This window comes from Bufo gargarizans, chromosome 9 (assembly GCF_014858855.1).
Source record: "Bufo gargarizans isolate SCDJY-AF-19 chromosome 9, ASM1485885v1, whole genome shotgun sequence".
Classification (NCBI taxonomy): domain Eukaryota; kingdom Metazoa; phylum Chordata; class Amphibia; order Anura; family Bufonidae; genus Bufo; species Bufo gargarizans.
In genome coordinates this window covers 3,830,875-3,898,024 of record NC_058088.1, presented here as the reverse complement: position 1 = coordinate 3,898,024, position 67,150 = coordinate 3,830,875, and the positions used below count along the sequence as shown (strand labels likewise).

The 67,150-nt window shown below is 46.6% G+C and overlaps 1 protein-coding gene across 1 annotated transcript; it reads right to left on the bottom strand.

Annotated features, from left to right (window-relative positions):
* Window positions 1–21,214: 21,214 nt before the first annotated feature.
* On the bottom strand, window positions 21,215–35,662 carry PSMD8 (proteasome 26S subunit, non-ATPase 8). The gene is made up of 7 exons (XM_044305524.1): window positions 35,494–35,662; window positions 32,472–32,544; window positions 30,589–30,691; window positions 28,202–28,367; window positions 28,020–28,120; window positions 25,293–25,404; window positions 21,215–21,798 (listed from the first exon to the last, which is right to left on the bottom strand). The coding sequence occupies exons 1-7, from the start codon at window positions 35,620–35,622 to the stop codon at window positions 21,661–21,663; spliced, it is 822 nt and encodes a 273-aa protein (XP_044161459.1). The 5' UTR covers window positions 35,623–35,662; the 3' UTR covers window positions 21,215–21,660.
* Window positions 35,663–67,150: the final 31,488 nt, after the last annotated feature.

Sequence of the window (67,150 nt, the reverse complement as noted above, 5' to 3'; positions counted from 1 at the left end):
GGGGGGATCTGTCAGATTTAGGAGCAGCCATGCAGAATGGCAGTGGGGGGCAACCTGGGGTCTCTCAGGCAATGGTTAAAAAAAAAAAAAAAAAGCAGCACTCACTCTCTGTCCATAGCTGATGGGGGATCCAGGGGTGGATGTCTCCTGTAGGATCCTGGGCTCCTGTCTTGCCAGTGTAATGTGTATGGTGGAGAAATGCAAAATCCTGGCACCAGGGGCTTTTATGGTTCATCTCCCCTGCTTTTCTCTCTCCATTTTTCCCTGGGCATCATGATGTGGCTGTTGGAGGAGCAGCCATCTTCCAGGTAACAACATCTCCTATCACCCCCATCCCTCCCTCCTCCTCCCCCCTCCTCTCTGCCTCCTGGGCTGTGTCTGTGGTTGTGCTGCACCTGGAGGCTGAGCCGTGATGATGAGCAGCGGGGCCCCGGAGACACAGAAAACCAGGGGCCCCGGGGGTCTTACACGGAATAAGGGGGGGATGCAGAAGGGAGAAAAAAGAAGAAGGAAAAAAAAAAAAAAAAGGGGGGCCCCGGCGACGGAAGGAGGCTCCGTGGTCCTAGCGCTGGGCGCATGCACCTGCTTCTAGAGGAGGATGAGACACCTTACATAACGGACGGTGCCCTCTTCACAGGGTGCAGGAGGGTATCACCATCACACACACCCCAGCGGCCAGTCACTGGTACTGCAGGGTCCTAGTGGTGCAAATGGCTTCCGTTTGTATAAACTTTATCTGTTCCTGTCTATAGAGAGCAGGGGTGTCTGGCAGTTCCAGCTGTTATGAAACTACAACTCCCAGCGAGCACATTTGCTCAGCTGCACTCCAATAGAAGTTGGGAGTTGTAGTGGTTTCACCATAGCTGGAGGTTTGTTGCTGACAGAGAGTTGTCAAAAGTAAGAGCCGTTGCCCATAGCGACCAATCAGGATGCAGCTTTCATTTGTAAACTGGCCTCTGGGAAATGAGAGCTGGAAGCTGATTGGTCGCTCCAATTTTGTTTTAACATGTTGTTTGATAAATCTTTAACCCCCATCACAGGGGTAAAAATAGAGACATATAGGGGCAGGGGTACTCGGACATCCCAACCTGCAAAAACTCATTTCAGGGAGGCGCACTTCTCATTTCCGGGAGGTTTTCTTGTGGATGCATGGTGCCCGGCCGCACAGCATCGCCGTTCGTGCCCAGCGCCGCCTTCTACTCCTCAGTGCCAGCCTCTCCTCCCTCTCCCTCCTCCCGCTATGAGATCCCGCGCGTGCGTACAGGCTCAGCCTAATGCGCCGTGGCGGACTGCTGGCATCGGCTTCTTCTTGCACTGTGCGCACGCGCCGAGAAGGGGACACTGCTACAGGTGCCGGAAAGGTTTACTGCGAGTAAACCTTTCCGGGATATATTGTTTCACATGTGGGCGTCAGGGAGCCGCTATCTAATAGCGGGAGACTCCCTGAACGTCCAGGAGACTTGAGATCCCTGGGTACTGTACAGGGGGATCACATTAAAGGGGTTATCTAGGAGTTCGATATTGATGAACTAGCCACAGGATAGGTAGTTAATTTCAGATGGGGGGGGTTGACTCCCCAAACCCCCCACTGATCTTAAAGTGGTCACGGTGCTCCGGGGAGCGCAGAAGGCTCTTCCTAAGTGCACGTTCACACAACCGTATTTTTCTTTCTGCATCCGTTCCGCAATTTTGCAGATCGGATGTGGACCCATTCATTTTAAAGGGGCCGCAAAAGATGTGGACAGCACATGCCGCACTTCGGTTCCGCAGCCCCGCAAAAAAGTTGGAACATGTCCTATTCTTGTCCGCTTTTCGGACAAGAATAGGGATTTCCATCGCAGGGCAGTGGCCTAGGAGCAGCTCAGTCCCGTTCATGAGAATGAGGCTGGGCTGCAATACCATGCATGGCCACTATACAATGGACAGCACTGTGCTTGGTAAAGTGTGCGAAGGGCGTGGCCTCCTCAAACAACTCATCGGCAGGGGTGCCACGGAGGTGAACCCCCACCGATCTGATATTGGTGACCTAAGATGTTCATTAAGGGTTGGGAACCCATTAAACCTCCTTTAAAACCTATTAGCTGGACCTATTAGCATGCACACGACCGTATGTATTTTGCGGTCCACAAAAATGGTCCGCAAAAAATACGGATGACATCCGTGTGCATTCCGTATTTTGCGGAACCTAACAGCTGGCCCCTAATAGAACAGTCCTATCCTTGTCCGTAATGCGGACAATAATAGGACATGTTCTATTTTTTTGCGGAACGGACATGCCAACTTACGGAAACGGAATGCACATGGAGTAACTTCCGTTTTTTTTGCCGACGCATTGAAGTGAATGGTTCCACATACGGTTTGCAAAAAAAACGGAACAGACATGGAAAGAAAATATGTTCCTGTGCATGAGCCCTAGGACTGGAGTCAGACCCCTGTGATTGATTTGCGCCACATTTTCAAGTAAGAAAGGAATGGATCCAACATGGAGAAAGTAGTCTCCTCCTTCCCACATAAATCTGGTTTTGCATTTTTTGAGTAAAAAAAGAGAAAATGACAGGAAACGAGCAAAAAAAAAAAAAAAAACAATGGCATAATCAGAGTTTGCTGCGATTTTCAAAAACGCCACGGATCCAAAAATCACACCACATGTGAAAAAAAAACACCCCTACAACAAAACACGTTTGTACTGCATTTCAGTGGAAAATGAAATTTAAAAAAAAGCTACAAAAAGCGAGAAAAAAATGTTTCAAAAACAGTTAGGTAGGGATTTATCAATACTAGTGTAAGGAAAACTTGCTTAGTTGCCCATAGCAACCAATCAGATTCCACCTTTCATTCTCCAAAGGAGCTCTGAAAAATGAAAGGTGGAATTTGATTGGTTGCTATGGGCAACTAAGCCAGTTCTACTTTACACCAGTTTTGATCAATCTCTACCTATGTGTGAAACCAGTCTAAAACTGTCCGTTGTATCCCATGTTCAGAGGCTATTCAGAGGAAATTTCCCAGGGGGCCACCCAAATCCTCTTCTGTACTGCTGGCCGGGTACATGATGAGCTCTCAGGGGTAATTAACGTTGTACCCGCCCAGCGACTGCACATGCCCTCCTGAATTCAACTGTTGTGGCCCGCTCCTCCTAAGCCCCCGGAGAAGGAGACAGGAGCTGTTGATGGCCACCACAGAGGGGCAGCTTCTGGGGCAGTATATTCTGTTATTTGGTCCTGCTGGAATGGTATTTTGCACTATGGTATTGTTGACCCCGCCTACTTGTGTTGCCCCGCCTTCTGGACCTGCCTACACAATGAGGCCACTTTTAGTTTTTTTTTCCAGGGCCACTTTAAGTTTCCAGTCCACCCCTGCCCATCCCCCCCAAAAAAAAAAATAATTAGCAGGCAAATGTGCTAAATTACAAATGGCAAGAAGGCCCACCTTAAAGGGGTTATCTAGTTGCCTGAAATCCAGGCTCACCTCCATGGCTCTCAGGCTGCCTTTACTGGACCTCAGGTCCCCGTCTCTCAAGTTCCGCACAGGCGGGGTCGTGTGCGTTGCTGGAGCCAATGACTGGCCTCAGCAGCGAGTGACACCCCCCTGCAGTGACACACCACTTAGGGACACATCACCAAGACTAAACGGGTGGACAACCCCTTTAAGGGCTTTTTACATGGGGTGATTGCCCATGTTCAGAGATCAGGCGCTAGCACCTTTTAGGTGGACATTAGAATTATCATGTAAGGGTCCATTCACACGTCCGTAGTGCATTGCGGATCCGCAACACACCCGGCCGGCACCCCCATAGACATGCCTATTCTTGTCCGCAATTGCGGACAAGAATAGGACATGTTCTATTTTTTTTCCGGAGACGCGGACCGGAAGATCGGCGGCGCACTCTGGAAAGGCGGATGCGAACAGCACACTCTGTGCTGTCCGCATCCATTCCCTGCCCCATAGAGAATGAATGGGTCTGCAATTTGCGGAACGGATGCGGACCCATTATTACGGACGTGTGTAATGGAGCCTAAATAGGGTGTGCGGCCAACATTAATGTTAAAGGGGTTATCCCACAAAAAGTGAGATTCCTCCCTCGATCCTGAGAATGAGGGACCCCCAAATCCTTTCTCTGAATTGATGAATGAAGTGGTAGTGTGCATGTTCCTGTATCCAACCAAACCCATCATGCACTTCTCCTTCCTCTGCCATAGCTCCGGCACCGCCCCTAACAACGCCCAGTTAGTTTATAGCTCCTCCCACCAAGCTAGTTACATAGACACTACCCTGTCACTGCCCCGCCCATGGACATTACATCACAGGAAATAAGGAGCTGCATGGACATGGTCATGTGACCACAGCCCCGAAACAGAAGATAGGAGCAATCACGTTATCAGAAATACATTACAAAATGACCGACCTTCACGAAGGATTATCCATGGAAACTAGAAAACCACTTTAAAGGCAAAGTTACTTGTAGGTGCTCCCAGCATTTGTGGCATATGACCCGCCAGTGCCCTCTAGCCTCGCCCCCGCTGAAGCCTATGTACGAAGGGGAAGGGCGTTAGATATATTCCGATTCCCTTCATCACCTGCAGATCATGGAGGGGCCGTCAATGCTTGTGCCGTCAATATAGCCCAGAGACCCGGAAACCCCAGAGTCATGCCAAAGGGGCTTAGCGCTAGAAAAATGTCCTCGCCGCTCCTTGTGCATAGCGGCTGGTGGCACGGGTGAGGCAAGGATACTGGGAATTTAACCATTTAAATCCCACACTTTCATAAATTAAAAATTATTGTTATATTTACATTACTACTACATTAGAGTCCATCTGAAGACATATATACATACATACACATATATACGGCTTCCTAGTGCAATAAAGGGGGTGCTCAGGAGGATGAATGTATATATATAAGCACCTCCCTTCATGTCTGTAGGGCTTGCACTGATTACTAAGGATATTTGATGGTGAATATATATATATATATATCCATCTTGAGCCCCTAGGGGGCAGTAACATCCGTGAGTCAGGCCTGTTATCGTTATGAAGGATGAGACCAGACGTCTATAATACATTAAGAAGGCAGTCAGCACAAGGGTGGGCGGGGACAAGCGAATGGGGCGGGGTCACAGCGTTGACACGAGGGTGGGCGGGTACAAGCGAATGGGGCGGAGTCACAGCGTTGGCACAAAGGGTGGGCGGGTACAAGCGAATGGGGCGGAGTCACAGCGTCACGCTCTTGTACAGTTTAACCAAAAAGGAGTGGAAGGCGTGGTGACTACTCAGCCACGCCCACGCGCCAATAACGCTTGCACCGCCTAGAAGGAGTGCGGGTGGATGTGTAGACTGTGCCCAGGCTGATGGTACAAACCTGATGATGCTGTGCCCTGCCTGAGACTACTGCCAACCTCCAGACCAAGGCAGGGGGTTGCGTTTCCTCGGATTCCTGATATAACAAGTAAAAGGACAGATAAATGAAGTCTGGAGAAGTGCTCTGCTGCCCCCTGCTGACCGTTTGTTACTATTGTGAGTAACTCCAACAGTGTATTAAAGGGGTTGTATAATAGTGTCTTATAATGTGCTGTCTGTTACAGCTGGGTCCCTGAGTAGTCAATTTAGGAACCGTGGCTGAGAGCATCTGATCCTCCTGGTTATAACGTCCAGCCGTCCCAAATCACTGCACATATGATGAGAGTGATGTAGTGATGATTGAGCATGCTCGGCACATGGCGGTATTCGGCCGAGTACCGCATGTGCTCGGCACAATGCTCGAGTCTCCGCCCCGCTACGCAGCCAATAAACGTGCGGGTAAGTACTAGCCTCACTGTAATGCCAGCAGCCAACGTGGCTGTTTATTGGCTGGCCGGAACGCATCATCAGGTGCTATATAGCACCCAATGAAGCAAATTCGGCTCATTCTTAGGCCTATTGCACACGACCGTATGGCTTTTTCAGTGTTTTGTGGTCCGCAAAAAATGCGGATGACATCAGTGCATTCCGTTTTTTTGCAGAACGGAACATCTGGCCCCTAAATAGAACAGTACTAACCTTGTCCGTTATGCGGACAATCATAGGACATGTTCTATCCTTGAACGGAACGGAAACGGTTAATGTTTTTTTGCGGACCCATTGAAATGAATCGCTAGGATATGCTCCCATTGTCTTATAGGTGCGGGTCCCACTGTTGGGACCAGCACCTATATAGAGAACGGAGCCCCGCAAGGTGGTGGCTGGAGGACTCCGGTCCGGCGACCACCAAGCTGGCTCCCTATATAAGTGAATGGTTGCGTACCGCGCATGCGTGGACCCTGCTCCTATTCATTTCTATGGGACCGATGGAAATAGCCAAGCCAGTGCTTGGCTATTTTCGCTGGCCTCACAGAAAATGAATGGAGGGCGGCTGCGCATGTGCAGTGCGCCCTCCTTTACTTGCGGGGCTCCGTTCTCGTTATAGGTGCTGGTCCCAGCGTTGTGACCCACACCTATAAGACAATGGGGGCATATCCTAGCGATATGCCCCTATTGTCCATGATGAGACAACCCCTTTTAGGACTATTGTGTGTGGCAGCACCAATCTATATTTTTAGCGCAACCTGCGCTAAATTGATAAAACTTTACAGACCTAAAAGTCCTTCTAAGGACTATTGTGTGTGGCAGCAATATCTATCTTTAGCACATCTTGCGCTAAATAGCGTACAATAGTTAGGCCGGTGCAGACAGTGCACTTTTTCTATATACGCTGTCCGCTTCTGACAGTGACATAACCAGTACCACATCTCCAGTGTAACGTGTGCGCTGATAAAATGTATCTGTCACATCCAGTGTACTTTTTTGCGTAGACGCTGCAGACAGTGACATTACCGCTGGCACCTCTCCTGTATAACGTTTCCTCATCCCAAATAACTGTGACATTTCCTGTATTTTTTGATCAGCCGCTGGTGACAGCCTTGACTTTATCTGCGGGATATCTCCTGTGTGACGTTTCCACATCCCAAATACCTTTTTAAATTTGTTTGCGCATACTCTTCCAAATCCGACGCTTCTGTACGTGTGACAGACTTTCAATCATATATAACATTTAATATGAAGAAGGCGAGCAGTAAGGGACGGGGCAGTGGCCGTGATGCTAATGGTGCACGCAGAGGCCGTGGCCCTGGGCGCTCTGAAACTGTGCCTGCTGCCAGAGCACAAGAAAAACAGTCATCCACGATACCTGGCTTTAAGCACCACCCTGTCTTCCACCAAGTCCAGTCTCAGTAGCCAAGAGTCTGCTCAACCCAATCCTCACCCTGATCCTCCTTCCTCCCACCATGGAGATTCTGGGCAAACAAGTGATTCCGAGGAGCTCTTTTCAGCGCCATTCCTTGATTTGGCCCTCTCGCCAAGCACGCTTGAAGAGGGATAGATCTTGTGCCCTGGTCGGTGGGGGTCCGACACCCAGGACCCACGCCGATCAGCTGTTTGAGAAGACACCGGTGCTCTCAGTTAGCCTAGACCAGTGACATGTCCATCAGTCACGTGACCTAAGAGCAACTCAGCCCCATGGGCCAGAGCGGTGATACTAAGTACAGCCGCTATACAATGTATGGCACTGTGCTTGGTGAGCAGGGAGAAGGCTGCGGCGCTACTGCCAGTGGTGGTGCCTGCTCAAACGGCTGATTATAGCGGGAGTCCTAGGTGCCGGACCCCCACTGATCAGATACTGCTGGCTGTATAATACAACAGGCTCCCGGACGCACGGATGGTGTTTAACCCCTCAGATGCCATGAACAAAAACAATCACAGCATCTGTGTAAAGGAGAGGTATGAGGCTGCCTCCAGATCAGAGCCCCTGCAGTGAAATAGCGGGGGTACGATCGGTTGCCATGGCAGTTTGGACACTTCTGAAGCTTCCCAGGGCTGTCATATTAAGCTGCCTACTAAGCTGTGCATGAGGCTGAGCTCAGCAGCTAGAGTTGCATAATGCTGTTCACCCTATCTGCTGAGCTCTGCCTCATGCACAGTTTAGTAGGCAGCTTAATATGACAGCCCTGGGAAGCTTCAGAAGTGTCCAGACTGCCATGGCAACCGATCGTACTCCCTAGATGTCTATTAGGGTGAATGGGACACAGGATCAAAAGATTCCATGTTCCAGCCCCCTAAGTGGGTTAAGTGTTTTTATGTAAAAAGATACAAAAAAAACCCTCACATCATAATATTTAAAAATGTACTACAGTTGGTTCTGCAAGAAAACAAGCCCTCATACAGCTCAGTGGATGGAAATGTAAGAGTGATGGCTGTCAGAAAATGTCGATGCAATGAGGCTACTTTCACACTGGCGCTTTGGCTTTTTTGTTTGCGAGATCCGTTCAGGGCTCTCACACGCGGTCCAAAACGGATCAGTTTTGCCCTGGTGCATTCTGAATGAATAAGGATCCGCTCAGAATGCATCAGTTTGCCTCCGTTCTGCTCTGGAGGCGGACACCAAAACGATGAAGAGGAAACGGATCCGTCCCCATTGACTAACATTTTGTGTCAGGACGGATCCGTTTTCACTGACACAATCTGGCACAATAGAAAACGGACCCGTCCTCCATTGACTTTCAATGGTGTTCAAGACGGATCTGTTTTAGCAATGTTACAGATAACACAAATGGATCCGTTCTGAACGGAAGCATGCGGTTGTATTATCTGAACGGAAGCCATGACGGATCCGCACCAAATGCGAGTGTGAAACTAGCCTAAAAACGATACAAGTGACCCACAGAATAATCTTGCTATCATGCCATTGTTAGTGCACAGTGATGCCGTAATGTCAAGACCCCAAAAACCTGGGCAGAATTTAGTTTTTTATTTCACCCCACAAAGATTTTTTCCCCCGTTTTCCAATACGAGACATGATAAATTAAATAGTGACATTAAAAAAATACAACTTGCCCTGCCAAAAATAAGCCCTCATAAGCCCCCACAAAGCTCTGCCAGGAGGATGGGAGCAGGAGTGCTGGGCTGGAGGGGGTTTGAACTGATGATTGTAACTCCTTTTACTGTTTTAACACCTTCGCTGCCTTTTGACATTTATTCTTTTTTTTTACTTGAACTGTATTGTATGAGATAGGAAACACGGGTATGCTTTCTTCTGGGAACAGCGCCCCTCCTTGCTCCTGGTATTGTTACTGGCCATGTGCCCTTCACATACCTTGCAGTCTTCTGGTAGTAAAGAGGGAGAAGAAATGAGAGGGTCTGGAGGGCCGATCTCCAACCTCTACTAGGCTTTCCGTTTATGGCTGGAGAGCAAATAAGCTTTGAATTCAATTCCAATTTTGACAAATAGCATGATGTTCAGTGCATCTGGAAAGTCTTCAGACCCTTTCACTTCTTTCACATTTTATTATGTTGCTCCTTGTGCTACAAAACAAACAAACAAAAATAAAAAAAAATCACTGTTCCTCCCCATCATTCTGCACTCAATTCCCCATAATGAGAAAGTGAGAACGGAAGGTTAGACATCTTTACTAATTTATTGAAAAGGAAAAAACTGAAATCTTGCATTGACATAAGTATTCACACCCTTTACGCAGGACTTTCTCCTGTCAAAAAATAACGGATCTCTGGCGGAACTGACACAGACGGATGCAAAATGAGCACAACGGATGCTCAAAATAAAGGATCCATTTTTTTCCTTTTCTTCTGACGGACCAGAAGACCGTTGAAGCCCGTTTGGCAGTGACTCCAGCCTCCAGTCTTCTTGGGGATGATGCCACAAAGTTTGCCCACCTGGATTTGGGGATTTTCTGCCATATTTCTCTGCAGATCCTCTGTAGAAGCTCTGTCAGGTTGGACAGGAATCGTCGGTGGAAAGGCATTTTCAGGTCTCTCCAGAGATGTTCGATTGGGTTCAAGTCAAGGTCTGGCTGTGCCACTCAAGGACATTCACAGAGTTGTCCCTAAGCCGCTCCTGTGTTGTGTTGATTGGGAGCTTAGGGTCATTGTCTTGTTGGAAGGTGAACCTTCAGCCGAGTCAGAGATCAAAAGCATTTCAGATCAGGTTTTCATTAAGAACATCTCTGCACTTTATTCCATTCAGCTTTCCCGCAACCCTGATCAATGTCCCTGTCCCCACAACAGGATGATGTCACCACCATGCTTTCCTGTAGGTAAGGTATTGGGCAGGTGATGAGCAGTGCCTGTTTTTTCTAGACATTACTCTTAGCAGTGGCGTCGCCGGGGGGGGGGGGGCAGAGGGGGCCACGGCCCCCCTACATCACGCTGTGCCCCCCCAACTGAGCGGCTGCAGCCGGGCACAACAGGGACATGAGCGCTTCCATTGCGCTCATCTCCATAGTCATCTGCCTGTGCTGCGGCGGAGGAGAGAGAGGCGTGTCCCTTCCCCTGATAGGCTGCAGGCACTAGGCCAGCAGCCTATCAGAGGCCGGCGCAATGACGTCATATAATAATGATCGGGTCTCCATCCCGATCGTCTTCTAGCAACCGTGCGTGAAAATTGCACCGCATCCGCTTGCGGATGCTTGCGATTTTCACGCAAGCTCATTCACTTCTATGGGGAATGTCGTGGATTATCGCACCGCAACGCACAAAGAGGAGCAAAATCACAATGTACAGTATACCTCTACATGGTGCCACACAATATACAGTATACCTCTACATGGTGCCACACAATATACAGTATACCTCTACACTGTGCCACACAATATACAGTATACCTCTACACTGTACCACACAATATACAGTATACCGCTACACTGTGCCCCACAATATACAGTATACCTCTACACTGTGCCACACAATATACAGTATACCACTACACTGTGCCACACAATATACAGTATACCTCTACACTGTGCCACACAATATACAGTATACCACTACACTGTGCCACACAATATACAGTATACCTCTACACTGTGCCACACAGTATACCTCTACACTATGCCACACAATATACAGTATACCTCTACACTGTGCCACACAGTATACAGTATACCTCTACACTGTGCCCCACAATGTACAGTATACCGCTACACTGTGCCCAACAATGTACAGTATACTGCTACACTGTGCCTCACAATATACAGTATACCTCTACACTGTGCCACACAATGTACAGTATACCTCTACACTGTGCCCCACAATGTACAGTATACCTCTACACTGTGCCCCACAATGTACAGTATACCGCTACACTGTGCCCCACAATGTACAGTATACCGCTATACTGTGCCCCACAATGTACAGTACACCTCTACACTGTGCCACACAATGTACAGTATACCTCTACACTGTGCCACACAATATACAGTATACCTCTACACTGTGCCACACAATATACAGTATACCACTACACTGTGCCACACAATATACAGTATACCACTACACTGTGCCACACAATGTACAGTATACCTCTACACTGTGCCCCACAATATACAGTATACCTCTACACTGTGCCCCACAATATACAGTATACCTCTACACTGTGCCACACAATATACAGTATACCGCTACACTGTGCCCCACAATATACAGTATACCTCTACACTGTGCCACACAATATACAGTATACCTCTGCACTGTGCCACACAATGTACAGTACACCTCTACACTGTGCCCCACAATGTACAGTATACCTCTACACTGTGCCACACAATATACAGTATACCTCTACACTGTGCCACACAATATACAGTATACCTCTACACTGTGCCACACAATATACAGTATACCTCTACACTGTGCCACACAATATACAGTATACCTCTACACTGTGCCACACAATATACAGTATACCGCTACACTGTGCCACACAATATACAGTATACCTCTACACTGTGCCACACAATATACAGTATACCTCTACACTGTGCCACACAATATACAGTATACCGCTACACTGTGCCACACAATATACAGTATACCGCTACACTGTGCCACACAATATACAGTATACCGCTACACTGTGCCACACAATATACAGTATACCGCTACACTGTGCCCCACAATATACAGTATACCTCTACACTGTGCCACACAATATACAATATACCGCTACACTGTGCCACACAATATACAGTATACCTTTACACTGTGTAGTCTGTTCTATAAGCACCCTTGTTCTGTGGCGGCGGACAGAAAATAATCTGGAAGTGCCCCTCCCGAGACCAGGCTTTGGATCCGCCACTGGACCGCTCACAGGAGTGTACATTTCTTCTAAACTGTAATCCGTATCCTCTGACCTGCAGAAATCGGCACTCGCTCGGTAACAACTAACAGGCAGTACCTGTAGGCTGTAGCCTGGCCCTGTTACCGAAGCTAGCCGAGTGGTGTAAGGTTAAGGTACTAGTAGAGATGAGCGGCCGCTGAATCCTGATTTAAAGTTAGTTACTGCAGTATATGGATTACAGTTTAGAAATGTCAAATGTACACTCCTGTGAGCGGCGGGGAGGGAGATCTGTGGATGACACTGTTATAGGGAGGGAGATCTGTGGATGACACTGTTATAGGGAGGGGGATCTGTGGATGACACTGTTATAGGGAGGGAGATCTGTGGATGACACTGTTATGGGGGGGGGGTCTGTGGATGACACTGTTATAGGGAGGGGGGGTCTGTGGATGACACTGTTATAGGGAGGGGGATCTGTGGATGACACTGTTATAGGGAGGGTGATCTGTGGATGACACTGTTATAGGGAGGGGGATCTGTGGATGACACTGTTATGTATAAGATGCTATATACGGTATGTGTCATCCACAGATCCCCCTCATAGAAGTGTCATTCACAGATCCCCCTCCCTATAAAAGTGTCATCCACAGATCCCCCCCCCCCATAACAGTGTCATCCACAGATCCCCCTCCCTATAAAAGTGTCATTCACAGACAGCTAGGACATGTTGAAATCTGAGTGATTTTTGTATTAATTTTTTTAAACCACAGACGGCAGGACTTTTCTTCCCTGTTGCGGTTTTAGGTATTGGGTAAAGTATCGCAGCATTTCTAAGCGTGCTTGTGTAAATGTATTGTTGCTATAGCTGCCCCCCCTACTTTTGTCCTGGCCCCCAGTGTGCCCCCCAAAAAAAAATTTGAAAGCTAGAGACATCACTGGAATTTAGGCCAAAAAGTTCAATCTTTTTTTCTCAAAGTCCTTTAGATGCCATTTTGAAAACTCCAGGCAGGCTTTCGTGTGTCTTTTACTGAGGAGAGACTTCTTTCTGGCCACTCTACCATAAAACACAGATTGGTGGAGTGCTGCAGTGATGGTTAACCTTCTGGAAGTCTTTCTCACAGGCTCTTTGTGGCTTAGCCAGAGTGACTATTTGTCACCTCTCTTACCAAGTCCCTTCTCCCCTGATTACTTAGTTTAGTGGGGCGGCCAGCTCTAGAAAGATTCCTGGTTGTTCCAGACTTCTTTCATGTAAGAGTTATGGAGGCCACTGTGCTCTTCAGAACTTTCAGTGCAGCAGAATTTTTTTTGTCCTCCTTCTCCAGATCTGTGTATCCATACAATCCTGTCTCTGAGCTTCACAGGCTGTTCTTTCCTCCTCATGACTTGGTTTTTGCTCTGATGTACATTGTCAGCTGTGAGACCTTATATAGACAGGGCTGTCTTTCCAAATAATGTCCAATCAACTAAATTTACCACAGGTAAATCAAGATAAATGGGAGGCCACAGAGCTAAAATACTTATGTCCTTTGTTTTTACTTTTTAATAAATTTGCAAAAAGTTCTAAAATTCTCTTTTCATTTTGTCATTATGGCGTATTGAGGGCAGACTGATGGGGAAATGTTTAAAAAAAAAAAACATTTTTCGCACCTGGCCACAACATAACAAAATGTGAAAAAAAGTGAAAGGGTCTAGGACTTTCCGAATGAATTGTATTTACAAACAATTATTCTCATGTGTTTCTGTACATACTTTACAGATACTTAATTGCTCTCTTTTATTTTGCCTTATATACAGTGAATTAAAAACATGGGTAACGTACAGGAGGTGGAACGTTCAAAATCGTATGAGACCACAATTGGAAGTTTGGATAATGGAAGCCATGACACCAGTGATGAAGGAAACCAGCCTGACATATCTTCTCTTGCCCATGATTCCTACTCTATGAACTTGGTTTCTCAAACTGCAGTAGAAGAACAGGTGTTCAGGGGACCTGTGGCAGAAGATGAAGACGTAAAACCTATTGTGACGTGTCCTTGGAAGGTCCCAATAAACATAAATCTAGATATTAGTGCAGAGCCGGTATCAGAGCAGAAACCACCAGATGTACAATGGGCAGTACCTAAAATCATCAGTCCGTCTATATCCATGTGTCTTCCATCCTTGGAAGAAAAACTAATAGAAAAGCCTTTGAAGTTTGAAATTCCAGTAGCAGAATTGGCAGACAAAAGCATGGAAGATAACACTGAGGGAGATAAGGTGGCAGGTAAAATAATGAAAGAGGCTATGGCCATATTGCCACCAGAATTGGGATTTTCTTCTGGAAAATTCCAAAATAATAGTCCCCTGTACTCTATTCGAATGTTATCTGAAGTCACCCAGTTGACAGAACTCCCAATAATACAGGCTGATGAAAATAATTTAACCTATCTAGAACAACCAGATGACCAGGGACCAACAGGGGTGAATGCATCAGACAGCCAAACACTAAAGCCTACAGATGCAAGTGCCACCAGCCAAGGAGAGTCTTTGGCTAACAGCAGTTCTAACGTCTTGGAAACATTGCCTCATGTAACTCAACCACCAAACAAAGTTCTCATACCAATAAGCACCAACCAGAATACCAAACAAACAGCTAAAGCTCATTCATTATTTGCTCCCACATTTTCTGCATTAGAATGCACAGGAGGACAATCGGACACAGAAGTCCTTATCAACACTGGTGGCAGTCAAGATGGAAAAGCTGAAGAAATTACACAAGAAACAGCAGATACTGAATGCATGACTAAGACAATCCCAATTAAAGATGGGCAACTGAGCATACCCCAAACGTTGCCTTGCAAAGTCGAAGTAAAAACACAAGAAGAAATGCAAGTTATGTGTTTCTCATATGCAGATGCCCTCAAAAGAAGTTTTACAGTCACACAACAAAGAGGGGCACCTAAACCTCAAGCTAAAAACAAGCAAGGCTTAATACCGCTACAGAAACTTGACGGGCATGAAAATACAACAAACGTGGAGAATAAGGCCACCACAAAAGCAACATCCTTGAGAAATTTAAAGCAAAACAGTGCTCAAGTAAACTCCAAAAACCCCAAAACATCTTGGTACCCAACTGGGCCATCAACACCAACTTTCAAAATCACCAAGGAACAGTCCAGATTTCAGTGGCCCTCTCCTCGTAACAATTCAAAGGATCATTTCCAGTTTAAAGGCTCTTGGAATATGGCACAACCTCGAGTCTCTACACCAAATAACTCAATCCAGTTCGGCAATAGAAATGCTGGAAAGGATAAAGTACAAGACCCCGGCAATTCTGCGTCATCATGGACGTTAGTCAAGAACACTTCAAATAGGAAGCTACAGGAACAAGACAAGTTCGGAGATGGTAAAAAAGAAAAGGTGTATCAGTCGTATCCTATTGAAAGACGGAACAGGCCTAAACTAGCCTCTAACATGGCTCCTACATTTAAACTCAAAGAACCTGTCAATAGAAAGAACAATGTATCTGTCCAACCACATGATGTGGGTCTACAAACGCCACAATCTACACTCCCAAAGAAGACTTCAAGTACAAATGTATTAGCTGCAACTCTTGAACCTCTGTTACATGCTGAAAAAAGGGACCAAATAAGAAAATGTGAACCGCCTGAGGTTCAGCCTTATATACCACAGTCTGGAATTAAGGAAGACGCAGAAGTTTCTGCCGAGGAACATGGCGATACCTCGGACTTGAGTAATCCATCTCAGTCTGTCCCACATATCAAGGAAACAGAATACCCGGATTTCAAAGACCAGGCTCCAGATCAGTCTCTTGTGGTTCTAGAGAAGGAAACATCAAGTGAGCCAACCACCAGTCTAGAGGTTGTAGATAAAATAGTGGGTGTGGAGAAGGAAGATCCTGTTCAAAACGTGGCTCCAAAACATCAACCTGGAAGGTGGAAAGATTTTTATGTGGACAACATTTGCACCATGAAATGTAGGTGCAGACATCGTCCAGGAAAGCTTCCACCTAATGTAATCAGATGGTGAGTATTTGGTGTGTGCATGTTTAAGACATGAGTGCACAGGAGAGGAGCTCATATTTAGGGTATGTCCACATGGAATGTAAAATGCAGTACAATGTGCCAGCAGCATGTTATAGAGCAGATTGATATATAGTTTTATGGGAATAGATTCAGTACAACCCATATTTTATTTATTTAAAGTCCAGAATGAGCAGGAATCTAAAGTCCAGGCGGCCCTATCAGTGATTGACAGCCTTACAGAGATAGCGGTCAATCACTGATTGGACCGCCTCCTGGACTTCAAAGCCCAGAATGAGCAGAAAGTTAAATGAGTTAAAGGGATTCTGTCACCTCCCCTAACCCAAAAAACGATTTTAAAGCAGCCATGCAGCACAGCTTACCTTGATTAGGCTGTGCTCTTTTATCTTGTAATCTGTCCAGCAGTTTCTGCAAAAAACGACTTTTATTGATATGCAAATGAGTCCTGAATGTGCCCAGAGGGGCGTTTTGTTCCTCTTAGAGAGCCCAGTACCGCCCCTCTTACAGTGCCCAGCCCGCCTTGCTTGCACTGTATAACCGCCCCCAGCCTCCCACAGCCTCTCCTCCCTCACGCCGAACGAACTCTCGCACAGGCGCAGTACCCACTGAGGGCTGCGCCTGTGCGATCAGCAGGAGACTGAGGGCAGGAGCTTCATCCTCGTCACTGGGTATGCGCCGAGCCCAGTGACGTCCGATGCTCTCTCTTCCCTGCTGACTGAGGGAAGAGCGAGCATCGGACGTCACTGGGCTCAGCGCCCCTCTGGGCACATTCAGGACTCATTTGCATATCAATAAAAGTCTTTTTTTGCAGAAACTGCTGGACGGATTACAAGATAAAAGAGCACAGCCTAATCAAGGTAAGCTGTGCTTCATGGCTGCTTTAAAATCGTTTTTTGGGTTAGGGGAGGTGACAGAATCCCTTTAAATACAAGTTGTACTAAAAAAAACTATGTATCAGCCTGCTCAGCTCCATAACATGCTGCCTTGAGCTCAGACATCATGTTCAACATCAGAGGTTCCCTTTAAAGGGGTTCTGCACTTTCATTTAACTGATGATCTATCCTCTGAATAGATCATCAGCTTCTGATCGGCCGGGGTCTGACACCCGGGACCCCCGCCGATCAGGCCTTCTCACTGTTTACCGCCAGCCCACTGACGTCACAACTAATATCAACTAGCGTGGGTGGGGCTAAGCTCTGTTCACTTGGCCACGCCCACGCTAGTTGATACTAGTCGTGACGTCAGTGGGCCGGCGGTAAACGGTGAGAAGGCCGCAGCGCTGCTGCCTTCTCAAACAGCTGATCGGCGGGGGTCCTGGGTGTCGGCCCCCGCCGTTCAGAAGCTGATGATCTATCCAGAGGATAGATCATGAGTCAAATGAAAGTGCAGAACCCCTTTAAGTGTTACAATTCTGGCTGTCTGCAGCCACCACTAGGGGGAGTTTAATGTATTTTGCTTATCCACTGAAGATCAGAGTACCAATACAAACTAGGGCCATGTTGTACAAGGTGTAGAGTTTACAAGATGGCATCTTAATGACCCAGCACCCATACAACATGTTTTGGTCTGAATGGAGTAAAGGCAGGGTTGATTGTGTTATTGGCAAGGGATTCTCACCCTGAGTAACTGCACTTATCCCTCATACAGGTTTTCCGTGTCACAGAACATGCTGGCAGAGCCTGTATGGGTCACTACTCTAAAAGTTGCGTCTTCCTTAGTCACCGGGACCAAACTCCTACTGGATCACCATTCTCCCCAGGAGTCGGAAATCAGCAGCTCTGCACCCAACAAGCGACCTGAATAGAAGGATTTTTATAGCAGCCTGGTTGTAGACGATGGGAGTAATATTTCTTATTGCCATGATGTTTGAGGAGCAGAGGCTCTACATCTTTAGTAACAGTAAAAATTTATATAAAAGTATATATGTTGACAGTTATCTATTATAACATACAGTAAAGTACATATAAAAGGAAGTTCTGCAGAAAATATTGTATGAATAGCAGTTCATGCGACCGTCCCACTCATCTGAAGGGGCTTGCAGAAATCCATGAGCAGAGAGGAAACACTAGACATACCCGGTTTAAGCCCATCTGTCAGCAGATTTGTCCCTATGACACCGGCTGACCTGTGACATGTGCGCTTGGCAGCTGAAGGCATCTGTGTTGGTCCCATGTTCATATATGCCCGCATTGCTGAGAAATATGATGTTTTGATATGTGCAAATGAGCCTCTAGGAGCAACAGGGGCGTTACCATTACACCTAAAGGCTCTGCTGTCTATGCAACTGCCGCACCCTCTGCACTTTGATTGGCAGGACCAGGCAGTGGAGAGGGCGCAGCAGTTGGCTCCGTCAGTATCATGGGAACCTATAAGTACATTTAACATGCCAACTCATATGGCAAATGTGCAGAGTAAAGCAATGAGAGTCTGAGAAGGAAGCCACCCCAATGATTAACTGACCGCCCCAGGTCCACCTTCTCTAACTGGTCAGCTCAGGGGCTTCACGTGGTCACTCATTTCCTCTACTGTAGCCACTACAGGTAAAATGTAGTATTACATGATCACATGAACGGCTGAGTGACAGCCATTCTGGATTATAGAGAGAGGGGTCCTGTAGAAAGGGATCTCAAAAAGATCACTGAATTGGGGGGGGGGGGGGGGACACAACTGTAATCTAGTAGACTATTGGCTTTGCCCCTGTACATAGGTCATCAGTATCCGATTGGTGGGAGTCTGACACCAAGGACCCCCGCCGATCATCTTTTCAAAAAGGGATCAGCGCTCCTGTGAGTGCCGCAGACTTCTCTCTGCTATTCCTAGGCCAGTGATGTCACTTTCATCATTCACGTGGCCTAGGAGCAGCTCAGTCCAGTTCAAGTGAATAGGGCTGAGCTGCGATACCAAGCACAGCCACTATACGACATACGGCGCTGTGCTTGGTGAGCAGCTGCCTTCTCAAAACAGCTGATCAGCAGGGGTCCTGGGTGTCAGATATTGGTCAGCAGTAAAAAAAAAAAAGATCTCAGAAAACCCCTTTAATCCACACACAGAATTTACTACAAAATCTACCCCTTTGTGCACATTTAGTTATGGCTAAAATAAAGCAGGAAAGCCTCGACATCCACCTACACTGCATACCTACATATGGGTAAGGGCCTTGTGATTTGGACAAACCCTTCTTACATTGCAGATTCCTTGGCCAGTAGTTGCAGCCCTTTCATATCCACCGTCAGGAAGACCCGGGGTAAATGGTGCACCTCTACAACAGTGCTCAGCAACCTCCGGCACTGCAGGTGTTGTGAAACTACATCTCTCATCATGCACACTTGCTTGGTTGTTCTCTAAACTCACACAGAATTGAAAGGAGCATGCTGGGAGTTGTAGTCTCATATCAGCCGGAGTGCCAAAGGTTGCTGATCCCCTGGTCTACAAGATAAAAAGGCATGAATGAGCGCCCCCAACAGTGGATGCTTGCAGTTCTCCAGCGTCAAAAGCTGCATTGCAGGGCGGGGGCGGTCAACCCCTTTAGTGATTAGTTAGCTAAACATGCTGTAATACAATGTCTGAAGTGAACCGATCAGATCTGCATTACTGGAAGCTATTGCATTTATGGGACACTTTTTAATAACAAGTCAAAATGTCTGAAAAGATCAGATTTTACTTTTAATCACAGTTTAAATACAAAGGTCGGTTAGACAAATATTACTTTTCCAGGTCCAATTAAGTACAGACCTACGGTGTCAAGGCTATAGTGTAAAGATGGGCAACATGAGGCTCTCCAGTTGTTGCATGCCCAGACTACCTACAGCTATCAACCTACAGCAGGGCATGGTGGGAGTTGTAGTTTTACAATAGCTGGAGAGCCGCAGGTTGGCCATCCCTTATATAGTCTATCCCTCCTTATTAGCCATAACCCAAAAAAATCCCCATTTTGAACTGCTGGCACAGCTTCTGTATTGATCAGACAGAGGCAGAAACCAATGCAAGTCATAGAAGCACTTCTTAAGGGTTGCTCTGGGCCCTATACGTATATCAGGCAAGAAGAACTAAGAGCCAATGGTGGATTTCATGCCCAGTGAGTAGTGCAGGTCTTATGTGCTGTAGATTCGATCATCTACACGGCCCCTGTTCATATACCCTCGTAGGCCACAGATATCATAGAGCTTGGGGGTGTCCTTTTGTGACCACCACTATTAGATCAGTATGTGCTGTGTAAAGCTGTGAGCCTAGCGGAGCTTCCCTTATTGATATCAGCTGATCCCATGGACAGCTATTGGGAAGGGGGGAGTCCAGATGTGAAAAACCCTTTTAACTTCCGTTATCTTAGGCTACTTTCACACTCGCGTTTTGTGCGGATCCGTCATGGACAGATCCGTTCAGAACGGATCAGTTTGTATTATCTTTAACATAGCCAACGTCTTAAACACCATTGAAAGTCAATGGAGGACGGATCCGTTTTCTATTGTGCCAGATTGTTTCAGTGAAAACGGATCCGTCCCCATTGACTTACATCGTGTGTCAGGACGGATCCGTTTGGCTCAGTTTCTTTAGACGGACACCAAACCGCCTCCAAAGCCAAATGGTGACTGAACGGAGGCAAACTGATGCATTCTGAGCGGATCCTTTTCCATTCAGAATGCATTAGAATGCAAACTGATCAGTTTTGGACGGCTTGTGAGAGCCCTGAACAGGTCTCAAACGGAAAGCCAAAACGCCAGTGTGAAAGTAGACTTAAAGGTGTTGTCCTCTATTTTATGAAAATTGTTTACGAGCAGGAAATAGTTTAAAATTAAAAAGTTAAAAAAAAACACAACCATTCTACAAATATCCCTGCTTGAGTGCCACAGCAATGATGTCACGCACGTCATTCACATGACTGTTGCAAATAAGCCTCCACGGTACATTTAAGCATCACAGTTCGGGCCAGTGACTGGCTGCAGCAGTCACATGAATGATATAAGTGACGGCAGCACTGCATGACTGCAGGAGCAGCTGGGGATTTAACAGGTACTTTTTAGATTATTTCCTGCTCGTAGCCTAGTTTCTTACAATCATGGACAAGCCCTTTAAAGAGGACCAGTCACCTGCTCAAATTTTTAAATCTCTGCGCCTCCCTTAATCAGTGTGGACAGTGTCAGAGGGGTGAAGGTCGCTCCCCCTTGCACAGCTGCAGGTGTATACTGGGCCCTGGTTTTTCGGGAGGGAGGAGGGGGCTCTGGAGCGGCACCGATCGAGGGCCCTTTAAACGTTTAAGAAGGTGGAAGGTCCTTTTTAATATAGTCATAAAAAAATAAAAAAGCTTGTTATAGAGGTGTAAACCTGCCCAGTAAATGGTATAATTTAATAATATACCTTCCTACAAAATATCCTGTACCCCCAATCTATAAAATAATGTGATACAAATGAGGATGGCGAGTGAACAGGCAGACCAGAAAAAGAGAACACAAGTGGGAAGTTGGCTGGAACGACTTCCCGTCCTTTATACGATCATTTCCAGTTGGCGGGCGTACTCAATCACTTGCTTGGCTAATTCTGTGGAAGGAATTGTGGCCTCCTCCGGATTCTGCTGCTGGCTGCTGAAACTGTAGTAGTTATTTGGGCCCAATACCCAACCGCGCTGCGGAAACAACAAAAAGAAGAGAGTGATTTACAGTTTCTCACCTTTTACGAGTTTGATTAACCCTCAGGTTAGTGAAAAATGATGCAATATATTAGAGCAACTTTCAGAATAATGTAAAGTTACAACCTCTCCAGAACATCTTCTCATGATCTGAGCTGGACATGCCGACACAGCACCAGGTAAACCCTGGATAATTGAAGGTTCGGTGCTTGTTGCATGCAGAATATTTCATATTTAATACATTCTTAGGCCTCTTGCACACAGCCGTTGTTCGGCCGTTTAGTGCACAGGGGGCAGCAAAAAAAGCTGATGTTTGGGGGCTGCAATATGGGCATGGCCAGCACAGCACACAATTTTATGAGGAATGAATGTTCTTTGACGGGTTCTTCAGCAAACTAAGCTGTAGAAACCAGTGTCAGGCAGCTGCTGCCAAGGCCAATAAGATAATGGGTTGCATCAAAAGGGGCATAGATGCCCGTGATGAGAACTAGTCAGACCACACATGGAGTACTGTGTACAGTTCTGGGCTCCTGTGAACAAAGCAGACATAGAGCAGGAGAGGGTCCAGAGGAGGGCAACTAAAGTAATAACTGGAAGGGGGGGGGACTACAGTACCCTGAAAGTTTATCAGCATTAGGGTTATTCACTTTAGAAAAAAGATGACTGAGGGGAGATCTAATAACTATGTATAAATATATCAGGGGTCAGTACAGAGATCTCTCCCATCATCTATTTATCCCCAGGACTGTGACTATGATGAGGGGACATCCTCTGCGTCTGGAGGAAAGAAGGTTTGTACACAAACATAGAAGAGGATTCTTTACAGTAAGAGCAGTGAGACTATGGAGCTCTCTGCCTGAGGAGGTGGTGATGGTGAGTACAATAAAGGAATTCAAGAGGGGCCTGGATGTATTTCTGGAGTGTAATAATATTACAGGCTATAGCTACTAGAGAGGGGTCGCTGATCCAGGGAGTTATTCTGATTGCCTGATTGGAGTCGGGAAGGAATTTTTTTCCCCTTAAGTGGGGAAAATTGGCTTCTACCTCACAGGTTTTTTTTTTTGTCTTCCTCTGGATCAACTAGTAGGATAACAGGCCGAACAGGATGGACAAATGTCTTTTTTCGGCCTTATGCAGGTCCTTCTAAAAAAATTAGCATATTGTGATAAAGTTCATTATTTTCTGTAATGTACTGATAAACATTAGACTTTCATATATTTTAGATTCATTACACACCAACTGAAGTAGTTCAAGCCTTTTATTGTTTTAATATTGATGATTTCGGCATACAGCTCATGAAAACCCCAAATTCCTATCTCAAAAAATTAGCATATCATGAACAGGTTCTCTAAACGAGCTATTAACCTAATCATCTGAATCAACCAATTAACTCTAAACACCTGCAAAAGATTCCTGAGGCTTTTAAAAACTCCCAGCCTGGTTCATGACTCAAACCCGCAATCATGGGTAAGACTGCCGACCTGACTGCTGTCCAGAAGGCCATCATTGACACCCTCAAGCAAGAGGGTAAGACACAAAGACATTTCTGAACGAATAGGCTGTTCCCAGAGTGCTGTATCAAGGCCCCTCAGTGGGAAGTCTGTGGGAAGGAAAAAGTGTGGCAGAAAACGCTGCACAACGAGAAGAGGTGACCGGACCCTGAGGAAGATTGTGGAGAAGGACCGATTCCAGACCTTGGGGGACCTGCGGAAGCAGTGGACTGAGTCTGGAGTAGAAACATCCAGAGCCACCGTGTACAGGCGTGTGCAGGAAATGGGCTACAGGTGCCGCATTCCCCAGAAACAGCGGCAGAAGCGCCTGACCTGGGCTACAGAGAAGCAGCACTGGACTGTTGCATGTCATTCGGAAATCAAGGCGCCAGGGTCTGGAGGAAGACTGGGGAGAGGGAAATGCCAAAATGCCTGAAGTCCAGTGTCAAGTACCCACAGTCAGTGATGGTCTGGGTGCCATGTCAGCTGCTGGTGTTGGTCCACTGTGTTTTATCAAGGGCAGGGTCAATGCAGCTAGCTATTAGGAGATTTTGGAGCACTTCATGCTTCCATCTGCTGAAAAGCTTTATGGAGATGAAGATGTCATTTTTCAGCACGACCTGGCACCTGCTCACAGCGCCAAAACCACTGGTAAATGGTTTACTGACCATGGTATTACTGTGCTCAATTGGCCTGCCAACTCTCCTGACCTGAACCCCATAGAGAATCTGTGGGATATTGGGAAGAGAAAGTTGAGAGACGCAAGACCCAACACTCTGGATGAGCTTAAGGCCGCTATCGAAGCATCCTGGGCCTCCATAACACCTCAGCAGTGCCGCAGGCTGATTGCCTCCATGCCACGCCGCATTGAAGCAGTCATTTCTGCAAAAGGATTCCCGACCAAGTATTGAGTGCAGAACTGAACATAATTATTTGAAGGTTGACTTTTTTTGTATTAAAAACACTTTTCTTTTATTGGTCGGATGAAATATGCTAATTTTTTTAGATAGGAAATTTGGGGTTTTCATGAGCTGTATGCCAAAATCATCAATATTAAAACAATAAAAGGCTTGAACTACTTCAGTTGTGTGTAATGAATCTAAAATATATGAAAGTCTAATGTTTATCAGTACATTACAGAAAATAATGAACTTTATCACAATATGCAAATTTTTTGAGAAGGACCTGTATACTATGTTACTCTTTCAGCAAAGTTCCCTAGAAACTGCTCTCCTTCTCAACCCCATGCCAAAATCATTCCCAGTATTCCTGCCACTATTACAGAATCCATGATACTTTCCACCTGATTCATAAGACCATAGGCTACTTTCACACTAGAGTTTTAGTTTTCCGGTATTGAGATCCGTCACGGGGGCTCAATACCGGAAAAAACGCTTCAGTTTTGTCCCCATTCATTGTCAAAGGGGACAAAACTGAACAGAACGGAATGCTCCAAAATGCATTCAGTTTAGTTCCGTTCCCATAGCGGAGGGCAAACCACAACATGTAGTTTGCTTTCCGTCCTGGGATGCGGAGCAAGACGGATCCGGCATGACCCCCAATGCAAGTCAATGGGGACGGATCCATTTTCTCTGACGCAATCTGCCACGATAGAAAACAGATCCGTCCCACATTGACTTTCAAAAGGAGTCGATGACGGATCAGTCTTGGCAGAGTTAAAGATAATACAACCGGATCCGTTCATAACGGATGCAGATGGTTGTATTATCAGTAACGGAAGCGTTTTTGCTGAACCCTGCCGGATCCAGTAAAAACGCAGGTGTGAGAGTAGCCTTAGTCACACAGTCAGTGATTGATTAGTGATTTTCATCAGTGACTGAGCCAAAAGCAGGCGCACTTCAAAGACGCAGAACAGGTGCAAATCTTTCCCTTATACATTATGTCTGTGTAGCCTCCACTTGTGGTCTTGGCTCACAATCACTGACTGGTTAGGGCCAAAGGTGGATTTTCCAGAAGATAACTTACAGTTGCCATACTCACCTTCTTTGCATAGTCTGTCATTTTCTTTGGAGTATTGAAGAATAATATCCTGGTGGCTTCGTTAAACAAGATCTTTTCATATGCCTTCTCGATGCAGCCTGCAATCTCATCCCTGCAGAAGGAACATTATTATCTGACTGGCGATTGCTGATCTATGAATATATACAGAGGTCCCTCAAGATACAGTGGCCTCAGGATACAATGGTCTTTTCTGACCCATCGCAAGTTGAAACCAGACTACATACTAGTCCTCAGATTCAGGTCCAACAAATCAACACGGACATTTCTTTAACACTAACTTCAATATGAGTTCCTATTTAAAGGGAAAATATACTTAAAGGGAGTCTGTCAGCAGATTTACCCCTTTTTAACAGTTGCCATACCGCTGTAGCCGCAAAACAGATGATTAACACAGTACCTTTATATGCTTTGGTGGACTTTTAAATATGCCAAAAACGAACTTTGATGAGGGCTCGCAAGTGCCCAGGGCGGAGTCCACCGGGTTGGAGCCCAGGCAGCTCTGCCTCTTCGGCTCTTATCCCCGCCCAGCCTCCTCCTCTGCTCGCCTATCTGTTGTCTCTCCCCCCTCAGCGAGATCCCGCGCCGACGCGATGACTTCCTTGGTCGGGGCATACGCTACTGCGATGCCGTGTCAGCAATGGGCATGGCAGTGCGCATGCCCCGGCCAAGGAAGTTATCGCATAGGCGCGGGATCTCGCTGAGGGGGGAGAGAAAACAGATAGGCGGGCAGAGGAGGCGGCTGGGCGGGGATAAGAGCCGAAGAGGCAGAGCTGCCTGGGCTCCAACCCGGTGGACTCCGCCCTGGGCACTTGCGAGCCCTCATCAAAGTTCGTTTTTGGCATATTTAAAAGTCCACCAAAGCATATAAAGGTACTGTGTTAATCATCTGTTTTGCGGCTACAGCGGTATGGCAACTGTTAAAAAGGGGTAAATCTGCTGACAGACTCCCTTTAAAGGGGTTCTGCACTTTCAAAAGCTGAAGATCTATCCAGAGGATAGATCATCAGTTAAATGATCGGCAGGGGTCCGACACCCGGGACCCCCGCAGATCAGCTGTTAGAGAAGGCAGAGGCGCTCCAGCAGCGCCGCGGCCTTCTCACTGTTTACCGCTGGCCCACTGACGTCACGACTAGTATCAACTAGTGTGGGCACGGCTAAGCTCCATTCAAGTGAACAGAGCTTAGCCCCGCCCACGCTAGTTGGTACTAGTCGTGACATCAGTGGGCCGGCGGTAAACAGTGAGAAGGCCGCGGCGCTGCTGGAGCGTCGCTGCCTTCTCAAACAGCTGATCTGCGGGGGTCCTGGGTGTCGGACCCCCGCCGATCAGAAGCTGATGATCTATCCAGAGAATAGATCAGCAGTTAAATGAAAGTGCAGAACCCCTTTAATATGATTCTGATTATATCAGATACATGGAAGAAGATTAAACTGGTAAAGTCTGTGATATTAACTTGAGATCAGATAGGAGCTGGGCACTGAACCCGCACCCGTCTCCACCATTTTCAGTGCCCACAAAATCAGAAGTGTGACGTGCTGTCACCACTGCTGGCAACTCGGGGGCCTCATTGGTGATGTGTTAGTGACAGGACGTGACTCCTGGGCCTCAGTGGTCACACGCTGCTCCTACACAAGTCAGCGCTGAGGCAGGAAGTAAACAGGGACCAAAAAAAGATCGAGGTTGAACGGAGCTGGAAGTTGGAGAGAAATAACACACACAGTACTACAATTCATTAAGGTTACTTTCACATCTGCATTTTTCTTTCTGGTTTTGAGATCCGGAACGGTCAATGGGGACAAAACTGAACAAACCGGAACGGACTGCACCAGAATTCATTCTGTTCCCATGCCCACAGCATTTGTGTGCGGCATGGGATACTGATTAAGGCGGATCCAATATTTCGGACACGAAAAAACACACAAATCCGACGCCATTGACTTACAATAGTTTTAGTGCTGGATCCAGCTTGATCATTTTGGAGATAATAAAAACCAGATCCGCTCTGAACGGATGCAGACTGTTGTATTATTGACCGGATGGGTTTTTGTTGATCTGTTCAGCAGTCTGAACTACATTGGTTGGTATTAATATGCCTCACTATGTATTCCCCTGTATACCATGATTGGTATATTTATTGCTTGCACTAAGCACTTTCATTTTGTTGTATAATATAGTTATGTAATGTGCAGTTGGGAGTTTATCATGTCCTGCAACTACCAGAGGGAAGACATTTTATTTTCTGAACAATAATGGATTTTATTTACATCCATTAATTGCTCAGAATTGCTAATTTCTTATGTTGGCCTGCCACCTGCTGTCCAAAATAAAAATTGCAGCTTTAATGCCCTGGGTCTCTTCAGCGAGACCCAGCGCATTAAAATCAATTACCGGCATCCTCATGATCACGGCATCTAAAAGGCTTTTACGACCGCGATCGGCATTACTGCCGGTCACGGTCATTATCCGCGGGTCTCTGCCGTTTGGAACAGGAGACATGTTTGCCCATCGCCATACATGAACGGCGCTGGTAGCGAAGGGGGTAATGATTTGTAGTACTGTGTATGTTATTTCTTGTTGGTGTGGTAGACTTGCTCAGATAGGCACAGTTTGGACTCTGGTGGAGCCATTTTGTATATTGGTGTAAACATTGTAAATAATGCCAAGACGTAGTAAAAGCTGCCAGAAATAGGACGATGCACAGTACTGACCTGATTGTGTCCAGCAGGATGTCAATAAAGAAGGTGTAACTCTCTGCAGGGATGTTCCCTTTGGCCAAAAACACCTTGTTATAACTGCCCTCCATCAAGTACTAAGAACAGGAAGAAACAGGATATGAGCGTCATGGACAAGCGTTCCCCAGCATCACTCTTAGGTCACCAGTGACACGTACCTGCTCTAGAGACACTGGGTGCTTGATGTATACATTGGCCTGGATGTCCTTGGCAGGTAACCGTTCCAGCTCAGTGTGAAACTCGGCCACTCTGTTCTGTGACAGGAGGAAGAGGAGATTGAGGCCCAGCAGCTGGTGATTGTACGCAGATTCAGGGAGCTCATCCCTGCAAGGAGACACACAAAAGACATGAGAAACAGCCAAACACTGTATTCTTATACACCAGCAAACGGCGCAACACTGAGAAAACCGAAAATAGTAGAAGAAGCACTCCCATCAAATCACAGAGAGAAGCAGAAAAGGAGTTATCTTACAATTCAGGGACAGGTATGAGACATGTCCACATGCTACACAATCCATGTCTATATACCCCATTGTCTCCCAACCTTTTATTTTTGCATTGGGGAGCCTCCAAGAAAATACAATTCTCATCTTAGGATAAAATAAAAATAAAATATATAATTATCCTAAAACCAAGTAATATGCAAAACACTGCAAAATTACCTCCCACTCCCCATATCAGGACCCACCAGAAATGAAACCAAGACTCGTGTCCGAATTCTCCCGGACATGCTTTGCCAGCCCCTTTCCCCTATCCTTAAAAAGTAGCAGAGTTCACACTTCAGTTATTTCTATCAGTTAGGGCTCATGCACACAAACACGTGCTGGCCGGGCCCATGCAATACACAGACCATAGGGCCGCGGTATGCAGATTCAGGACCCATTCAACTGCATACACTACTTTTTTGCGGTGCAGAAGCACGGACCTTCCGGATTGCAGACGAATTCAAGTGAATGGGTCCGCATCCACAATAGGGTGAGCACACGGCCAGTGCCCGTATACTGCAGACCTGTTATTTGCAAGCCGCAATACGGGCACCAGCCAACAACGGTCGTGTGCACGAGTCTTTGTGAGACAAGTGCGGGTCAAAAACACAGAACATGAAATCTTTACATAAGACCTGATCTCTGAGGAGGCTTCACTGCTGGTTTTGGTTCGCTGATGGGGAAAAAACTGACCAAACTACTGAAGTGTGAACTCGGCCTTACCCTGGGTTCACACGCGCGTTTTTATGCGCGTTTTTTGTAATAGTAAACGCGCGTTTGACGCGCGTTTGTGTCATTGACTGCAGTGTCCTATGGCCACAAACGCGCGTCAAAACGCCCCAAAGAAGCTCAAGTACTTGTTTGAGCGTCGGGCGTTTTACAGCGCGTTCGTACGCGCTGTAAAACGCCCAGGTGTGAACCCTTCCCATAGGGAAGCATTGGTTTTCATGTCTGAAGCGTTTTACAGCGCGTTTGAACGCGCTGTAAAACGCTCAGGTGTGAACCCAAGGTTAGGGTAACTGCACTGGTGTGGTCTGGAGCAGTGTCAGTCTCTTCAGTGATCTGGGGCTGTTTCGGCAAGCAGAGGTGAAGCTGAAGCAATAGGATTCCAAGGAAGGTGGGGATGGAAGCAAAGCAAAAGATGCCCATGGGTCTGGACTGCCTGATCCAGACTTCTTTGCACCATGCAGTGTAAGGCCCCTTGCACACGAGTGAGTGTCACGCTCCGGACTCGCAGCGCAGCTCCCGGCCTGACCTCCCAGCACTGACGGGGTCACATAGCATTATATTTATTTATGACGCTATGTAACCCTTAGAGGTCTGGAATGTATTAGAGGACACTGACATAATGCTGCCAGTGTTATCCAATACATTCCAGAACTGTAAGGGTTACATAGCATCATAAATCAATATAATGCTAGGTGACCCAAGCAGTGCTGGGAGGTCAGGTCGGGAGCTGTGCTGCGGACTCGCGTGACACACGCTCGTCTGCAAATGGCCTCAACCAGCACAAAACGGGTCCAGAACCACAGACCGCGCACAGAACGGCTGTTGGGGGTCCACGTAACTACTTAAGGCATATGGATATCTTGTGAGGGGGCGGGGGGAAATTGTGTTCAGACTAGAGAGATGCTCTGGGGGTCTCATCCATTATGTGGCTGTCCGATCTGGCATGTAACGTGACATTTTCCAGCAGTGGAAATGTATGGTCTGGTGAGGCTTCCAGCACAATTAGGAGAGATGGCCCTGCATTATTTAACTGATCGCTGGGCTGCCTTCCATTGATAAAGGGTGATCTTAATGAGAGTATTCACACAAGTATGTCATTTCCCATATTTCTGTCTTTGCTCAAAATAAATGACTTTGGGGGATGAGGGCGCAGTTAACTCCACTGTTTCAATGTGAGTTTGACATATATGCTGTGAGCGCATCTCCACATACATGCCCACGTGCCTACAGACTTCAGTAGTCAAGAGTGTCCTTCTGGAATATGCATGTCTGTGTGTCTATTATATAAAATGTATACAATTGGAGAATTTGAGCAGAGCCAAACAACTTACTTATAGTCAAAATAATAACACTTCAGCTGCGCCATGTATCTCTCAAACGCCGGGATGTCTTTCTTCAGGATGCTCCACTGGGCGCCAATCTCCAAGACGTCTCCTGAACACAGAAAGGATAATGATGAGCAGTGAAGGGATTCCAAATTTTGAGTTTAAAGCTACTATCACATCTGCGTTTTTGTTGGATCCACCAGGGGATCAGCAAAAACGCATCCGGCATATAATACAACCGTCTGCATCGGTTGTATTATCTCCCAAATGAACAAGACGGATCCGGCATTAAATCCATTGTAAGTCAATGGGAGCCGGATCAGGGGGTTTTTGTATCCCAAAAAAACGGATCCGGCACCATTGACTTACATTGTGCTTGATGCCAGATCCATCTTGATCAGTATCCCAATGTCATATTCAAATACGCTGCTTGCCGCGGTTGTGTGCGCTTCATGGGAACACAACGGAACGCATTCTGGTGCACTCTGTACCGTTTTGTCCCCACTGACAATGAATGGGACAAAACTGAAGCGTTTTTCCTCTGCTATTGAGATCCTATGACTGATCTCAATACCGGAAAGGAAAACACAGATGTGAAAGTAGTAGTGCAGTCAGCAGTGCCCCGAACGAAAACTGACAAATCCCATCATAGGTTAATAGGAAACATCAGGATGGTTGGGATCCTTTCGAAAATGGCATAGCTCTGTAATGAATGCAAACCACAGTACTAGTGTGTACAGAGCCCAATAAAAGGTATAAGCTGCAAGACTAAATTATTATTATTAACAGTATATGATGGAAACATGGCAGCTGAAATCTACATATACATCCAAAGACCATATCAGGACACCAGCCGTGTGTACCCCGCATCGGAGCGGACCCACTGACTTCAGTGTTGTGGCCAAAGCCATAGCACGTGTCCTATCTTGTGCGGAGCAGCTGCACAGACCCATGTGCTTCAGAGTCATGCAATGCAACGTGAGGATCGCGGAGCCACTGAAGTTAATGGGTCCGCACCACAATGCAGGGGTGCACACAGTATTTCGCAGACATGCAGGTTGCAGTCCGCAAAACGGACACGCTTCATTGACTGCACCCTTATTACATATACAGAATATCCACGTAGCTGCAGGTCCCAGAAGTGGGGAGAACTAGTGACTCCTCCACTCAGCGACTGGAAATCTTAAATTCTATGCCCCTTCCTTTAGGCTATCACAGTACATGGACCCCTTCTGACCAATCTCAGTCCCTTTAAGGCTTCAGACGTCCGTAGTGCATTGCGGATCCGCAATACACCCGGCCGGCACCCCCATATAAATGCTTATTCTTGTCTGCAATTGCGGATAAGAATAGGACATGCTCTATTTCAGAGCTGCGGACCGGAAGATCGGGGGGGCGCTCCGGAAATGCGGACAGCACATTGTGTGCCATCCGCATCTCTTCCGGCCCCATTGAGAATGAATGGGTCCGCATCCGTTTCGCATAATTGCAGAACGGATGCGGACCCATTCTACTGACGTCTAAATAGTGCCTAAAGGTGTTGGTCTCATCTGGCCATTTAAAGTATATTGAGAGGATGTGCCATAAATGTCCGATAGGTGTATGTGGGCTTTCTCCATTCTCTACTACTTAAAATAGCCGAGCACTGGATCTGCAATTTTTGGATGTCCCAAAGCAGTGGATGAAGGGGTGGCCACACATGTGCAGGGTCTTCTCTATTCACCGTTATGGAGCTTCCCAAAATGCCTGAACTTGGCATTTACAGCGGGGACCCCCCCACCTATCAGGCACTTATGACATAACTTATTGATATTCCATATATGATCGGATGGAACAACCCCTTTATACGGTGGAATATTGTATTGTTTTGCTTTACGCATCATACTTACTAGCTAAAACGAGCTGCTGCTTGGTCAGCCTGGCATCAGTGGTGGGTAAAAAATTCTGCTCCAAAAGCGCCAACTGTAACGAGAGGAACCAGCGCATTACAAGTCACGTTCATCCAGGGAGGAGGCCCCGCTGAATCCAAAAGGCGCTTTGAATGGATACGTTAGATATTACTTCAAATTTTTTTTAGATCTCTGCTTGCTGTTGATCAACAGGAACATTCTTGTTTACCTCTAGAGAGTGAAAACTGGTGCAGACCTAATGCTTCCCACAGTGTTTGCTACAATGTACCCTGTCTAGACAATTTCCTTTGCATGAAGTACACCACTATCGGCACAGCTGGATACAACTCTTCTCGCTGCCGCGGGAAGCGTTTCATCCTCTGGCGATAACTAAGAATATTCACAGACAGCAAGCAGAGAGAGTAAAAATGGTAAAACAGATTAGAAAGCTGTAGGACCGAATACCTCCCATCACACAACTGTATTAGAAACGTCACTGACTTTAGAGGGGGTTCTCCAAAACTCGCTAGCACCCTGGTTCCTGCGCCGAGCTCCCTTCACATCCTACTCTGGTCCCCTCTGGACCACAAGTGTGAGACGTGTGTGTGGACGGCACGTGACTTCTGGTCCAAGGTGACCAGAAGACGGGAGCTTGGCACTGGAATGACCATGACAGGAGAGTCTTTATGAAAAGGGCTTCCCAGTTTTGGAGAACCCCTTGAATGCCACCTTACGCAAAGCACCCTAAAATTAAAGTGCGACCGTCTCGCCAAGATAGGACATCACTTTACGATAGGGGTCTGAATTCTGGGAATGAAGAGGTTGCAACGCTGGTTTAGTGCCGTTCCCCTCTTTTACTTGCACAGCGGCGCCCCAACCACCCGCAGTGCACGGAGCCGCCGCCGCCCCCCTGATCAACAAGCGTCGGCATAAACTGGAGATCACTGGTGTCAGCCATTCTGGCCAAGGTAGGGTCCCAGGTCACTAACCAGCTCCATTACCGGGTCAGGGACTACACGTACCAGCCGCCCCGACCACTGACGGGATGCCAGCAGATGCTGAAACTACAATGCAAAAGAAGTGACAGAAGAGAACATACGATGAGTAATCACAACCAAGACAGGATCCTCAACTGCAGAAAGAGGGGGAACCTCTGACTATTCAGGTTTGAAGGGTTATAGACTAATACAAAAAAAGGGGGTCACCAGTCAGTCATTTACTCCCTTATCCTGCTGTAGATAGGAGATCCAGTTTATACTGGGGACACCCCCTCTATCAGTTAGGGGTCAACAGCAAATTTGGTGCGTTATTCACGCTGCGCACCCCTAAAATACAGAGGGTACTACCAAGATCTTTCCAGAACCATACAAAGCACAACCAGAAGACGACCATCAGCATGAAGAGCTCAGCCTGCTGGTAAATAGCTGAAGTGTGGGGCCACACAAGACAACATTTCAGCAAGTAATGACCCAAAACTAGTCCCACTAGTGTCTGTGCGTAGTGGGCTGCAATACATGAGCTCCAATACAAGACACAACCTGCGTACAAGGGTGGTGCAGGTTTGGAATAAAAAAATAAAATAAAAAAACAGCCATGTTTTCCTAACCCTCTGCAACCCCTTTAACTGAAAGCACTGGTCACTAGAGGAACCACCCGGGAACCTGGAAATAAAAAGGCCGTCACCATGAAAGGCCACCACCCCTGAACCTGGCGCTAAAACCAATGTCCACCCAAAAGCTGGCTGCTATGTCTGCCCTACATCCCAATACCTAGGAAGCCGCACTAAAGCCAATGCCACCCTGAAGACTGGCAGATACGCCTGCCTGATGTCACGGCACCTAGGAACCTGACGCTAAAAATGACGTCACCCCCTGGCAAATATGTCTGCCCCCTGTCCCATTACCTAGGAACTTGGCACTAAAAAAAAGTGCATGGCAGATGTCTCTCCTACATCCCATCACATAGAAAACTGGCATAACAACTAAGTTAGGCCCAAAAACTGTCATACATCCACCCTATGCCCCCACAGCAGGTCACCTAGGAGTCAATGTCACCACAAAACCTGGCGGATACGGCAGACATCCCGCCAACTAAGAACCTGGCGCTAAAAATGGCATCAGTCCCTTATCCTGGCAGGTATGTCGCCCTACACCACGTCACCTAAGAACCTGGCACTAAAATCAATGTCACCCCGAGAACTGGCAGATGCGTCTCCCCTACGAACCAATGACACCCCGAAAGCTGGCATACATATCTGCCCCATGCCCATCACTAAAAACTACAACATCAGTGTACTGCCCTACAGAACATCACCTAAGAAGCTGGCACCAAAACCAATGTCACCCGAAACCTGGCAGATACGCCTGCCTGACGTCCCGGCACCTAGGAACCTGTCGCTAAAAATTACGTCAGCCCCCGAACGCAGAAAATATGTCTGCCCCCTGTCCCAATACGCAGGAACTTGGCACTAAAAAACATGCCACCCCAAAGCCTGGCAGATGTCTCCACTACAAAGGAAACTGGCATAAAAAAAACAGTCACCCCAAAAACGACCCTATGTACCTACAGCAGGTCACCTAGGTACCTGGCACTAAAACCAATGATGCCCCAAAGCCTGGCGGATATGCCAGACGTCCCGCCAACTAAGAATCTGGCGGATATGCCAGACGTCCCGCCAACTAAGAATCTGGCGGATATGCCAGACGTCCCGCCAACTAAGAATCTGGCGGATATGCCAGACGTCCCGCCAACTAAGAACCTGGCGGATATGTGGCCCCACACCACGTCACCTGGGAACTTGGCGCTACATCCAACGTCACCCCTGACCGGGCAGATATATCGCCCTGAGACCCATAGCAGAATACTGGAACCCCAAAATCTGAATTCTCAACACTCTGTTACCCCTCTTATCTAAGACTAGGGGGGGTCATGTCACCCCAAATCCAGACATTGACCCCACTCCACCCTATAGCAGACACCCTGTCAACTCACAAGCCTGCACCCCTCCCCCCCGAAGCGTCACCTTCAGCTTGCCCAGCACATCCCCGCACTTGCTGAGGTTCGGGCTCTTCTTGTTCCACTCGGCCTTCAGCTGCTCGTACATGGCGGCCACTTGTCTCAGACCAGCACCTTCTCCCCCGTTCACCGCCATCACCACAATGAATCGGCAACTGCAAGACAACACATGCCGCACCTCACGTCATCACGTCAGTCTCGAAACGTCACCACGCTACGTCCGCGAAGTCGATGCCGCCATCTTAGAGAAGGTCAAGTGCGGACAAGATTTAAAAAAATATATAAAAACAACAATTAGATGGTCGGATTAACAAATGTTGAAGCTTACAGAAGCCGCAGTGTCAATAGTGAGGCGAAATATTTGAGAATTCCCATTACCCTTACTAAACATGGCGGAAGCGACGCTGCACATAGACATATCCGGGTGTGTATTACAGAGACGGGCCTGGGTATGAGCCGTGTACTAATGGTTATTAATTCACAGTACATAACAATCCATTATAAATAGTCACAAAAAGTCCCCCTATCGAACCACGCCCCTCACATGCTGATAGGACCCCGTCTATGAGTGGGAGGAGCGTACGGTTGCTTGGCGACGTTCCTCAAATCTAGTCTAAAGGTATGGTGGAGCTGTTGGTCATAGCAACCAATCAAATTCCAGCTCACATTTTTACATCCTGTCCTGGGATGCGGAGCAAGACGGATCCGGCATGACCCCAATGCAAGTCAAGGGGGACGGATCCGTTTTCTTTGACGCAGTAGAAAACGGATCCGTCCCCCATTGACGTTCATTGGAGTTCATGAAGGCTCCGTCATGGCTATAGAAGACAAATACAACCGGATCCGTTAAGGACGGCTAGTTTCACACTAGCGGCACGGGACTCCGTCAGACTGTTCCGGTGGGTGAACAATCTGTCGGATCCGTCCTGCCGCTAGTTCACGTGTCCCCCGGACTGCCGCTCCGCTCCATTATAGTCAATAGGGACGGAGTGGCAGTCCGGGGGCACACGCGGCAGGACTTATCCGACAGGCTGTTCACCCGCCGGAACAGCCTGCCGAAGTCTCCTGCTGCAAATGTGAAAGTACCCGTACTTTCACACTAGCGTTTTTCTTTTCCGGTGTTGAGTTCCGTCCTAGGGGCTAAATACCGGGAAAAAAACGCTTCAGTTTTATCCTAATGCATTCTGAATGGAGAGCAATCCGTTCAGGATGCATCAGGACGTCTTCAGTTCAGTCCCTCTTACGTTTTTTGGCCGGAGACAATACCGCAGCATGCTGCATTTTTCTCTCCGGACAAAAATCCTGAACACTTGCCAGAATACCGGATCCAGCATTAATTTCCATTGAAATGTATTAGTGCCGCATTGACGGATCCATTTTTCCGGATGACACCAGAGATACATATCCGGAATTTCAATGCATTTGTCAGACGGATCCGCATCCAGATCCGTCTACAAATGATATCCGTTTGCATACGGATATCATGTCTGTATGATGTCCAAATAAAGAAGCGATTTTAACATGGACCCTACTTGAATCTGAGACCTTCTTCTAAATTACCTGCAGCCTGCGACGGGGTCACTCCCCTAGGGTTTCAGAATCGGGATCATACTAACTGGGAGGTGAGCTGGATTTAAGTTTTTCTCTCCGCATCCAGATCCGTCTACAAATGATATCCGTTTGCATACGGATTTCCGGATCCAGCTGGCAGTTCCGAGGACGGAACTGCCTGCCGGATCCTCACAACACAAGTTTGAAAGTACCCTTACTTTAACTGGATAATGCCGACATCACTGTGTTTATTATCCCTGTACTGTGACATCACTGTGTTTATTATCCCTGTACTGTGACATCACTGTGTTTATTATCTCTGTACTGTGACATCACTGTGTTTATTATCCCTGTACTGTGACATCACTGTGTTTATTATCTCTGTACTGTGACATCACTGTGTTTATTATGCCTGTACTGTGACATCACTGTGTTTATTATCCCTGTACTGTGACATCACTGTGTTTATTATCTCTGTACTGTGACATCACTGTGTTTATTATCTCTGTACTGTGACATCACTGTGTTTATTATCTCTGTACTGTGACATCACTGTGTGTATTATCCCTGTACTGTGACATCACTGTGTTTATTAACCCTGTACTGTGACATCACTGTGTTTATTATCTCTGTACTGTGACATCACTGTGTTTATTATCTCTGTACTGTGACATCACTGTGTTTATTATCTCTCTGTATGTTGACATCACTGTGGTTTATTATCCCTGTACTGTGACATCACTGTGTTTATTATCCCTGTACTGTGACATCACTGTGTTTATTATCCCTGTGCAGTGACATCACTGTGTTTATTATCCCTGTACTGTGACATCACTGTGTTTATTATCCCTGTACTGTGACATCACTGTGTTTATTATCCCTGTACTGTGTACGATCACTGTGTTTATTACCGTACTGTGACATCACTGTGTTATTATCCCTGTACTGTGACATCACTGTGTTTATTATCCCTGTACTGTGACATCACTGTGTTATTATCTCTGTACTGTGACATCACTGTGTTTATTATCCCTGTACTGTGACATCACTGTGTTTATTATCTCTGTACTGTGACATCACTGTGTTTATTATCTCTGTACTGTGACATCACTGTGTTTATTATCCCTGTACTGTGACATCACTGTGTTTATTATCTCTGTACTGTGACATCACTGTGTTTATTATCTCTGTACTGTGACATCACTGTGTTTATTATCCCTGTACTGTGACATCACTGTGTTTATTATCCCTGTACGTGACATCACTGTGTTTATTATCCCTGTACTGTGACATCACTGTGTTTATTATCCCTGTACTGTGACATCACTGTGTTTATTATCCCTGTACTGTGACATCACTGTGTTTATTATCCCTGTGCAGTGACATCACTGTGTTTATTATCCCTGTACTGTGACATCACTGTGTTTATTATCCCTGTACTGTGGACATCACTGTGTTTATTATCCCTGTACTGTGACATCACTGTGTTATTATCCCTGTACTGTGACATCACTGTGTTTATTATCCCTGTACTGTGACATCACTGTGTTTATTATCCCTGTACTGTGACATCACTGTGTTTATTATCCCTGTACTGTGACATCACTGTGTTTATTATCCCTGTACTGTGACATCACTGTGTTTATTATCCCTGTACATGTGACATCACTGTGTTTATTATCCCTGTACTGTGACATCACTGTGTTATTATCCCTGTGCATGTGACATCACTGTGTTTATTATCTCTGTACTGTGACATCACTGTGTTTATTATCCCTGTACTGTGACATCACTGTGTTTATTATCTCTGTACTGTGACATCACTGTGTTATTATCCTGTACTGTGACATCACTGTGTTTATTATCTCTGTACTGTGACATCACTGTGTTTATTATCCCTGTGCAGTGACATCACTGTGTTTATTATCCCTGTACTGTGACATCACTGTGTTTATTATCCCTGTACTGGACATCACTGTGTTTATTATCCCTGTGCAGTGACATCACTGTGTTTATTATCCCTTACTGTGACATCACTGTGTTTATTATCCCTGTACTGTGACATCACTGTGTTTATTATCCCTGTACTGTGACATCACTGTGTTTATTATCCCTGTACTGTGACATCACTGTGTTTATTATCCCTGTACTGTGACATCACTGTGTTTATTATCCCTGTGCAGTGACATCACTGTGTTATTATCCCTGTACTGTGACATCACTGTGTTTATTATCCCTGTACTGTGACATCACTGTGTTTATTATCCCTGTACTAGTGACATCACTGTGTTTATTATCCCTGTACTGTGACATCACTGTGTTTATTATCCCTGTACTGTGACATCACTGTGTTTATTATCCCTGTACTGTGACATCACTGTGTTTATTATCCCTGTACTGTGACATCACTGTGTTATTATCTCCTGTACTGTGACATCACTGTGTTTATTATCCCTGTACTGTGACATCACTGTGTTTATTATCCCTGTACTGTGACATCACTGTGTTATTATCCCTGTACTGTGACATCACTGTGTTTATTATCCTGTACTGTGACATCACTGTGTTTATTATCTCTGTACTGTGACATCACTGTGTTTATTATCTCTGTACTGTGACATCACTGTGTTTATTATCTCTGTACTGTGACATCACTGTGTTTATTATCCCTGTACTGTGACATCACTGTGTTTATTATCCCTGTACTGTGACATCACTGTGTTTATTATCCCTGTACTGTGACATCACTGTGTTTATTATCCCTGTACTGTGACATCACTGTGTTTATTATCCCTGTACTGTGACATCACTGTGTTTATTATCCCTGTACTAGTGACATCACTGTGTTTATTATCCCTGTACTGTGACATCACTGTGTTATTATCCCTGTACTGTGACATCACTGTGTTTATTATCCCTGTACTGTGACATCACTGTGTTATTATCCCTGTACTGTGACATCACTGTGTTTATTATCCCTGTGCAGTGACATCACTGTGTTTATTATCCCTGTACTGTGACATCACTGTGTTTTATCCCTGTACTGTGACATCACTGTGTTTATTATCCCTGTACTGTGACATCACTGTGTTTATTATCCCTGTACTGTGACATCACTGTGTTTATTATCCCTGTACTGTGACATCACTGTGTTTATTATCCCTGTACTGTGACATCACTGTGTTTATTATCCCTGTACTGTGACATCACTGTGTTTATTATCCCTGTACTGTGACATCACTGTGTTTATTATCCCTGTACTGTGACATCACTGTGTTTATTATCTCTGTACTGTGACATCACTGTGTTTATTATCCCTGTACTGTGACATCACTGTGTTTATTATCCCTGTACTGTGACATCACTGTGTTTATTATCCTGTACTGTGACATCACTGTGTTATTATCCCTGTACTGTGACATCACTGTGTTTATTATCTCTGTACTGTGACATCACTGTGTTTATTATCCCTGTACTGTGACATCACTGTGTTTATTATCTCTGTACTGTGACATCACTGTGTTTATTATCCCTGTACTGTGACATCACTGTGTTTATTATCCCTGTACTGTGACATCACTGTGTTTATTATCCCTGTACTGTGACATCACTGTGTTTATTATCCCTGTACTGGTGACATCACTGTGTTGATTATCCTACTGTGACTCACTGTGTTATTATCCTGTACGGACATCACTGTGTTATTATCTCTGTACTGTGACATCACTGTGTTTATTATCTCTTGGTACGTGACATCAACTGTGTTTATTATCCTGTACTGTGACATCGCTGTGTTTATTATCTCTGTACTGTGACATCACTGTGTTTATTATCCTGTGACTGTGACATCACTGTGTTTATTATCCCTGTACTGTGACATCACTGTGTTTATTATCTCTGTGACTGTGACATCACTGTGTTTATTATCCTGTACTGTGACATCACTGTGTTTATTATCCTGTACTGTGACATCACTGTGTTTTATTATCCTGTACTGTGACATCACTGTGTTTATTATCCCTGTACTGTGACATCACTGGTTTATTATCCCTTGTACTGGGACATCACTGTGTTATTATCCCTGTACTGTGACATCACTGTGTTTATTAATCCTGTACTGTGACATCACTGTGTTTATTATCCCTGTACTGTGACATCACTGTGTTTATTATCTCTGTACGTGACATCACTGTGTTTATTACTGTGGACATCACTGTGTTTATTATCCCTGTACTGTGACCATCACTGTGTTTATTATCCCTGTGCAGTGACATCACTGTGTTTATTATCCCTGTACTGTGACATCACTGTGTTTATTATCCCTGTACTGTGACATCACTGTGTTATTATCCCTGTACTGTGACATCACTGTGATTTATTATCTCTGTACTGTGACATCACTGTGTTTATTATCTCTGTACTGTGACATCACTGTGTTTATTATCTCTGTACTGTGACATCGACTGTGTTTATTATCTCTGTACTGTGACATCACTGTGTTTATTATCCTGTACTGTGACATCACTGGTTTATTATCTCTGTACTGTGACATCACTGTGTTTATTATCTCTGTACTGTGACATCACTGTGTTTATTATCTCTGTACTGTGACATCACTGTGTTTATTATCTCTGTACTGTGGACATCACTGTGTTATTATCCTGTACTGTGACATCACTGTGTTTATTATCCCTGTACTGTGACATCACTGTGTTTATTATCTCCTGTACTGTGACATCACTGTGTTATTATCCCTGTATTATCTCTGTACTGTGACATCAGCTGTGTTATTATCCCTGTACTGTGACATCACTGTGTTTATTATCCCTGTACTGTGACATCACTGTGTTTATTATCTCTGTACTGTGACATCACTGTGTTATTATCTCTGTACTGTGACATCACTGTGTTTATTATCCCTGTACTGTGACATCACTGTGTTTATTATCCCTGTACTGTGACATCACTGTGTTTATTATCCCTGTACTGTGACATCACTGTGTTTATTATCTCTGTACTGTGACATCACTGTGTTTATTATACCTGTACTGTGACATCACTGTGTTTATTATCCCTGTACTGTGACATCACTGTGTTTATTATCCCTGTACTGTGACATCACTGTGTTTATTATCTCTGTACTGTGACATCACTGTGTTTATTATCTCTGTACTGTGACATCACTGTGTTTATTATCCCTGTACTGTGACATCACTGTGTTTATTATCCCTGTACTGTGACATCACTGTGTTTATTATCCCTGTACTGTGACATCACTGTGTTATTATCCCTGTACTGTGACATCACTGTGATTATTATCCCTGTACTGTGACATCACTGTGTTTATTATCCCTGTACTGTGACATCACTGTGTTTATTATCCCTGTACTGTGACATCACTGTGTTATTATCTCTGTACGTGACATCACTGTGTTATTATCTCTTACTTGACTCCGTGTTTGATTATCCTGTACTGTACATCACTGTGTTTATATCCCTGTACTGTGACATCACTGTGTTTTATTATCTCTGTACGTGACATCACTGTGTTTATTATCTCTGTACTGTGACATCACTGTTGTTTATTATCCTCTGTACTGTGACATCACTTGTTTATTATCCCTGTACTGTGACATCACTGTGTTTATTATCCCTGTACTGTGACACACTGTGTTTATTATCCCTGTACTGTGACATCACTGTGTTTATTATCTCTGTACTGTGAATCACTGTGTTTATTATCTCTGTACTGTGACATCACTGTGGTTATTATCTCTGTACTGTGACATCACTGTATTATTATCTCTGTACTGTGACATCACGTGTTTATTATCTCTGTACTGTGACATCCTGTGTTTAATTATCTCCTTGTACTGTGACATCACTGTGTTTATTATCTCTGTACTGTGACATCACTGTGTTTATTATCCCTGTACTGTGACATCACTGTGTTTATTATCCCTGTACTGTGACATCACTGTATTTATTATCTCTGTACTGTGACATAACTGTGTTTATTATCTCTGTACTGTGACATCACTGTGTTTATTATCTCTGTACTGTGACATCACTGTTTATTATCTCTGTACTGTGACATAACTGTGTTTATTATCTCTGTACTGTGACATCACTGTGTTTATTATCTCTGTACTGTGACATCACTGTGATTATTATCTCTGTACTGTGACATCACTGTGTTTATTATCCCTGTACTGTGACATCACTGTGTTTATTATCCCTGTACTGTGACATCACTGTATTTATTATCTCTGTACTGTGACATCACTGTGTTTATTATCCCTGTACTGTGACATCACTGTGTTTATTATCCCTGTACTGTGACATCACTGTGTTTATTATCCCTGTACCGTGACATCACTGTGTTTATTATCTCTGGACTGGAAGCAGTTCCACCATCATACATCGCCAGGGGCGTAACTAGAAGTGACTGGGCCCCACAGCAAATTTTTGTATGGGCCCCCCCTTCCCCCAGAAAACTACTGATCGTTAAACAAAAACAAGCCCTCACATAGACCGAAATATAGAAAAGTAATTTTTAAAGTAATTAAACCAAATAAAAACCATACAAGTTTAGTATCGTATTGAGCCGCAGAATAAAGACGGCATTTTTAGTGAACGCTGTGATGTGAAAACCTCAAAAATCTTGGCGGAATTGTGTGTGTTTTTTTTTTGTTGTTTTTTTAACCCACAAATATATTTTTTTCCTGCTTTCTGATACAAGACATGGTAAACTAATTGGCGGCATTTAAAAAATGCATCTTGTCCCACACAAAATAAGCCCTCATATAACTGTGAATGGAAAAATAAAAAGGTTATGGCTAATGTACAAATGAAAATGGGGCCGGTCTTTAAGGGGTAAAAGGTATCAAACTACAATGATTTATATTGCTTGCTCTTTTTGAGAGCATCAGGGTTTTTGCGCATTTTACATACACAGCTCTGCTACATGCGCACACACACAGCTCTGGGTGCCACATTATATATCACTGTGTTGCACATTTTACATACACAGCTCCGCTGTGCACATTATACATTCCTCTGTCTCATACAGCTCTGCTACATACACCACACACACTACTGTTCTGGATTCACACTATACACCTATCTTTGCTGCATTATACACATGAAGCACCCTCAGCTCTGCTACATGCACCCCACACACAGCTGCTCTGGGTAGGCAGACATACACCACACACACTACTGTTCTGGATTCACACTATACACCTATCTTTGTCTGCATTATACACATGAAGCACCCTCAGCTCTGCTACATGCACCCCACACACAGCTGCTCTGGGTAGGCAGACACACACAGCTCTGCTACATACACCACACACACTACTGTTCTGGATTCACACTATACACCTATCTTTGTCTGCATTATACACATGAAGCACCCTCAGCTCTGCTACATGCACCCCACACATACAGCTGCTCTGGGTAGGCAGACACACACAGCTATGCTACAAGCTCGCTGTACATCTTGTTTGCAGATTTGACTAAATCTGCAATGTGTGAATGAGGCCATACACATCATCCCTGCATTAACCCCTAAGTACCCGGAATTGTAAGTGCTAGGGTGCTAACCTCATGTGTTCAACAGTTCAAGCCAAAGTCAGGAGCAGATGAGGATCATAAAGGCGCTACCAGTCCACAGCCTGGCTCCTCCCACCCACATGACCGGTCACATGGTCATGACATCATCAAAGGTCCTGTAGCTTAGAAGGATCTACATTGAGCTGCAGGGCGCAGAGCCACTATGTCTGGTATACTGGGAAATGGGGGTGCAGAGCTGAGGCATCCCCATATGTTTAGCTCTGCAGGGATAGACAGGGCACGCTGCCGGGGGCCGGGCCCCTTGTCAGCCCGGGCCCCGAAGCAGCCGCTTCCCCTGCTTCCCTGGTAGTTACGCCACTGTACATCGCTATATTTATTACTCCTGTTCTATGAAGGTAAATTTCAAAAAATGAATGATAAATATGAGGTAAGTAGCAGAAGCACCCCTCCCCTTTAACAGGGAACTGCACAGTCCCCCATTCCTTAACACTGACCCCCCCCCCCCCGTGCCCCGCCACTTTTAAATGGGACCTCCACAGCAGCCCGCCGCTTTAACAGTGAGTTTCACAGCACCCCACTCCCTTGACAGTGACCTCCTCAGGGGCCCGTCCCCTTAAAAGTGACCTCCACAGTACCCTGCTGCCTTACCAGTGACATCCACAGCATTTTCCCCTTTAATAGTGGTCCCTGACCCCTTAACAGTGACCTCCACAGCGCCCTGCCCCTTTAATGCTAGGGCTACATGACGACATGTGTCGCGCAACATTTTGTCTCAAAATCTTTATAATGATAGTCTGTGGTGTCGCACTGCGACGTGTGACATGCTGCAACACAACATCCAAGATGGATTTTTTTGCGACTGTTGCGTCGCAGTCGCAGCTTGTCACATGTCGCAGTGCGACACCCTAGACTATCATTATAAATATTGTCGCGCAACACATGTAGCAGTGTAGTTGTGCCCTATGTGTCGTGCGACTTATTTCTGTCCTGTAGCCCTAGCCTAAAGCTGACCTACAGCAGTGAAATAAAATGGCTGGGTAGTTATGAAAACCTCGAGTAAAACTGTGTGTATGTGGAGACTAAGGGCCTGCCAGCTTCTATTGGCTGATAAGGGACATGTGACCGTGTGTATGGCAGTTGGGATATGAAGAGAAAGGTTGTCAGGCTTCTATTGGCTAATGCAGGTCATTTTCTTTTTAATATCTCAGGAACGGTACGTCCTAGAGAGCTGTGACCCCCACAAGATGTATTTCCTGGTAGTAAGGGATGTGTATACCAAGTTTCGTTGAAATCGATGGTTGCGTTTTTGAGTGATCGCATGAGCTGAACTCAAAGATCTTAAACATTATCTACATACACAAAAGACCCATTACTCTCAAATGTTGTTCACAAATCTGTCTGAATCTGTGTTAGTGAGCGCTTCTCCTTTGTCGAGATAATCCACCCCCCCCCTCACAGGTGTGGCAAAACAAGGTGCTGATTAGACAGCATGAATATTGCAGAGGTGAGCCTTAGACTGCCCACAATAAAATGCCACTCTGAAATGTGCACAGTTTTGCCTTACTGGGGCAGGGGTCAGAAAACCAGTAAGTATCTGGTGTGGCCACCATTTTCCTCACGCAGTGCAACACATCTCCGTCACATAGAGTTGATCAGGTTGTGGATTGTGGCCTGTGGAATGGTGGTCCACTCCTCTTCAATACCTGTGCGAAGTTGCAGAATATTGGCAGGAACTGGAACACGCTGTCGTATTTGCCGATCCAGAGCATCCCAAACATGCTCAATGGGTGACATGTCCGGTGAGTATGCTGGCCATGCAAGAACTGGGATGTTTTCAGCCTCCAGGAATTGTGTTCAGATCCTTGCAATATGGGGCCGTGCATTATCATGCTGCCACATGAGGTGATGGTCGTGGATGAACGGCACAACAATGGGACTCGTCACAGTATCTCTGTGCATTCAAAATGTCATCAATAAAATGCACCTGTGTTCGTTGTCCATAACATACGCCTGCCCATACCATAACCCCACCGCCACCATGGGCCACTCGATCCACAACGTTGACGTCAGCAAACCGCCAACCCACACAAGGCCACACATGCTGTCTGCCATCTGCCCTGAATAGTGAAAATCGGGACTCATCCGTGAACAGAACGCCTCTCCAACGAGCCAGATGCCATCGAATGTGAGCATTTGCCCATTCAAGTCGTTTACGACGACGAAGTGCAGTCAGGTCCAGACCCCGATGAGGACGACGAGCATGCAGAGGAGCTTCCTTGAGACGGTTTCTGACAGTTTGTGCAGAAATTCTTTGGTTATGCAAACCGATTGTTGCTGCAGCTGTCCGGGTGGCTGGTCTCAGGTGATCATGGAGGTGAACATGCTGGATGTGGAGGTCCTGGGCTGGTGTGGCTACACGTGGTCTGCGGTTGTGAGGCCGGTTGGATGTACTGCCAAATTCTCTGAAACGCCTTTGGAGACGGCTTATGGTAGAGAAATGAACATTCATTGCACGGGCAACAGCTCTAATAGACATTCCTGCAGTCAGCATGCCAATTACACGCTCCCTCAAACGTTGCGACATCTGTGGTATTGTGCTGTGTGATCAAACTGCACATTTCAGAGTGGCCTTTCATTGTGGGCAGTCTAAGGCACACCTGTGCAATATTCATGCTGTCTAATCAGCACCTTGATATGCCACACCTGGGAGGTGGGATGGATTATCTCGGCAAAGGAGAAGTGCTCACTAACACAGATCTAGACAGATTTGTGAACAATATTTGAGAGTAATGGGCCTTTTGTGTATTTAGAAAATGTTTCAGATCTTTGAGCTTTCTTTTAGCTCATGCAAAATGGGAGCAAAACCGAAAGTTTTTTTTTGGTCAGTGTATATAGAGATTTACTGAGACCTGAGACTTACAGCTGTGACACTGATAAATCTGCCCCTCTTACTACTCTTCTGAGGTGCAGTACACCGCTAGTACCACAGGAGGGAGACAAAGGAGCAGCAGTCTTATATCACTTGTCTCAGGCCATTTGTGATGAGAAGTACTTGCAAAAATCTTTGCAGTAAGGCCTCATTCACACATATGTGGATTTTCACAGACCACGGTTTGTGAAAACCCAGCCTGCTGTCCTACTGAGTGCACGAGCGCACGACGTCATTGGTTGAGCTTTGTGCCGCCGCCGCTGTACAGTACTACTATGGTATAGATCATACGAGTGTATTACTTTACAGCAGCGGCACGAAGCACACGGTGTCATAGCAACCAATGACGCTGTGCACTCAGCAGGACAGCAGGCTGGGTTTTCACGGACCGTGGTCCGTAAAAATCAATGTATGTGTGAATGAGGCCTAAGGCCAGTTTCAGACAAGTGTGTTTGGTGATGTGACATCTACATTTCCCGGACTAGATCCCGAGCAGCAGTTGGTCCGGGAAATGTGGGGATCACATGGACCATGTTCCTCTGACCAAAGACGTTTGTCTGAGCCTAAGGCCTCTTTCACACGACCATATGGCTTTTTCAGTGTTTTGCGATCCGTTTTTCACAGATCTATTGTACCGTTTTCTGTTTCAATTGTGTTTCCGTTTCTGTTCCGTTTTTCCGTTCCGTTTTTTCATATGGCATATACAGTATACAGTAATTACATAGAAAAAATTGGGCTGGGCATAAAATTTTAAATAGATGGTTCCACAAAAAAGTAACGGATATGGAAGACATACGGATGCATTTCTGTATGTGTTCCGTTATTTTTGCGGACCCATTGACTTGAATAGAGCCACAGAACATGGTTTGCGGGTAATATTAGAACATGTTCTATCTTTCAACGGAAGGGAAAAAAGGAAATACGGAAACAGAATGCATACGGAGTACATTCAGTTTTTTTTGCGGAACCATTGAAATTAATGGTTACATATACGGAACGGAAAAAACGGCTCGTAAACGAAAAAATAAAACCGGTCGTGTTAAAGAGGCCTAAGGCCTCATGCACATGACCATATGTATTTAGCGGTTCGCAAAAAAACGGATCCGCAAAAAAATACGGATGACGTCCGTGTGCATTCCGTATTTTGCGGAACGAAACAGCTGGCCCCTAATAGAACAGTCCTATCCTTGTCCGTCATGTGGACAATAAGGCCTCTTGCATAGGAACCATGCAAACGTTTTTTTTTCCGTTTCCGTTCCTTTTTTGCGTTCCATATACTGACTGTGTACGGAACCATTCATTTCAATGGATCTGCAAAAAAAAAAAACGGAAGGTACTCCATATGCCTTCCGTTTCCGTATTTCCGTTTTTCTGTTCCGTTCAAAGATAGAACATGTCCTATTATTGTCCGCATAACGGACAAGTATAGTACTGTTCTATGAAGGGCTAGCTGTTCCGTTCCGCAAAAAACGTAATGCACACGGACGTCATCGGTATATTTTGCGGATCCGTTTTTTGCACAGTGCAAAATACTGAAAAAGGGCTCGTTCACACGACCGTATGTCTTTTTCTGTGTTTTGCGGGCCGTTTTACCTGGATCCGTTTTTCAGGGTTTTTTTCAGTAGTGTTTCCGGTTCCGTTCTGTTTTTCTGTATGGCATATACAGTAATTACATTCAGCTGGGCATAAAATTTTCAATAGATGCTTCCGCAAAAACGGAATGGATACAGAAAACATACGGAGTACATTCCGTATGTGTTCCGTTTTTTTTGGCGGACCCATTGACTTGAATGGAGCCATGGAACGTGATTTGCGGGCAATAATAGTACATGAAAAAAGTTATCTAAAGGGCCAGATATGTCAAACAGGCCCACTAAATCCCAAAAATTAGCAAAAAGTACTGATCCCATAGGACAGAGGGATAAAACTTAACATTTATTTTAGGTCGAGCTAAAATTAAAGACAACAGAGGAGGAGCCTCTAGACAAAAACAAATATAACAAAACAGCCCAGCAGGCAAACTAATACATACAAAAGCAGTGTGACCAAAGATTTGAAAAGAAGCAGGAACGCTCTCACCCGGTTTGTTGTTCAGGATGTCTCGTAGAGAAGACTGGGGGTGAAGAACGGTCCTTGGATGCTTCTCGTTCACACGCGAATAATAGATAAGCCCCTTTTAGGATGGTTGGAGGCAAGGTGGTTAGCCCTAGGCAACCCTAAGAGGGGGGGCAGGGGCTATTATGCCCTACCTATCTATACGGGGACTTACCCCGCAAGGAGCGTCCCCGTCCGGATGCCTGTCCCTGTGGGGACAGAAACCCTAGTAGTCCCTAATAGATGCTCCCTACGTGTCACGTTTCAGTTCGTTCACAGAATATCATCAGGGGAGATAGATGGTACACACAGGGCTATGGATTGGGCCTGTGCGACCAAAGAGACAAAAAAGGTATTTTTTGGAAATGGGTCAGAAGCCTAAGAGAGTGTGAGGCCAGTCAGGCTAAGACACACAAGGCATGACCATAATGGACGTGTTATTCTAAATAGATGCACCAATGGGTGCCAACTATGCAATAACAATGGGCCTCAGGGACGATCAATCCAGGGGCGGGCTGTCGGCAGAGTACACTCACCGCTCTGTGTCTTAAATACAGTCCGATGCCGCCGGGTTCTCTTGCCGCTTTCTACTTCCGGTCACGTGACTTGGTGAGTAGAGTGTCACGTGCCCGGTGGAACGCAGGAAGTGAGCGTGCGTTCCAGCACGATGCGGCCCGTGGAGCGCGTCGCCAGAGGATGACGCCGCACAGCATGTGAGAGATCACATGACCAGAAACTGGTCACGGGGCACGCCGGGCCGAACGAGGAACGCCCACTATCCTCGCTCCGAGCAGGAAGCAACTAATGTATTGGCAAGTGGCGGAACGGAGTGTGGGCAAAATAATTGGGCACAGTAGTCATTGTCACAATTAAATGCCAGGTGGATCCAGGGTTCTAAGGATCCATAGTAACGCATCATATATATGAAATAGAAACTAGACTATTAGAGGCAAATTAAATTACACAAAGGCCATAGAGACAGTAGAACCGGCCCAAAGAAAAAAGAGAGAGATAATGCATATTGGGAAATCAAATGAAACAGCTAAAGTTCAGCTGTTCATTTAATCCCATAGGGGCCATTGTCTTTAAATAGTATATCCAGCGCAATTCGCGCTGCAATATGGCGCGGTCCCAATCTCCTCCACGTTTGGGGGGTGGGACATGATCAATGCCCATCACAGTGATGCTGGCTTTCCCATTGTGTTGACGGTGAACATGATTGGCGACCGGAGTGTCTTTAGCTTTGGTTATGTCGCCAAGATGTTCACCGACACGTCTGCGCAGTTCCCGGATAGTTTTTCCTACGTATCCCTTGCCGCATTCACATGACAGCAAATAAATGACACCACGGCTCCTGCAGTTAATAAAATGGTGTATATGGTATGTTTTCCCTGTCACCGTACTGATAAAGTCTTTGCCGGTTTTTAGATAGGGACAGGCGATACACCCGCTGCATCTGAAACATCCCTTGATACCAGATTTGAGCCAAGCTGAGCCTGATAGAGAGGGTGGGGGGGTGAATTCGCTTGATACTAATGTATCGCGGAGACTCCGTCCTCGGCGATAAGTAACGTGAGGATAGTCTCCCACCACTTCCTTTAAATCGGGGTCGAGTTGTAGAATACCCCAGTTTTTTTGAAAGATGTGTCTAACTTCGCCAGCAGCCCTGTCGAAGGTCATGATCGGTCGGATGATGTTGGAGGGTGGCGTGGTGCAGGGTTTGGGAACAAGGAGGGATGTTCTATCTGCGTGTAATGCAAACTCAAATGCTCTCCTTAGAACCTTGTCGGGATAACCGCGTTGAAGGAACCTGGTACGTAAATCGGCAGCCTGTCTGACAAATTCTCTTTTTGTGGAGCAATTACGCCTAATTCTAAGATATTGCCCCTTGGGAATACCTCGCCTAAGTGGGAGGGGGTGACTACTCTCCCACCTAAGCAGGGTATTGGTGGACGTCGGTTTACGGTAGATCGACGTCTCCAGAGCGCCAGCAGGTGTATGGGAGATGAGGACATCAAGAAATGGTAACGTGGTGCCCCCAACCTCACAAGTGAAGTGCATGCCGATCTGGTTGTTATTAAACATCCTCACCAGCGAACGGAACGAGGCACCGTTCCCGTTCCAAATGATGAAGATGTCATCAATGTACCGCGCCCACAAGCCAATCTGGTCCAGGAGAGTAGAACATTCGTCCCTAAAAACCAGAGTCTCCTCCCACCAGCCCAGGAACAAGTTGGCATACGACGGGGCACAAGAACACCCCATCGCGGTGCCCCTGAGCTGGTGGTAGAGTCTCCCGTTGAATGAAAAGACATTGGTGGTCAAAGTAAACTCAAGAAGGGAGAGGACAAAATGGCTGTGGGCGCGGTACTGGCAACCACGAGTGCTGAGAAAATGCTCAACTGCCTTCATTCCCAAGTCGTGAGGAATGTTGGAGTAGAGGGCCTCCACGTCGATGCTAGTCAATAGGCTAGCGTTATCGACGTGAATGCCCTCCAGTTGTTTGAGCAGGTGTGTGGTGTCTCGGGTATAGGATGGCAGCGAGGTCACAAAGGGTGCCAATACACGATCCACATAGATCCCTACATTTTGGGATAGGTTCCCTACCCCGGATACTATGGGGCGCCCTTTCAGGGGACGTGTTCCCTTGTGAAGTTTAGGCAAACAGTAAAATGTTGCCAAACGTGGATGAGTGGGCAACATAAATTTATACTCATCCTCGGAAATAATAGATGCAGTTTTGGCTTCGTCGAGAATGCTTTTCAATTCCAGTCTGTATCTATTTGTTGGATTAGTAGAGAGAACCTCGTACGTGGATGAATCCCTCAGCAGGGCCTCACACATTTCCGTGTACCGACCGTGGTCCATGACCACCGTGTTGCCTCCTTTATCGGAGGGCTTGATTACTATAGAGCGATCAGTCTCCAAGCTAGCTACAGCGGTGGTATGGGCCCGGTCAATATTGGAATGGAAGGTGGGACGTAGGTTCTCAATCTCTTGCGAGACCGTGCTGAAGAAGACATCCACGCACGATAACTCACCCAGGTTGGGAGGCATCCTATTGCTTTTAAGTTTAAGGTTAGTGAAAGGTCCCTGGCCCTCTAACTTGTCGAATTCTCCGTCCAGTCCGTACAGCAGGCGAACGTCCGCTAAAATATCCAGGGGTATGCCTAACTCACGGCACTGTTTTTTATCCTGGAGTTTATAGAATTTGTGCCAGCGGAGCTTCCTGACAAATAGATTGAGGTCTTTGAATGTTTCAAACAAGTTAAAAGAGGGGGTTGGCACAAAGGAAAGGCCTAATTGCAGTACCTCTATCTCAGTGGGACTGAGATTACGGGATGAGAGGTTGACTACCTGGGGACCTCTGGGTTCTGAGTTTGTTGCAGGCGGTTCCGTAATGGGTATATCTGCTGAGGGGTTGGTGGACCTTGGTATTGACCTGTCCCTCCTAAAAAACGAGAGTTAGGGGTACCTTGATATTGTCCCCGTCCTCGTGAATTCCCCCTCTGGCGCCCACGTCGGTTACCTCCCCGTGATGGGGGTCTTGGACCCTTAACTGAATTATCAGAGTCTGAACAGTCGGTGTCGGTGGATGACTGTTCAGTTAGGGCTCCTGTGGGTTCCCTCCTATTGGCAATGGAGGAGTAGACTCTATTATCTTTAAAATCGGCCAGGTCCCTCACAAACTGCCGATGTTTGCGTTCCTTCAAATGGTACTGGTATTTTTCGAGAAGGTTCTGAAGTTGTTTTTCTTTATTCGCAAACTCGGTTTCCTGTGAGAATGACTGGGCCGATTCAATACTCGCATTCAATTTCTTATTTAGAGTCTCAAGGTTATTTTTCTCCTCTGTGAGCAAAAGACGCATGAGTCTCAAGGAGCTTTCTGTAGCTTCTTTTTCCCATTTACTGAGGAAGCCTGGGTTGCGGAATCTCGTTCCTGGTAGGAGTGCAATCCTAAGACCTCGAGGCACAATATTGTGCTTTAGATAACTTTCTAGGCTTTGCACCTCCCACCAGGAGAGGATTTGATCCTTATATATATCAGTGAGTTCTTTGAAGGCTGCATTAAATGACTACTGTGCCCAATTATTTTGCCCACACTCCGTTCCGCCACTTGCCAATACATTAGTTGCTTCCTGCTCGGAGCGAGGATAGTGGGCGTTCCTCGTTCGGCCCGGCGTGCCCCGTGACCAGTTTCTGGTCATGTGATCTCTCACATGCTGTGCGGCGTCATCCTCTGGCGACGCGCTCCACGGGCCGCATCGTGCTGGAACGCACGCTCACTTCCTGCGTTCCACCGGGCACGTGACACTCTACTCACCAAGTCACGTGACCGGAAGTAGAAAGCGGCAAGAGAACCCGGCGGCATCGGACTGTATTTAAGACACAGAGCGGTGAGTGTACTCTGCCGACAGCCCGCCCCTGGATTGATCGTCCCTGAGGCCCATTGTTATTGCATAGTTGGCACCCATTGGTGCATCTATTTAGAATAACACGTCCATTATGGTCATGCCTTGTGTGTCTTAGCCTGACTGGCCTCACACTCTCTTAGGCTTCTGACCCATTTCCAAAAAATACCTTTTTTGTCTCTTTGGTCGCACAGGCCCAATCCATAGCCCTGTGTGTACCATCTATCTCCCCTGATGATATTCTGTGAACGAACTGAAACGTGACACGTAGGGAGCATCTATTAGGGACTACTAGGGTTTCTGTCCCCACAGGGACAGGCATCCGGACGGGGACGCTCCTTGCGGGGTAAGTCCCCGTATAGATAGGTAGGGCATAATAGCCCCTGCCCCCCCTCTTAGGGTTGCCTAGGGCTAACCACCTTGCCTCCAACCATCCTAAAAGGGGCTTATCTATTATTCGCGTGTGAACGAGAAGCATCCAAGGACCGTTCTTCACCCCCAGTCTTCTCTACGAGACATCCTGAACAACAAACCGGGTGAGAGCGTTCCTGCTTCTTTTCAAATCTTTGGTCACACTGCTTTTGTATGTATTAGTTTGCCTGCTGGGCTGTTTTGTTATATTTGTTTTTGTCTAGAGGCTCCTCCTCTGTTGTCTTTAATTTTAGCTCGACCTAAAATAAATGTTAAGTTTTATCCCTCTGTCCTATGGGATCAGTACTTTTTGCTAATTTTTGGGATTTAGTGGGCCTGTTTGACATATCTGGCCCTTTAGATAACTTTTTCCATTTCGCACACTAGGCATGGCAGGTTTTCTTGCCACTGGGTTTAGCGCAGAAAACTGGCTCACTGAGGCTAGAGAGATTTTTTCAGAAAAAGAATTTTCCCAAAAAAAATATACCCCGTCATTTAATGCAGCCTTCAAAGAACTCACTGATATATATAAGGATCAAATCCTCTCCTGGTGGGAGGTGCAAAGCCTAGAAAGTTATCTAAAGCACAATATTGTGCCTCGAGGTCTTAGGATTGCACTCCTACCAGGAACGAGATTCCGCAACCCAGGCTTCCTCAGTAAATGGGAAAAAGAAGCTACAGAAAGCTCCTTGAGACTCATGCGTCTTTTGCTCACAGAGGAGAAAAATAACCTTGAGACTCTAAATAAGAAATTGAATGCGAGTATTGAATCGGCCCAGTCATTCTCACAGGAAACCGAGTTTGCGAATAAAGAAAAACAACTTCAGAACCTTCTCGAAAAATACCAGTACCATTTGAAGGAACGCAAACATCGGCAGTTTGTGAGGGACCTGGCCGATTTTAAAGATAATAGAGTCTACTCCTCCATTGCCAATAGGAGGGAACCCACAGGAGCCCTAACTGAACAGTCATCCACCGACACCGACTGTTCAGACTCTGATAATTCAGTTAAGGGTCCAAGACCCCCATCACGGGGAGGTAACCGACGTGGGCGCCAGAGGGGGAATTCACGAGGACGGGGACAATATCAAGGTACCCCTAACTCTCGTTTTTTAGGAGGGACAGGTCAATACCAAGGTCCACCAACCCCTCAGCAGATATACCCATTACGGAACCGCCTGCAACAAACTCAGAACCCAGAGGTCCCCAGGTAGTCAACCTCTCATCCCGTAATCTCAGTCCCACTGAGATAGAGGTACTGCAATTAGGCCTTTCCTTTGTGCCAACCCCCTCTTTTAACTTGTTTGAAACATTCAAAGACCTCAATCTATTTGTCAGGAAGCTCCGCTGGCACAAATTCTATAAACTCCAGGATAAAAAACAGTGCCGTGAGTTAGGCATACCCCTGGATATTTTAGCGGACGTTCGCCTGCTGTACGGACTGGACGGAGAATTCGACAAGTTAGAGGGCCAGGGACCTTTCACTAACCTTAAACTTAAAAGCAATAGGATGCCTCCCAACCTGGGTGAGTTATCGTGCGTGGATGTCTTCTTCAGCACGGTCTCGCAAGAGATTGAGAACCTACGTCCCACCTTCCATTCCAATATTGACCGGGCCCATACCACCGCTGTAGCTAGCTTGGAGACTGATCGCTCTATAGTAATCAAGCCCTCCGATAAAGGAGGCAACACGGTGGTCATGGACCACGGTCAGTACACGGATATGTGTGAGGCCCTGCTGAGGGATTCATCCACGTACGAGGTTCTCTCTACTAATCCAACAAATAGATACAGACTGGAATTGAAAAGCATTCTCGACGAAGCCAAAACTGCATCTATTATTTCCGAGGATGAGTATAAATTCATGTTGCCCACTCATCCACGTTTGGCAACATTTTACTGTTTGCCTAAACTTCACAAGGGAACACGTCCCCTGAAAGGGCGCCCCATAGTATCCGGGGTAGGGAACCTATCCCAAAATGTAGGGATCTATGTGGATCGTGTATTGGCACCCTTTGTGACCTCGCTGCCATCCTATACCCGAGACACCACACACCTGCTCAAACAACTGGAGGGCATTCACGTCGATAACGCTAGCCTATTGACTAGCATCGACGTGGAGGCCCTCTACTCCAACATTCCTCACGACTTGGGAATGAAGGCAGTTGAGCATTTTCTCAGCACTCGTGGTTGCCAGTACCGCGCCCACAGCCATTTTGTCCTCTCCCTTCTTGAGTTTACTTTGACCACCAATGTCTTTTCATTCAACGGGAGACTCTACCACCAGCTCAGGGGCACCGCGATGGGGTGTTCTTGTGCCCCGTCGTATGCCAACTTGTTCCTGGGCTGGTGGGAGGAGACTCTGGTTTTTAGGGACGAATGTTCTACTCTCCTGGACCAGATTGGCTTGTGGGCGCGGTACATTGATGACATCTTCATCATTTGGAACGGGAACGGTGCCTCGTTCCGTTCGCTGGTGAGGATGTTTAATAACAACCAGATCGGCATGCACTTCACTTGTGAGGTTGGGGGCACCACGTTACCATTTCTTGATGTCCTCATCTCCCATACACCTGCTGGCGCTCTGGAGACGTCGATCTACCGTAAACCGACGTCCACCAATACCCTGCTTAGGTGGGAGAGTAGTCACCCCCTCCCACTTAGGCGAGGTATTCCCAAGGGGCAATATCTTAGAATTAGGCGTAATTGCTCCACAAAAAGAGAATTTGTCAGACAGGCTGCCGATTTACGTACCAGGTTCCTTCAACGCGGTTATCCCGACAAGGTTCTAAGGAGAGCATTTGAGTTTGCATTACACGCAGATAGAACATCCCTCCTTGTTCCCAAACCCTGCACCACGCCACCCTCCAACATCATCCGACCGATCATGACCTTCGACAGGGCTGCTGGCGAAGTTAGACACATCTTTCAAAAAAACTGGGGTATTCTACAACTCGACCCCGATTTAAAGGAAGTGGTGGGAGACTATCCTCACGTTACTTATCGCCGAGGACGGAGTCTCCGCGATACATTAGTATCAAGCGAATTCACCCCCCCACCCTCTCTATCAGGCTCAGCTTGGCTCAAATCTGGTATCAAGGGATGTTTCAGATGCAGCGGGTGTATCGCCTGTCCCTATCTAAAAACCGGCAAAGACTTTATCAGTACGGTGACAGGGAAAACATACCATATACACCATTTTATTAACTGCAGGAGCCGTGGTGTCATTTATTTGCTGTCATGTGAATGCGGCAAGGGATACGTAGGAAAAACTATCCGGGAACTGCGCAGACGTGTCGGTGAACATCTTGGCGACATAACCAAAGCTAAAGACACTCCGGTCGCCAATCATGTTCACCGTCAACACAATGGGAAAGCCAGCATCACTGTGATGGGCATTGATCATGTCCCACCCCCCAAACGTGGAGGAGATTGGGACCGCGCCATATTGCAGCGCGAATTGCGCTGGATATACTATTTAAAGACAATGGCCCCTATGGGATTAAATGAACAGCTGAACTTTAGCTGTTTCATTTGATTTCCCAATATGCATTATCTCTCTCTTTTTTCTTTGGGCCGGTTCTACTGTCTCTATGGCCTTTGTGTAATTTAATTTGCCTCTAATAGTCTAGTTTCTATTTCATATATATGATGCGTTACTATGGATCCTTAGAACCCTGGATCCACCTGGCATTTAATTGTGACAATGACTACTGTGCCCAATTATTTTGCCCACACTCCGTTCCGCCACTTGCCAATACATTAGTTGCTTCCTGCTCGGAGCGAGGATAGTGGGCGTTCCTCGTTCGGCCCGGCGTGCCCCGTGACCAGTTTCTGGTCATGTGATCTCTCACATGCTGTGCGGCGTCATCCTCTGGCGACGCGCTCCACGGGCCGCATCGTGCTGGAACGCACGCTCACTTCCTGCGTTCCACCGGGCACGTGACACTCTACTCACCAAGTCACGTGACCGGAAGTAGAAAGCGGCAAGAGAACCCGGCGGCATCGGACTGTATTTAAGACACAGAGCGGTGAGTGTACTCTGCCGACAGCCCGCCCCTGGATTGATCGTCCCTGAGGCCCATTGTTATTGCATAGTTGGCACCCATTGGTGCATCTATTTAGAATAACACGTCCATTATGGTCATGCCTTGTGTGTCTTAGCCTGACTGGCCTCACACTCTCTTAGGCTTCTGACCCATTTCCAAAAAATACCTTTTTGTCTCTTTGGTCGCACAGGCCCAATCCATAGCCCTGTGTGTACCATCTATCTCCCCTGATGATATTCTGTGAACGAACTGAAACGTGACACGTAGGGAGCATCTATTAGGGACTACTAGGGTTTCTGTCCCCACAGGGACAGGCATCCGGACGGGGACGCTCCTTGCGGGGTAAGTCCCCGTATAGATAGGTAGGGCATAATAGCCCCTGCCCCCCCTCTTAGGGTTGCCTAGGGCTAACCACCTTGCCTCCAACCATCCTAAAAGGGGCTTATCTATTATTCGCGTGTGAACGAGAAGCATCCAAGGACCGTTCTTCACCCCCAGTCTTCTCTACGAGACATCCTGAACAACAAACCGGGTGAGAGCGTTCCTGCTTCTTTTCAAATCTTTGGTCACACTGCTTTTGTATGTATTAGTTTGCCTGCTGGGCTGTTTTGTTATATTTGTTTTTGTCTAGAGGCTCCTCCTCTGTTGTCTTTAATTTTAGCTCGACCTAAAATAAATGTTAAGTTTTATCCCTCTGTCCTATGGGATCAGTACTTTTTGCTAATTTTTGGGATTTAGTGGGCCTGTTTGACATATCTGGCCCTTTAGATAACTTTTTCCATTTCGCACACTAGGCATGGCAGGTTTTCTTGCCACTGGGTTTAGCGCAGAAAACTGGCTCACTGAGGCTAGAGAGATTTTTTCAGAAAAAGAATTTTCCCAAAAAATATACCCCGTCATTTAATGCAGCCTTCAAAGAACTCACTGATATATATAAGGATCAAATCCTCTCCTGGTGGGAGGTGCAAAGCCTAGAAAGTTATCTAAAGCACAATATTGTGCCTCGAGGTCTTAGGATTGCACTCCTACCAGGAACGAGATTCCGCAACCCAGGCTTCCTCAGTAAATGGGAAAAAGAAGCTACAGAAAGCTCCTTGAGACTCATGCGTCTTTTGCTCACAGAGGAGAAAAATAACCTTGAGACTCTAAATAAGAAATTGAATGCGAGTATTGAATCGGCCCAGTCATTCTCACAGGAAACCGAGTTTGCGAATAAAGAAAAACAACTTCAGAACCTTCTCGAAAAATACCAGTACCATTTGAAGGAACGCAAACATCGGCAGTTTGTGAGGGACCTGGCCGATTTTAAAGATAATAGAGTCTACTCCTCCATTGCCAATAGGAGGGAACCCACAGGAGCCCTAACTGAACAGTCATCCACCGACACCGACTGTTCAGACTCTGATAATTCAGTTAAGGGTCCAAGACCCCCATCACGGGGAGGTAACCGACGTGGGCGCCAGAGGGGGAATTCACGAGGACGGGGACAATATCAAGGTACCCCTAACTCTCGTTTTTTAGGAGGGACAGGTCAATACCAAGGTCCACCAACCCCTCAGCAGATATACCCATTACGGAACCGCCTGCAACAAACTCAGAACCCAGAGGTCCCCAGGTAGTCAACCTCTCATCCCGTAATCTCAGTCCCACTGAGATAGAGGTACTGCAATTAGGCCTTTCCTTTGTGCCAACCCCCTCTTTTAACTTGTTTGAAACATTCAAAGACCTCAATCTATTTGTCAGGAAGCTCCGCTGGCACAAATTCTATAAACTCCAGGATAAAAAACAGTGCCGTGAGTTAGGCATACCCCTGGATATTTTAGCGGACGTTCGCCTGCTGTACGGACTGGACGGAGAATTCGACAAGTTAGAGGGCCAGGGACCTTTCACTAACCTTAAACTTAAAAGCAATAGGATGCCTCCCAACCTGGGTGAGTTATCGTGCGTGGATGTCTTCTTCAGCACGGTCTCGCAAGAGATTGAGAACCTACGTCCCACCTTCCATTCCAATATTGACCGGGCCCATACCACCGCTGTAGCTAGCTTGGAGACTGATCGCTCTATAGTAATCAAGCCCTCCGATAAAGGAGGCAACACGGTGGTCATGGACCACGGTCAGGTACACGGATATGTGTGAGGCCCTGCTGAGGGATTCATCCACGTACGAGGTTCTCTCTACTAATCCAACAAATAGATACAGACTGGAATTGAAAAGCATTCTCGACGAAGCCAAAACTGCATCTATTATTTCCGAGGATGAGTATAAATTTATGTTGCCCACTCATCCACGTTTGGCAACATTTTACTGTTGCCTAAACTTCACAAGGGAACACGTCCCCTGAAAGGGCGCCCCATAGTATCCGGGGTAGGGAACCTATCCCAAAATGTAGGGATCTATGTGGATCGTGTATTGGCACCCTTTGTGACCTCGCTGCCATCCTATACCCGAGACACCACACACCTGCTCAAACAACTGGAGGGCATTCACGTCGATAACGCTAGCCTATTGACTAGCATCGACGTGGAGGCCCTCTACTCCAACATTCCTCACGACTTGGGAATGAAGGCAGTTGAGCATTTTCTCAGCACTCGTGGTTGCCAGTACCGCGCCCACAGCCATTTTGTCCTCTCCCTTCTTGAGTTTACTTTGACCACCAATGTCTTTTCATTCAACGGGAGACTCTACCACCAGCTCAGGGGCACCGCGATGGGGTGTTCTTGTGCCCCGTCGTATGCCAACTTGTTCCTGGGCTGGTGGGAGGAGACTCTGGTTTTTAGGGACGAATGTTCTACTCTCCTGGACCAGATTGGCTTGTGGGCGCGGTACATTGATGACATCTTCATCATTTGGAACGGGAACGGTGCCTCGTTCCGTTCGCTGGTGAGGATGTTTAATAACAACCAGATCGGCATGCACTTCACTTGTGAGGTTGGGGGCACCACGTTACCATTTCTTGATGTCCTCATCTCCCATACACCTGCTGGCGCTCTGGAGACGTCGATCTACCGTAAACCGACGTCCACCAATACCCTGCTTAGGTGGGAGAGTAGTCACCCCCTCCCACTTAGGCGAGGTATTCCCAAGGGGCAATATCTTAGAATTAGGCGTAATTGCTCCACAAAAAGAGAATTTGTCAGACAGGCTGCCGATTTACGTACCAGGTTCCTTCAACGCGGTTATCCCGACAAGGTTCTAAGGAGAGCATTTGAGTTTGCATTACACGCAGATAGAACATCCCTCCTTGTTCCCAAACCCTGCACCACGCCACCCTCCAACATCATCCGACCGATCATGACCTTCGACAGGGCTGCTGGCGAAGTTAGACACATCTTTCAAAAAAACTGGGGTATTCTACAACTCGACCCCGATTTAAAGGAAGTGGTGGGAGACTATCCTCACGTTACTTATCGCCGAGGACGGAGTCTCCGCGATACATTAGTATCAAGCGAATTCACCCCCCCACCCTCTCTATCAGGCTCAGCTTGGCTCAAATCTGGTATCAAGGGATGTTTCAGATGCAGCGGGTGTATCGCCTGTCCCTATCTAAAAACCGGCAAAGACTTTATCAGTACGGTGACAGGGAAAACATACCATATACACCATTTTATTAACTGCAGGAGCCGTGGTGTCATTTATTTGCTGTCATGTGAATGCGGCAAGGGATACGTAGGAAAAACTATCCGGGAACTGCGCAGACGTGTCGGTGAACATCTTGGCGACATAACCAAAGCTAAAGACACTCCGGTCGCCAATCATGTTCACCGTCAACACAATGGGAAAGCCAGCATCACTGTGATGGGCATTGATCATGTCCCACCCCCCAAACGTGGAGGAGATTGGGACCGCGCCATATTGCAGCGCGAATTGCGCTGGATATACTATTTAAAGACAATGGCCCCTATGGGATTAAATGAACAGCTGAACTTTAGCTGTTTCATTTGATTTCCCAATATGCATTATCTCTCTCTTTTTTCTTTGGGCCGGTTCTACTGTCTCTATGGCCTTTGTGTAATTTAATTTGCCTCTAATAGTCTAGTTTCTATTTCATATATATGATGCGTTACTATGGATCCTTAGAACCCTGGATCCACCTGGCATTTAATTGTGACAATGACTACTGTGCCCAATTATTTTGCCCACACTCCGTTCCGCCACTTGCCAATACATTAGTTGCTTCCTGCTCGGAGCGAGGATAGTGGGCGTTCCTCGTTCGGCCCGGCGTGCCCCGTGACCAGTTTCTGGTCATGTGATCTCTCACATGCTGTGCGGCGTCATCCTCTGGCGACGCGCTCCACGGGCCGCATCGTGCTGGAACGCACGCTCACTTCCTGCGTTCCACCGGGCACGTGACACTCTACTCACCAAGTCACGTGACCGGAAGTAGAAAGCGGCAAGAGAACCCGGCGGCATCGGACTGTATTTAAGACACAGAGCGGTGAGTGTACTCTGCCGACAGCCCGCCCCTGGATTGATCGTCCCTGAGGCCCATTGTTATTGCATAGTTGGCACCCATTGGTGCATCTATTTAGAATAACACGTCCATTATGGTCATGCCTTGTGTGTCTTAGCCTGACTGGCCTCACACTCTCTTAGGCTTCTGACCCATTTCCAAAAAATACCTTTTTTGTCTCTTTGGTCGCACAGGCCCAATCCATAGCCCTGTGTGTACCATCTATCTCCCCTGATGATATTCTGTGAACGAACTGAAACGTGACACGTAGGGAGCATCTATTAGGGACTACTAGGGTTTCTGTCCCCACAGGGACAGGCATCCGGACGGGGACGCTCCTTGCGGGGTAAGTCCCCGTATAGATAGGTAGGGCATAATAGCCCCTGCCCCCCCTCTTAGGGTTGCCTAGGGCTAACCACCTTGCCTCCAACCATCCTAAAAGGGGCTTATCTATTATTCGCGTGTGAACGAGAAGCATCCAAGGACCGTTCTTCACCCCCAGTCTTCTCTACGAGACATCCTGAACAACAAACCGGGTGAGAGCGTTCCTGCTTCTTTTCAAATCTTTGGTCACACTGCTTTTGTATGTATTAGTTTGCCTGCTGGGCTGTTTTGTTATATTTGTTTTTGTCTAGAGGCTCCTCCTCTGTTGTCTTTAATTTTAGCTCGACCTAAAATAAATGTTAAGTTTTATCCCTCTGTCCTATGGGATCAGTACTTTTTTCAATAATAGTACATGTTCTATCTTTCAACGGTCCGGAAACGGAATGCATACGGAGTACATGACTTTTTTTTTGCGGAACCATTGAAATGAATGGACCGTATACGGAACGCAAAAAATGGGCCGTATACAGAACGCAAAAAACGTTCGTGTGAACCATACGGTCGTGTTTAAGAGGCCTAATAGGACATGTTCTTTTTTTTGCGGAATAGAAATACGGACATACGGAAACGGAATGCACATGGAGTACCTTCCTTTTTTTTTTTGCGGACCCATTGAAATAAATGGTTCCGTATACGCAAAAAAAACGGAAAGAAAATACGTTCGTGTCCATGAGGCCTAAGTCTACATGCACACGACCGTATGTGTTTTGAGGTCCGCCCAAAAAACTGGATGACGTCCGTATGCCATCCGTTTATTTTTTTTGTAGATCCATTGTAACAATGCGTAAGGCTAGTTTCACATTAGCGGCAGGGCAGCGGCAGGGCGAGGGCGGAGTTCCAGAGGCGGTATGGCAGCGCACGCCGAGAGGCAGCCGGACTAAAAGTACTGATGCAGTACTTTTAGTCTGGCTGCCTCTCAGCGTGCGCTGCCGTGCCGCCGCCGGCCGGAACTCCGCCCTCACCCCCATTATAGTCAATTGGGACGGAGCAGCAGTCCGGGGGCACGCGTGAACTAGCGACAGGATGGATCCAACAGTTCATTTGCCGGAACAGCCTGCCGGAGTCCCCTGCCGCTAGTGTGAAACTAGCCTTAAACGGACGAGAATAGGACATGTTCTATTTTTTTTGCGGCCCCATTGAAGTAAATGAGTCCGCATCCGAGCCGCCAAAACGGCCGCCACAAACATTTGTGATAGAATGGCTGGTAAAGAGCTCCCTGAGGCTGGGTTCACACCTGAGCGTTTTACAGCGCGTTTCTACGCGCTGTAAAACGCTCAACAAGGAGAAACCAATGCTTCCCTATGGGAATGGTTCTCACCTGGGCGTTTTACAGCGCGTACGATCGCGCTGTAAAACGCCCGACGCCCCAAGAAGTACATGAGCTTCTTTGGGGCGTCTTGTCGCGCGTTACCGTACATAGACTTTCGGGAACGCGCGACAAGGGGCGTTCGCTTGTCTCTGTGCGCGATTGCAAACGCTGGTACAATCGCGCATACAGAGCGCTCCATCGCGAACGCTCAGGTGTGAACCCAGCGTGAATTCCAGCGTGGTCCTGTAATCGGATGTCACCGCTCCCTCTGGTCAGTTCATGAACTTTCTTCCCTCCTAGATCTTCCACCATAGGCTGTGAGTGGTATGAATGCAAACCTCCTCTGCCAAAAACTGTGCATTACAAAAACATTGTAATGCGTTTTGCACGCGCGTGAGAAAAATCGCGCATGTTTGGTACCCAAACCCTTGGGATCGGTGTTCTGTAGATTGTAATATTTTCCCTTATAACATGGTTATAAGGGAAAATAATAGCATTCTGAATACAGAATACATAGTACAATAGGGCTGGAAAAAAAAAATTAAAAAAAATTTAACTCACCTTAATCCACTTGCCCACGCAGCCGGCTTCTCTTCTGTCGTCTTCTTTGCTGTGTGCAGTAAGTAACAGGACCTGTGGTGACATCACTCCGGTCATCACATGGTCCATCACATGATCTTTTACCATAGTGATGGATCATGTGATGGACCATGTGATGACCGGAGTGACGTCACCACAGGTCCTGTTACTGCACACAGCTAAGATGAAGACAGAAGAGAAGCCGGGCTGCGCGGACAAGTGGATTAAGGTGAGTTACTTTTTTTGGGAGGATCCGTTTTCCCACAGATCCCTTGTAATAAATGCATATCCTTGTCCGCAAATGTGAAAAAAGTAGGACATGCACTATTTTTTTTTGCTGACAACGGACGCGGAACACAAACGGATGAACTATCAGCATTTTTCTGCTGACCCATTGAAATGAATAAGTCCCAAAAAAACGGAACGGAGGCTGAGAAAAACAACTGTCGTGTGCATGAGGCCTATAGAACACGCTGCGATTTTTACGCAACGCAGAACTGATGCATGAAAAACAACGCTCATGTACACAGCCCCATTGAAATGAATGGGTCCGGATTCAGTGCGGGTGCTGTGCGTTCACGTCACGCATTGCACCCGCGTGGAAAACTAGCTCGTGTGAAAGGGGCCTAAGGCTCACAGTACCACCCAATTGTTAATTTTGTTCTACATTTCCAGCAGGAATAAGAGAGGAACAACACAAGAAAGAATGTTGATTAATTAGCCATGAAGACCCACTAAATGATGTGGTCCTAATTAGTTAATTGGAGCCCGCTGCGGCTGGCATGGCTGCATGGTGTGGATGTACCCTCAGAGGGTGTAGCCACACCTAAGATTGACAAGGCTCATGGCGACGCCCAGTCAAATTTATTTCTACATTTTCAGTAGGAATAAGAGAGGAACAACACAAGAAAGAATAATGTCAATATTTCCTCATTCAGACACGGCTTAAGATGCAATAGGCTCATACAGCATCAAACTCCGCTCTGCTACATCTATTGAACCTCACACTAGCCCATCGTGCAGTGATACCTCTGCCATCTGAGCGTGCCCACTGCACACAAGAGTTGTGCCCTCTCTGTGCCCCGCATCAGATTTGTGCCTGCTCAATCTGTGTCCAATTGCGGCACTAAACACTCCAGCATGTAGGTAAGAGGCGTCATTAGTGTTAATGTCCCTTGTTATGAGCAATTAGGGGTGAATGAAAGGGAGAGCTCCGAATTTAGTGACAGCTGGACGCATTAACCCTTCCTCTGCTGCCGTCCTCCGTGCCACTGCTGGCTGGTTCCCAGCTTATCCCATTCAAAGATGCCGTAAGGAAAAATTGTGCATAAATATAATTACTGGAGGTCAATCTCTATCAGCGCTACACCAGTTTTTGACATAAAAAAAGACCCAAATTTGCAACTTTTTCAGCGCCCATGCGACAATATTTTGTCGCATGGGCGTTTTTGTGGCATGATCGCCATTTGGGAGTGGCAGGGGCGTGGTGACACAAATGTTGGACAAAAACAACTCCAGTTAGGGGCTGCAGGAGGTGCGCCTAATTTATGCCTCGTCGTAAATTTAGGGGCTTCCTTCGGGAGCGCAGGGGCTATTAAAGACTGGTGTAAAAAGCGGTCTTTGATAAATGACCCCCCCCCCCCCCCCCCCAGTGTCCAGATGATCTCACGTGAAGAGACAGAAATCTCGAGGACTGGATATTCGTCTCTCCGTTTCGGGAAAGCTGGGTGAGTGTCACAGATTTTTATCTGATTCCTGAATTGTGGATCCTGCATGTCGTTCGGGAGCCATGGAAAGCTGGGTGACAAGCATTATGGTCGACACCAGGGTGGCAAATCCTTCTTGCTATGTTATCCCTGTCTGCCGTGTTCCTCCATAACCAGACCCATATGACGTTCAGGCGTTTTGGAAAGCTGG

Excerpts from the sequence above, each read along its gene's own strand:
- PSMD8 (XM_044305524.1), bottom strand. The coding sequence starts at position 35,622 with ATGGCGGTGAACGGGGGAGAAGGTGCTGGTCTGAGACAAGTGGCCGCC. Across the intron at positions 32,545-35,493 it reads ATGTGCTGGGCAAGCTGAAG|TTGGCGCTTTTGGAGCAGAA; the intron begins GTGACGCTTCGG and ends CTCTCGTTACAG. Across the intron at positions 28,368-30,588 it reads TGTTATTATTTTGACTATAA|GGATGAGCTCCCTGAATCTG; the intron begins GTAAGTTGTTTG and ends GTCTCCTTGCAG.